This window comes from Adiantum capillus-veneris, chromosome 30 (genome assembly GCF_014529385.1).
Source record: "Adiantum capillus-veneris isolate H3 chromosome 30, ASM1452938v2, whole genome shotgun sequence".
NCBI lineage: Eukaryota > Viridiplantae > Streptophyta > Polypodiopsida > Polypodiales > Pteridaceae > Adiantum > Adiantum capillus-veneris.
This window is the reverse complement of record NC_140960.1, coordinates 27,900,308-27,972,396: the sequence shown is the minus strand read 5'-3', so window position 1 is coordinate 27,972,396 and position 72,089 is coordinate 27,900,308. Positions and strand designations below refer to the sequence as shown.

General features: G+C 42.8%; 1 protein-coding gene across 1 annotated transcript; it reads right to left on the bottom strand.

Moving 5' to 3' along the window:
- Positions 1-22,366: 22,366 nt before the first annotated feature.
- LOC147417718 (cysteine protease ATG4b-like) lies at positions 22,367-47,664 on the bottom strand. Its single transcript, XM_086507269.1, has 8 exons — positions 47,011-47,664; positions 46,647-46,732; positions 46,509-46,559; positions 45,933-46,309; positions 45,710-45,848; positions 22,933-22,988; positions 22,758-22,828; positions 22,367-22,656 (listed from the first exon to the last, which is right to left on the bottom strand). The coding sequence occupies exons 1-8, from the start codon at positions 47,618-47,620 to the stop codon at positions 22,490-22,492; spliced, it is 1,557 nt and encodes a 518-aa protein (XP_086363395.1). The 5' UTR covers positions 47,621-47,664; the 3' UTR covers positions 22,367-22,489.
- Positions 47,665-72,089: the final 24,425 nt, after the last annotated feature.

Sequence of the window (72,089 nt, the reverse complement as noted above, 5' to 3'; positions counted from 1 at the left end):
TATGAGTCGCGACCTAAAAGTTACGTTTTTAGCCAAACAGAGACGTTTTTCGCAATTCTGTCCGCGTTGTCTTGTAGACCAGACCTATTCCCGTCGTTTTGAGTACCTGGATCGCTCTGTTTTGAGTTCGTTTGTAAAAGTTATGATAAAAACAAACGGAAGACAACAGCAGTGTAATGTACACAGGGACAGACAGACCTACAACATCATACAGTTCTCCCTGCTATCAACCAAGAAGTGGATTGTTTCTTCATGGTAGAGTACGGCAATTGAGATTATGAAGGTATATAATTATGTTTTTTTACTTTGATTATCATGTTGAATTGGTTGCACGAGTATGTTCTTTTGGCTATTTTGTAGGCGATGCAGAAATCAATGTGTGAAACACGATCTGTGCAAAGTGTCATGATAGAAATCTAACCTTTACGGATCGTTTAGCGATCACGTTCTTATATTATTCTCGCAGGTATACTTGGTACGAAAATCGTGCAGGCTTTTCGAGGAAAAGAAGGATAAAAGCACGACGGGTGGTGCGTTTGGGGATCATTCACCGATCTCTTCTTCTGCGAGTGCGAGTGCGAGTGCGAGTGAGAGTGAGAGTGAGAGTGCGAGTGCGAGTGAGACGCTGCATGCAAGCGAACTGAAGCTCGGGGGTGGTCGGGAGGTTCGAGCTCCGTACAACGGAGTGCGCCCATATATTTTGCTCCTCTGTTGTATCAAAACTCTACAAAGATTCATCAATACAAAGATCTCTTTCTCTATCTTTTTCTATCGATCTCTATTATTCGGTTCCCGTGACAAGAAGCCATCGTGCGTGAAGAAAATTCAATTGCCAAAAACCAAAATTTTCACGGCCAATCTCGAGCTTTGCTTGAGACTGGCTTCGCCGAAAAGTTATGGTCGGACAGCGGCCAAAAAGTGGTCAGAAAACGGCTGGTCGGTTGGCCGGTTTGTCGGTGGCTGGTAGTCAATGGCCGATGCCCAGTGGCCAAAATTCAATGGCCGGTGGCCGAATTCAAGGCGGATTTGTCTTCTCAAAGGTGGCCACACATGGGCGGATTGGAAGAGTCCAACTTGGACTTGTCTACACACAGGCGGCTATACACGCCTACCTCTCATGAGAGAGGGCAGCCCTTTTGGCCTATAAAAAGAGGCCTCTTCTACACACAAAAATGGATTGTGAAGCATTGTGGTGCATTGTGAAGTTGATGTGAGGTGGTGAGAGTGACGCAAGGCGAGATCTCCAAAAGGGTATAACCCCTTTGTAATCTACTTCTTGTTTTGAAGTACTAGTGCCATTGACTGGTTGCTTTCTCGTGGACATAGCCCACATTGGGTGAACCACGTATGTCATGTGTACTCTCTCTCTCTCTCTCTCTCTCTCTCTCTCTCTCTCTCTCTCTCGTGTGTGAAAATTATCTCTCCATTAAGTAAACTACTCAATTATGTAATTAGCTACGCATATACCAAACAACTGGTATCAGAGCAAGGTTTTCTCCTAGCTAAAGTGTCTCAAGGAAAAGATTCCTTGAATTGAGTGGAAGTAATGGTGGAGGAAGGGAAGCTCAAGATCAAGAAGTTCAACGGCAATGACTACTAACATTGGAAGATGAAAATTGAAGACTATCTCTACCAGAAGGACCTTTATTTTCCACTAGGCAATCTTGCAAAGAAGCCCACAACAATGGCAGATGAAGCATGGATTGTCCTTAACCAAAAGACATTAGGAACAATCCGGCTAATCTTGGCGTCAACGATGGCTTTCAACGTTTCAAAGATGAAGACCACGGAGGACTTGATGAAGTCACAGTGATGGTCTCTACAAGAAACCATCGGGATCCAATAAAGTAATCCTCATAAGGCGCTTGTGGGTGTTCTCCTAAGCAAGGAAATGTTCTCCTAAGCGAGGGAATGTTGTGGGTGTTCTCCTAAGTGAGGGAATGGGAAGGAGAAGCACATGTGAATCATCAAGTGCTTCATTGTCAGTGGAAACAAGAGGAAGGCCTAAGGAGAGGTTCAAAAACCAAAAGGGTCTTGATCGCTCAAGGCGGAGCAAGTCATACACAAAGTTAGTTCTTGAATGTTGGAATTGCGGCAAGAAGTGCCACGTCAAAAAGGATTGTTGGTCCAAGAAGAAGAAGGAGTCGGAGTCTCAAGACAATAAGCCAACATCGGAGGCCAATGTGGCAACTAAAATAGAGCAAGATTCTCTAATTCTCTCATTAGACAATGTATCTAATTCCTGGATAGTAGATTCTAGGGCTTCATTCCATGTGACACCACACAAGCAACATTTCCAAGATTACACCAAAGGTAATTTTGGGTATGTATACTTGGGAGATGATGAAGCTTGTGAAATTGTCGACAAAGGTGCAGTTTGTGTCAAAATTGCTAACAAAAATGAATGGAAGCTTAAAGATGTTAGGCATGTTCCTTCTCTTTGTAAAAATTTGATATCTATAGGACAATTGGACGATGAAGATCACAACATTGCATTCGGAAACAAAAGGTGTAAGATCTTGAAGGGATCTTTGGTGGTTGCCAAGGGAGAAAAGGTCGATACACTCTAGAGAAGTGGACAGTGCGGTGTGGCACTATTGGCTTGGGCATATGTGAGTGCCAAAGGAATGTAAATCCTTCAATCAAAGACGCTTATACTAGGTTTGAAAGAAGTGGACTTAGAGTTCTATGAAGATTGTGTTTATGGTTTAAAAAAAAGAGGGTAAAATTCATAAAAGCAAGAAATGAAAGAAAAAATAGAAAACTTGAATTGGTTCATTCTAATGTTTGAGGTCCTCCAAGTACACCATCCCTTGGTGGCTCATTGTACTATGTAACATTCATAGACGATGCAACTAGAAAAACATGGGCTTATGTCATGAAGAATAAATCCGATGTGTTTTCCATATTTCAAAGGTGGAAAGACTTTGTGGAGAAGGAAGTAGGTACCAAGGTTAAATACCTCAGATCCAACAATGGAGGCGAATATTGCAGCCAAGATTTTGAAAGCTTTTGTGCTAGCAATGGCATTTGGAGGCAAAGGACACCTCAACAAAATGGAATTTCTGAAAGGATGAACAGAACAATCATGGAGCGAGCACAAAGCATGCTGCTACATGAAGCTTATTGCTTGAGCTTTGGGCGGAAGCAGTAAGTACGTACGTGTACTTGATCAACCAATCACCCTCAACGGTATTGGATGGGGGAGTTTCAGAGGAGGCATGGACAGGTAAACTGGTGAATTATTCATTTCTCAAAGTGTTTGGGTATGAGGCTTTCATGCATATAGATAGAAGCCTAAGGTCAAAGCTAGATGCAAAGTCCAAAAAGTATTTCTTCATTGGCTATGAAAAAGGTGACTTTGGGTATCGCCTATGGAATCCTGAAGATGGTAAAATCTTTAGGAGTAGGGATATATTTTTTAACAAACAAATGTGTACAAAGATTTCTTGGAAAGAAAACAAACAAAAGAAATAGGTGATGATTACATGGAGCTTGAGGACAGTGAAGACTCAAGGACTGCAAAAGGTGACAATATGCAACAACATCAACCAAATGAGGAGCCTCAACCTATGCCTTGAAGATCTACGAGAGCAAGTAGACCTCCATAAAGTTTTGTTCCCGGTCCTTCAATCATCTCTTGATCTCAGATTTTGGAGACCCAGAATCATATGAACAAGTTATGCAACACGAATCCAAAGAAGAATAGATGAAGAGCATGCAAGTGGAGATAGACTCATTACATCGCAACCAAACATGGGATTTGGTTGAGATGCTTAAACGTAAGCGGACATTGCAGAACAAATGGGTGTATAATCTAAAGGAAGAAGAAGGTGGGAAAAAAAGGTACAAGTCACCAGGCTTGTGGTAAAAGGGTTTTCTCAAAAGAAAGGTATTGACTTCAATGAAATATTTTCTCATGTTGTAAAAATGAACTTAATTATGCTTGCCCTAAGCCTTGTGGCAGCTCGTGATTTAAATCTTGAGCAAATGGATGTAAATACAGAATTCCCTCACGGTGACTTAGAGAAGGAAATTTAACTGCTTCAACCAAAAGGGTATGAAGTAAAAGGTAAGGAGAAAATGGTTTGTAGATTAAAGAATAGCTTGTATGGTTTAAATCAAGCATCAAGAAAGTGGTACTTGATGTTTGATCGATGGATGCTAAATCATGGATTCAAAAGATGCAACTCATATCATTGCTTCTATACGAAGAAGTTCATCATCCTAATGTTGTATGGTGATGACATGCTGATTGCAAGTGCTAACATAAAGGATATCAAAGACCTAAAAGAGGAGCTGTCCAAATCTTTTTCAATGAAAATTTTAGGTTTTGCAAAGAGGATACTTGGTATGAATATATCAAGGGACGGGACGAAGAAGACAATAAAGATATCTCAAGAGGATTACATCAAGAAGGTACTAGAAAGGTTTGCAATGCAAGATGCAAAATCGGTTTCTACATCTTTGGCTAGTCACTTTAAACTAACCAAGGATATGTGTCCGAAGACACAAGAAGAGATAGCATATATGTCTAAAGTTCCATATGCTGCACTCGTAGGTTCTCTTATGTATTCTATGGTGTGGACAAGGCTAGGCATCACACATGTAGTGGGAGTTGTAAGTAGGTTCATGGACAACCCAGGTAAAGAGCACTGGCAAGCTATGAAGTGGATACTTAGGTATCTAAAAGGGACAACAAGAAATTCTTTGTATTTTGGAGAAACTAATATTTTTCTTCAAGGGTATGTTGATGCAGATATGGCAGGTGATAAAGATACTCAAAGGAGTAATATTGTCTATGTCTTCACGGTTGAAATCATAGCAACAAGTTGAGCTTTAGAGCTGTAGAAAGTGGTCTCACTTTCTACCACAGAAACAGAGTATGTAGCAATGACAGAGGCAAGCAACAAAATCATCTGGCTTCACAGATTCTAAGAAGAGCTTGGATTCAAACGAGACAATTGTGGCTTTGTACAGTGATAGCCAAAGCGCTATCCATCTTGCGAAGAACTCGGTATTTCATTCAAGAAAAAAGCACATTGCAATGAGATATCACTTTATGCGCACTCTTTTGGAAGAGAGACATCAAAAGCTAGGAAAGGTGCATAGAAGTGAAAATCTTGCAGATATGTTTACAAAGGTAGTCTACAATGAGAGGTTGAGCTTTTGCTCATCTTCAATCGGCATTCAAGGATAAGAAGTTAGGATGAAAAGCAGTCACAGGTTTGGTTTGGAGATTAGTCTCCAAGTGGAAGATTGTTAAGTATATATGGAGCCTGATTTATCCCTTATAATTTTTTGCATTAAAAACACACATTTGTAAGGCCCCCGTAAGAAAAATCACTTGCTAGAAACCAAAATTTTCACTTTGTTCGAGACTGCCTTCACCAGATATTCCTTTTTGCCATAATATTCTGGCTAGACGACAGTCGAAAAGTGGTCGAAAAACAGCCGATCAGTTGGCCAGTGGTGGCTGGTAGTCAATGACTGGTGGCCGAATTCAAGACGAACTTGTCTTCTCAAGGGCGGCCACACATGGGTGGATTGGAGAGTTCAACTTGGACTTATCTACACAAGAGCGGCTACACACGCTTGCCTCTCATGAGAGAGGGTGACCCTTTTGGCCTATAAAAAGAGGCCTCTTCTACACACAAAAATGGATTGTGAAGCATTGTGGTGCATTGTGAAGTTGATGTGAGGTGGTGAGAGTGAAGCAAGGTGAGAGCTCCAAAAGGGTATAATCCCTTTGTAATCTACTTTTTGTTTTGAAGTACTAAAGCCATTGAGTGGCTGCTTTCCGATGGACGTAGCCCACATTGGGTGAACCATGTATATCGTGTGTACTCTCTCTCTCTCTCTCTCTCTCTCTCTCTCTCTCTCTCTCTCTCTCTCTCTCTCTCTCTCTCTCTCTCTCTCTTCTCTTCTCTATAATCTCTCGTGTGAAAAAAAAAATTTGAGAAAACGATCCTTCTATTAGTTACTGAAACTGCCCATAGGGCTACAACCACCTCTTCAAGAGAGGGCTACAACAACCATGGTGGGAGCCTCTCCCAATGAAAAAACCAGCATATGTACAATGGGGCTAAATCAAGAAATGGGGAGAGGTAAAAGCCACACAGGTGGTCGATAGTGCCATCAGAGTACACCCTGGACCATGGTGTAGAAAGACCCAGGACACCAGAGTTGAAGGAAAGCCTCTTTGCACTCCCGCATGCAGTCGGAGCTGACCTGTATTCCCTCGAGCTGTCCTCTGAGAGTGAGGATCAGCTATAGCCAAAAATCACGAATAGTCTCTACTGGTGGCATAGGGTGAGCCTCAAAGATGCGGAAGCAACGGGCCCGTCAGATGAACCAGAGTGCCAGGCCACTGATGAGCTCCCAACACTCCTCTCTCTCACTGCACCACAAAAACCTGCTTCGCCTCCGCATAGAACAGAAAGAGAAAGGGGGCAAGAGGACAACCCTATCTGACCAAACGTGTGAGCGTGAAGCGATCACCTCCACCTGCTGCCAAAAGTACTTGACTGTGAGCCTGTTTGTACAAAGCTGACACCCCTCTTATCCAAGCATCTGAGAAGCCCATCCTGCATAGAGTACCCTCTAGAAAGTCCCAATCAACTCTGTCGTATGCCTTCTCAAAATCGAGAAGAAGAATCACTAGGTCCTCACCTCGGAGCCGTGCTAGGGCAGAAGCCTCCCAAAAAGTAAAGATGTTGTCAAGGATACTGCATTTCTTGAGAAAACCTGTCTGAGTCCCATGTATAAGGCTCTCTAGAAGTGGCTGAATCCTCAAACTCAGAGCCTTGGCAAGAATTTTGTAGGCTGAGTTGAGGATGGTGATGGGGCGCCACTGTCGAATCTCATCCAAGGAGCCACCCTCCTTGGGAATGAGGTAGATCAAGCCCTCACTCATGTTGTCAAGCATCACTCCTGTGTGCAAAATGTACTGAAAAGCACTACACATATCAAGGCCAAGCAGGTCCCAGTACTCCAAGAAAAAATGGGAGTCAGCCCATCCTCACTTGGACAGCTACCATGGGGGAGGTCCCTAAGAACTGTGTGCAGCTCCTCAAGCTGAAGTGGCAACTCAAGCCTCTGACGCATCTCCTCAGTCACAAGACAAGGCATCTATGCCAAAACCTGCTCCCCGCATGCATCTTGACGCTCTGACTGGGACTCTACAGACAGTAGCTCACGATAAAAGTCAATAGAAACTGCACGCATATCCTCGGGCTCAGAAGAAACTGACCCATGGGGCCTCCACAACTGACTGACCTTGGCATGTGAATGTCGAGGCCCCACTACCTCAAAGAAAGCACTAGTCACTCTGTCACCCACCTGTGTCCACTGAGATGCCTGTCGGTGGAAAGCAAACTCATGTTGCCTCTCCTCTGTGCTAACAAGCTCTTGTCGAGCCTGATGTAGCTGCTCCTCCAACCAAGGACTATTTGGATGATGTTCCTGCATCCTTTGTAACAAAGAAATGCCCCGTCTAAGATGTTGCTCCTCCTCTCTCGCTGCAGCCCAGCGAGCCAAGGACTCCTGGAGAAAGAAACGGCTAATCTGAGCTAGTCTTGAGGACACTCTGTCAGCAAGAGAAACCTGCCTATCCAAGCTCTCTGTCCAGAGAACCTCTACTCGCTCTTTGAGTGCCGAGTCCAACAAGACCCTCTCTGGGATGCAAAGCATCGTGCTCCCTCTCCTCTGCCTGTCTGCCACTATGAGGATCACTAGTGCATGGTCCAAGAAGGAGATCCTTGCCAGAATGCCAACTGTCCCTCCCAAGTCACTGAAATGGTCACTAGTGTAGAAGCGATCTATCCGCGATAGATTCACTCCTCCCACTCTGCGGTCCGAATGAGAGAAGGCAAGGCTCTCTGGGGCCTCACAAAACTAGAGTGTTGTCAAACATCCGAGACCCTCAGAGTCATACAAAACCTCTCCCAAGCTGCCAGCTCAACTCCATGCACAGTAGCATGGCTACCACCAATCCTGTCAGAAGGGTCCTCCAACATGTTGAAGTTCCCTCATATGCACCAGTGTTCTCCCTGCGGCGGCAGAGACTCAACTATTTGTGACCAAAACTCTGCTCGAGCACTTGTCACATTGGGCGCATAGATGTTCAGGAAGCCCACAAGGCAACCCTGAACCTGCATAATAATCCACTGAGCCCTGCCTGGCACAATAATCCCTCTGCCCACAATGGCATGCTGCAAAGAGTCTGCAATAGTCATACATACCCCACCCTGGATGCCTCCAGGTCCAAAAGCAGCTGACCAAAAAGTATCATATCATCCACGCAAGAGCTGACCACAACGTCTAATGCGGCTCTCACACAGATGGTTCTCCTAAAGCATAAGGAGATCAATCTCTCCTCCCACAAGGTAGCGTTGAAGCTCTTGACGCAGTCGGCCCCGCTGACACTGAAACTGGGGCCCACCTAGTCCCTGCACGTTCCATGAGACGATCCTCATGGGGAGAAAAAGAGAACAAATGCTGCCGCAGCAGCTAGATGGGCTATCTTCGAGGTTGGCTTGGATGGGGAGTAATCCGCATCCAAGCATCTTCTAGATAGGCGTGACTGCAACGAGTGCCTGGCCCAAGCCCAAGCAAAGAGAGCCATACATAAAGCAACCTCCTTTGTCCATGAGTCCTCATGAATGTGTACATAGCATGGCAAGCACTATGTATCAGCAAAGAAGTAAACCACAATGTGTCTACATCCTGCTGTATCTGGAGGTGTCACCGCAAACTTGGCCAATGGCCACAAAGTCTGAAGCATGTCTGTAACTCCTAGTTCTCCCGTGTGGTGAGAGAACTCTAGGACCTGTGTGTGAAACCATCCCAACACTGAGTCAAAAGTCCACTCAGTCTGGTCCCTGCCTCAAAGGGGAAAGGAGAAGTCAACTGCTAAGTCCAAGGCCTCTGTCCCCCTAGTTGCAAGGAACAGAACATGGACCCTCAAGCAGGCTGCCTCATGATCTGCTGAGGGGTCGCCGAGAAAATGAGTAAAGTCATAGTCAAATTCCCATCGGCGCCGGATGTCAATGCTTGTCAGACCACGAGCGATAGCTGCAAGGGGAGACATCTGTACCTATAGAGGAGGTCGCAAGAAATTTTGTCCCTCTCTTGCCAAGCGACTCATGGAAAAGGCGTTGCCAAGAGATCTCCTAGCAGTCGGAGAAGGCCCTGCCCCCTAGGTCAATTGTAGAACTGAAGCAGGAGGGGTGGGAGTAGGAGCAGGGGAAAGCGGTGGAGAAGAGGGGCGGGGGGGAGCGACAAAGGTAGAGGGGTGGGGTGAAAAGGCGACAAGAGCAGGAGGTGGGGGGGAGGATGATGAGGAGAGGGGGAACTCTGGGGGGGGGAGGGGCTATTGAGGGTGAAGCTGGGGTGGGGGCGGGAGCAGGGACCTCATCCTGCTCAAGAGGACCAAATCGGTTCCCCGTGGGAACCCTCTGCTGCTGAGTAGGCCCTTGAGGAACACTCTGAGTGCCAGGCTGACGATGTGGCCCCTGTCATCATCGACCACGGACCTGCTGCCATCCCTCCTCCGTTGGAGCCCCAGGATCAGAGGGTGGCTCTACATGTGTGCGCTGAGTCTCTCGATGTGGCTGTTGGCCCCAGCCCTTGCAAACTGGGGCTGAGTCTGTGGTGTAGGTCGAGGCCTCCTCTGTGGACAGGCCTTCGCAAGATGGCCCATCTATCGACAAATGAAGCACTAGTTTGGGAGGCCCTAATACTCCACACTCTATCTAAACCACCCCCCACTCGCCCGAGGCATAAGAATGACCTTCGGGAGCGTGTGAGTGTCTCTGACCAAAATGCAAACTGAGGGAATGCCAGTCGCCTTGGCAGCTACTGAGGCTATCGTGCGAGGTGTCTCCAGGATAGTCCCAATGGCTGAGCCTATCCTGGACAAAAGTGGTAAGTACTCCCTCCGCAAACCCGAAAAGCAAACGGAGATGGGGATGTCTGCCTCCTCTACTAGAACATTCGAAGTAGGGTCGAAACCATGCCTCCACTGTCGAAAGTGGGCTCGTGTTTCTCGGATGGTCAATGGACTCATGGCGATGACCTTGGATGCCATCTCGGAGGTCTCAAACTCGATCTAACCCGTCCGAGTATCTGTACGTCCAAGTTCTTGCCCACCTCTGCGAGAAGGCGGGCCTGGAGAAGGTCACGCAACTCTCCTCTGCTAGGTCGAGTGCCGAGAATCTTGCAGATGACAGAAGTCGCTTGCAAGCGTTCTACCTCTGTCTGCGGCTAGGCTCGCTTTCTCTGTCGGTGAAAGAGCAAGTCGAATGGTGGGCTCAGTGGGGTCGGGCGAGGGGGCTTCTGACGAGTCCCTTTGTGGCGGAGGTGGAGCCTCCATCTGTGTCTACTGCTATGGCGAAGAAGCGGACGGAGAAAGGACTCTACAACTGAGCCCCCGAGCACTATCCAAAGAATAATGTCCCGGAGCCAATTGCAGGGCGACTTCAGCAACGAGGGGGGGGGGGGGGGGGGGGGGGGGGGGGGGGGGGCGAGCAAGGGGGAGGAAGCTCAAGAGGCAGCGGGCGGGGGGGTGGCAGCGCGAGAGGGCAGCGGGCGGGGGTGGGGCGGTGTGAGAGGGGGCAGCGGGCGAGAATGCAGCGCGCACCGGGGGGGGCGAAATTAGTAGCGAGCCGTACTCCTGGGTAATCTCATGTGTGAAAATTATCACTCTCCATTAAGTAAACTACTCAATTATCTACTTTGCTACGCCCTATTTCCTAGCAATTGGGTTGGGTGTGTGTGGTCTAGGGTGTTTATGAGTGTATGCAGCAGAGGTTGGTAGATTGTGTGCATGTTTGTGTGTCAACTAGGAGATAGGGGTTCTTTGAATGGCTTGGGCTATAGAGACACAATTGTGTATGTGCTAGGTGTGTTCCTCATTCCCCCTCTACAACATGGAGCTCCCCCAAAATTGGATTTTCTTGAATCTGAGCATCGAGCAGGATTCGGTCAAGCAGTGTGAAAAATAGTTCTGCAAAAAGCAAGCAGAGCAAAGCATTGGAGAGCTTATGGGCATTAAAAATTGCAGCAAAGAATCAGGCAGTGAACGAAGCCTTTGCAACTCAAAGCTAAAGGTAAATCAAAAAATCAAGATCTATAGAAAATCGACAGTATACTACTGCTTTGAAGTAGGCAGTGAAATAGGCAATCTAGCAGCATTGAGCAACTTGGACCTGTGTGTGTATACACACACATTGTAACGTCAAAATTAAAAAAATCAGCAATGTGTTTTTTTAGGTATTATGTGTATTAGTGATCGTACACACACATTGAATCTGCAACAAACCAAAAGTAGACAAATTCATATGGAACCAAGAAAATCAAAAGCAACGAGTTGAATTGTACAAGTGAAATCAAGCATGGAATAAAGAATGATAAAGGTGTATTTTCTTGGCAACACACGTGTCATGTGTGAGCATTGGCAAGTAGGCCCAAGGATTCTCGTATCAGCTAGACATCCCTAGAGGTGGAGGATTCTCCAACATTAGCATCAGTCTTGACCTTTGACATTGATGAAATCATCTCTCAAGTTGTGAAAATGGTATCGCGTCTTCAACAGCTTCGGTGACACTACCTCACATGACTCCCGCGGGTGTACATTCCCACAGACGACTACTTTCCCCGACACTCACGTTCTCGCATTTTCCACGGACAACTGCATCCACAACATGCTCGTGTGAGGTACCTCTTTCATAGAGGAGTGGCACCCTACATCTGCATCGATGACATCGACCACATTTTTGGCCTAGTATCAGCTTTGAGTATTGGAATTTTTTGGCATTTTTGTCAAACGACGAAAATTTACATCGGCTTCCTCCAACACATAGGTCTTCTCACAACAGGTTTTATAGGGGGGATTTTAAGCCCATAACCACCCATTTATCCAGGTTTGTAGACACACAGGTACAGTGCCTTCATAGGCATTCTTGTTCTTGGTAGTGGTTTTAACAACAGTTTCTCTGCGGATTGTTATGCATTGACAGATGTGATTTTGAGCATGCAGAGTGCTATTGAGCTCTTTTGAGAGTAAATATCCCTGCAGAGAATTTATTTGCTGCATGCAATAGTTTTTAGCGCATGTTTGTGTACGATTTCATATTCATGTATATTGAGTTGTGGATACTACCTGTTATACACCATGCGGTTCTTTGGTGTTTTTTTAGTAGTTTCCTGGTCATTTCTGATACTCAGACCGGAAGTGCCCTCTTTGAACTATGGCTAGTCATTGTGTTTGCTTAGCCTTTTGGAGAGTCTTGTGTGAGGCTTTATTGAGTTGGGGTATTCTCGAATATTTAAATACCTTTGGTGATATAGGTTACTTCAATTTTCTATTACGGTATCCTCGCCATAGCTTATATATCTGATCGTATATATTTTTTTACGCCTAGTATTGTAGTCATTTTTCATTGACAGCTGACAGTTTATTCCTAGATTCACTCCCTTGAGTTGATTTTATGCATTTGATGTGTCACTTGGGTTGAGTTTTTACTCTCCAAATAAAGACAATCGATTTTTTTTGTTGGGTATGTCCATGCATTCTATTAGTTTTCTAGCACTATTTTGGCTTGAGATTTTGTCCTCAGAGGTTCTGTCAAAATATTACCTAGGATTTCATATGTGCATGAGATCCATAGCTCCTCAGATATTCTCGTCTTTATAGAACCTCAATCCAGATACTCTTATTCCATCAAACACTAGCTTTCATCGAAATTGGGTCATAGGTTCTGGAGCCAGTTTCTATGTGACACCTCATAGAGAACGGTTCTCTACGTATGCATATACTCATGGCAAAGTGAAGCTCAGTGATATCTATGAGCTTGAGATACATGGTGTTGGAGACATAAAGCTAGTCATGCAAAATGGAACGAAATTCATAGTCAAGAATGTCGAACATGCTCACAAGTTAGCAAAAAGTTTGATAGTTGTTAGCTTCATGTGACTTGAGTTACATGACCATCTTTGGGAATGGTTCGTGTTAATTTGGAAAGGAAATCTTACGATCCTCAAGGGTGATTCACAACAATCAAAAACATAGAACGCTTTACTCTATGTTTGTTTTGTGTGTAAAAGAGGATTGTATATCCATAGCCGAGTTGCTGCCTAGTGGGTTTCCATATGATCCAAAAGGGAATGAAAACACTAGCTTGTTTTCGTTACTTATCTGTGTTAAATTATTTTGACTTTTTTATATGTGAGCACTACATTTATGGTAAACAACTAGGACCACTTCATCGTCATTGAATAAGAAACGTTTGCAGTTACTAGAGCTTGTCTATAGCAATGTTTGTTGTCCCATGCTAATAAAATCTCTAGGAAGAGCTAGCTATTTTGTGACTTTCATAGACGATTTCACTAGGAAGGTGTGGGTTTATCCTTCACGAGATTGATAATGGTGGAGAATACGTCTCTAAGGAGTTCAAGAATTTCAGTAACAAGAGAGATATTTCACCTTACATACCTAATTAGAATGGAGTTTTTGAAAGAATGAATCATACGATTCAAGAGTGAGTCACAATGATGCTTTCTATGGAGAATCTGACTCAACGATTTTGAGAAGAGGCAGTACTAAAAGTAGTACACCATGTCCATATTGACGGATCAAAAGAGTCATTCTCAGAGGGAGAGAGGAGGGGGGGAGATTAATCTTGACTTCTTTATGTTACACTTTGATCTTGAAGCTAAGGCATACATTTTCACAATTTCTAGAGCCTTCCTGATTACTTGAGGGAATGTTTTGAGGGAAAACAGGGAGCCATCCATATTCTTTTTCGTTACGAACAATATTAACTTTGCATGGGCCTTGTATGAAAGCCTAATTTCAAGGGATTAAGTCTAATATTTTGTATGGTTAAGGGGACAAGTGCATTTATTAGGCTACTTTTTCATAGGTTTCTCTAGAATTTGTTTTAGGCCCAAGTAGGGGTGGAGCTAAGAAGTCATTTTATCTCTCTAAATTTTGAGAGTGATGGGAGAAAAGGTGGGATGGCATTAACTCCCCACTCAACATCTTCCCTTTTCCTTTTCATTCCACATCATCAAATGTGTGCACAATCCAAGAGCCAAAAAATGACTTTTTTTAAAAAACTCATTTGGATTCATTTTTAGTTTAAAACTTATTTCATTTGAATGAATGAAAAAAAGGCCTTTTAAGATGTTTTCCTTTACACACTCTAAATCATTTTCTATTGTCTTTCTCCTCCTAAAATGTCAAATTCAAATTTTGAACTGTTTTCCCCAAAAACTCTTCTCTCTCTCTCTCTCTCTCTCTCTCTCTCTCTGTGTGTGTGTGTGTGTGTGTGTGTGTGTGTGCGTGTGTGTGCGTGCTCCCTTGAGCCGCCTCATTCAATAAACCAATAGTCCCCATGAAAGCAGAGTCTTTGCATTGTTACAATGCCTATACTTATAAATTTTGTTTCAATCTACTCTATAATCCTCCACCTAGACACGACTAGTTCATAGGTATACCTCTACTCCCAACTTATCAAGACAATCTCAATCTACCCAAGAACTTCATTCTAATCAGACTTTCCTTTCCCTCAATTGTAAGCACCATTAGCTCATTGCAATTAAGCCAATAAGAAGCACACCACCAAGATATTCCACATATACATTTGATCCTAAAATGAACAAGGGACTTATAAACCCACAATTGGGAAAAATCTTTGAGCCACCAAGTTCTACTATTGCGAGATTACAAGCTTTTGGTATCTAAAGAAGATGTTGTCAAGGAAGCGAGTAAAACTTATCAATGTTTTCATATATATTACAAAAAGGTTCTAGTAAGGAGCATTGTATAATTATTATTTAAACTCATCGTTACAAAATTTCTCCCAAAACAAAAGGAATTTGAGTCTTTTGATTTCTATATGCATTCCAACACAAGCTTAGTACACAAACGTTGGACTTTAAAGTCCAAAAGGGAGGTGGGAGAGGGAGAGAAAGGAGAGGATCTTTCTTGGTGCGAGAATGGTAGGTGGAGTGGGAGAGAAATGGGAGGAGCTTTTTTGGTGCTACAATGGAGGTAAGAGAAGGTGGATGAGCCCACTCAATGTTGCATTATGTGGCAAGTGGAAGAGGGAGAGAAGGAGGAGGAGTTTGCATGGTGCTCACCAATGGAGATGGGAGAAGATAAGTAGAGAGAGAATGTTAGAGGATGAGTATGATTGTTGCATCAATGGAGGGCTTGGGAAAGAAGATCTAGAGAGAGAAAATTATTTTTTAGCTATGGGATAGGTTTGGGGAAACTTTTAAGAGTTTGAAATGATGGTATGAAAAGTTTTATAAAAAAAATCATTGTTTGGGATTTCAAGTGCACGTTTTTTACTTTTAAAGGTCCAAAATTTCTTTTTGACTATAAAATAGATTTGGGGAGGGTTTTAAGGAAAGAAAATATAAATTTTTAACTTTTTAAAAATATAAAACTTTTTAGGGTATTTTCAAATCTGGATTAAAAATGGGGGGAAAGAAGGTCAAAGTCCAGTACGTCCCCCCCCCCCTCCACACACATACACACACACACCTTCTCACTAGGTAAGAAGCTTTTAAGATGTATAAAACTACCTTGTCCCCCTACTTTTTTGAGGGTGTAGAGGGTGTCCACCACCCTCTCCCTGCTGGTTAGCCTCTAATTAACTTTAATCCCAAAGGGCCCCTAGAGGATTCATATTTTTCCTAATGTGATGTTAATTATACTCTCATTCACTATTGTGAGTTCTACAAAAAGACAAACTAGGTGATATTGTTGGTTTGCGTACAATGATCCCTATGGGATCTCAACCATCATGGAAAGAGAGTGGCATTATGATCAATGACGTGTCTTTGGATGCAAGACATATGCATATGTGCCTAAGGAGCTTCGAAAAAAGTTAGACCCAAAGTCACACAAGTGTATTTTCCTTGGTTATGGTGCAGATGGAGAAATGGTATATCGTCTCTGGCACCCAAAATCTCACAAAGTAATTTGCAATTCACATGTTATTTTCAATGAATCAAATATGCACAAGAAACCTACCAAAGAGGTTGAGTATAAAAAAGTCACATTCGAGGACATGCCCTCAGAATGTGTAAAAACCAAGAAGCCTAGTGATGGACCTTCCACTAGTAGCGCTCCAATTGAGAAGGCAAAGAGCAATAGTGAGGCTTTGAGATGATCTACTAGATCCTCATCAATTTTAGCCAAGGTTGGACTATGTCATGCTCACTGATTGCGGCGATGAGCCGTTTTTTTATTTACAAAGAAGTCATGCAAATGGATGACAAGGTCAAGTGGGAATATGCCATGCAATCTGAGTACAACTGGATTGTCAATAATGAGACATGGGACTTAGTTGAATTGCCAAAAAGTAAGCAGGCTTTACCTTGCAATGGGCTTAAAGTTTATATCTAATGATCTAGAGCCTAAGTACAAGGCTCAATTGGTTGCTAAGGGATTCAAGCAATAGAAGGGAGTTGATTTTGATAAAATATTCTCGTTGGTGGTCAAGATGACTACACTGCGCTCAATGCTTGGCCTAATAGCCATAGAGGACATGTAGCTTGTCTAAATGGATGTAAAGATAGCCTTTCTTCATGGGGATCTAGAAGAGGATGTTTACATGAAGAAACATGAAGGTTTTGAACAGCTTAGTAGAGAGGAGCTTGTATGAAAACTCAAGAAAGCACTTTATAGCTTAAAGCAAGTTTCAAGGCAGTGGTATCAAAAATTTGATGCTTTTATGCGATCCCAGGGCTTTAGAAGGAGAATCGTTGCTTGTATTCAAAAAAACTCAGTGATGGTTCTTTACATTCTCATTTTCTATGTAGATGACATGCTCATTATAGAAAAATCCACTGGAGATTGCCAAATTAAAGAAAACGTTGAAAAACTTTTCTATGAAGGATTTGGGAGAAGCAAATCATTTTCTTAGTATGTGTATCGAGAGAGACATTAAAAGAGGCATTCTTGAGTTATCTTAAGCATGTTATGTCCACAAGGTCTTGTAGTATTTCAATATGTAAAGTGGCAAGGCAGTAAGTACCCCACTAACGCCATATTTTAAACTTAGCAAGTAAAACTCGCCCAAATCGAATACTTAGAGAGCAAAAATGGCAAGTGTGTCATACTCTTTAGTTGTAGACAGTCTTATTTATGCTATGGTAGCTACGAGGCCAAACATTACATTTGCAATGGGAGTGGCTAGCCGGTATATGGCTAATCCTAACAAGTAGCATTAAATAGTTGTGAAACGAATTTTCAGATACTTGAAGGGTATAGCAAGTAGGTGTTTACCCTTTGGTAACAGCGATGTATCTAATTTTGGTTACACGGATGTAGATTATGCAGGTTGCAAATACGATAAGAGATCTACGTCTAGCTATATTTTCATATTTGCAAGAGGAACCATTTCTTAGAGATCATCTCCCCAAGATTGTAGTACTTCTTCCACTACAGAGGTTGAGTATTGTAACTATATGGTTGGTACATTTAGTGGGAGATTTAGACATTTAGCAAATTCTAGTTTTACATCGTGATAGAGTACTATTGTGTTGGCAAGGAACCTTTGTTTCACTCCAAGTCGAAACACATTGAGGTGAGGTATCATCTCATTTGGGATACCCAAGTGGCATCAACTACAAGGAAAATTTCCCACATTCGGTGTCAAGGTTAAGCATAAAAAATCTGGATCCTACCATGGTTTAGGGAGGGGGAAAGAGGACAATAGTTTTGCCAATGGCAATTAAAGCCCGCCTCAAATTCCAAGGCTTACCCAAGTGGCATCAACTACAAGGAAAGTTTCCCACATTCGGTGTCAAGGTTAAGCATAAAAAAGCCTTGGTTCCAATATTAGGGAGAGGAAGGTTCCCAATACCCTCCTCCTTTTACCATAGAGCAACCCAAAGACGGCACACACATAATAATATATTACCCAAGGTCTGAGAAGCGAAAACGTTAAAAACTAGTTTGGTACCAAAAAGGACACTTTAGCGTCCTTTTTTCTTAATTTTCAAAAAAATCTCATGTGCTTAAAAGAAAGAATTCATACAATTCCCTTTAAGAATCATTTCTACAATAATAATAGAGTTCTTAAAAATTATCTCCTTACATATTTGAGCCTACAAGGATAACCAAATTGACCCATAATTATAGTTGCGCAAATCTGCATTCAACTTTTGCAAAGAATAAGCACCATACAAATCAAAAAAATTTCCAAAGGCCCATGAGAAAATTTCAGAATGTTCCTTTATACCAATGCTATGTAATTATGTAGGCTTAAGAAAAAAGTTTACATTAGTATTTAATTATGCTTAGTTATGTGGGTCAAATACGCATGTTTTATAAATTGGATCATATACAAAGTACAATACATTATATCCGTGCATTAAAATCTTGACTATGTTATATATACATGTATATTCTAAATTCCCAGGGAGATTATAATTGAAGAGAGTTGAAGAAACTAAATGAGTTACTTTTTCCTTTGTTGTAACACTACCCACGCTAGAAATTCTTGATATTTTATGTAGAAGATAGTAACAAGAAAACTCCAAGTAATGTTTGAAATTTTTGACAAAACTAGTAAGTATAGCTAATTCCTTGATAACAAGACATTTGGGGCATTTGAATACTCATTTAATTGGTTTTCTAAATGAAAAGAGTAAATCAACTATAAAACGTATCTCATAAAATTTCAAAATCCAAATTTATTTAGAGGATTTATGCTTTCTAAAGTTTCCAAAAAATGTGTAGTTTCTTGGTTTTAACCCCTAGATTCAGCTTGAAACATGAATTTGCAAAAAGATAGCATGAATTGTTTAAAAAGAGCTTTGAAAGACTAAATATTACCTTGTAAACAACATTTTGCAAAGATCAAATTCTCATTTACTACTTATAGTGACTGATAAATATCGGCTTTCAAATATGATATTTTCCATTCAAGATGACATTTGCTTTCAATATGGGTTTATAAGTTTGAAAAATATGATTTCCTTAGGAAGTTATAGAATTTTTATGTTTTTTTTACCAAAAACAGCTCAAAATTTGCGTGAATTTTCATTGTAAAACTTATCATATATCTTTTTCTATAGTACATATTTGGTGTGGAAAAAAATGGTGTACTTTTTTCACCTCATAACCTATGCACACAATGGGCAAGAGCTAAAAAGTCAATTGTTAACTTATGAAAATAAATGTCAAAATTTGATGAAAAAGAACACTTTAGTGTCCTTGGGGGGGGGGGGGGGGACACTTATGTGAAAACATGTCTATGTTTGAGAGACATCCTTGGAGCTTAGGACGAAGTCCTAAGTATATACAAAGGGTATGGCCAATGCTGCCAATGGGCATGCTAGGACTTAGCTTGGAGAAGAGGAGGGGAGGATGCATTACCATTTTGCAATCAACAAATGCATCGTCTCCCATGTCAATAACCAAGGAAGCAAGCATCTCAGAATCCACCAAAATTGGAAAAACATCAAGACAGAATCTGTTTCTACCATGTATACTTGTCCGATTCCTGAGACAGAATAGAGCAAACAAGGAACCCAAAAAAGAAAACTCAGGTCAAAGTCCATTGATTCCGTTATGGAGTCCCAGAAAATAGCCAAGACCCTAAGTCTTTTAAGAAACCATGATAAGACCCAAGAGCTGAACCAGTTCTTTACAAAACATACAATCAAACAAAGCTCAAAACTCCACATTATTACAGAAATCATCATCGTTAAGAATCAGAAAATATGCCATCATCCAAAAAAGCAAGCCAAAGACATCCAAGCCAATGAAACTAAATGCCAGAACCTTTCATAGCTTTTAAAAACCAATTTGCTTTTAACAAAATACCATATATGGTGTTGTACAATCAAAAAAAATATTAACCTAGGAGGCGGCAGCATGATCAAACTATCTCCATTTTGCGGTATTATCAGCAACGCACCTTAGTTCCACTCTTTCCCTCAAGTACAGGTGAAAAAACCATATGCGTTCGTGTGTGTGTGTGTGTGTGTGTGTGTGTGTGTGTGTGAAGTGCTCATTAGAGACCAGTGAACCAAAAGCAAGTAATGAAGACTGAGGGATCAAGACCCTCACCTTAATATAGGGGTTGTGAGAAGCTATCCAAGCCAACCTTCACCCCTCCAAGCTAATCCGCAGCATTCCTCGTCTCCTATCACTTAACAGGTACAGAGTAGGGAATATTTCCCATAGCCCACATGGGCGAACACCATGCCATAAAGGGGCAAAGTTAACAGTATGAGAGAAGAAGAAACAAATTTAGAAAAAAACGAGAGAATTGAGTCTTACCATACCATGGGATAATGGCATAGAGGGAAGAGAAGCCAGGTCGCCTTACCCAAGCTTGCTCTCTATTACTCTACCTATTCACTTTAAATGCCTTTAACACAAAGAGGTACTTGGTCAAAGGGGGAGTGGATGAGTGACTAGGATGGCTCTCATAGACGTGCTTTGTATCATGCGAGCGGGAATGTTCGTATTGAGCATTTGTCCGCGGTGACGGGGGTCATGGGGTCATGGGCATGCACTATGAGCCATCCAACTGGACATTCCTGGGGAGAAAAAAGGCTTGTGGCCACCGAATACTCGACCATCATCCCACGCAAATAGGCCCAAGTCGACGCTCAGAATCACTGCCATCTCAATATGCAGACCACGCACCTGTCAATGTCGTTACCACCTCAACATGGAGACAACATTGTCGCAACCCGTGCAGTTTGAGCTTGCCAAGTCAAATAGCCAGAATCATTTCTTGGTCCCCCTCCCCTTACTCTTGACGGTCAATAAAGGGCCTGGTGTACTTTCCCAGCCTCGCCACTAATTGACCTCTCCTTTTGGGAGATGGGATCAACAGCTCACCACCACCAGTTGATTGTGACCATTGATTTGCCTAGGGAATGCAAAAGATTCCCACTTTTCCCAATCCGGGGCTTGAACCCACTACCCTCTCCCCCTTGGGATTGACTCTGACCTCTAAGCTATCGCGCGTCTGTTGAAAGGCATGTGTGTGGTAAGTTTATAGATCACGGCATCCCGAACAAGTTTACATCTAGTTCACACCTACTTCACATCGAGTTCACATTGAGTTCACACCAAATTTGGTGTGATGTGCATACCCTCCCAAGTTCACACTTCGTTCACCTCGAGTTCACACCAAATTCGGTGTGGTGCACATACCTCCCAAGTTCACACCTAGTTCAAACGACAATCGGACGGCTCAGACTGCACCCGCCTCTCGATGCCTAATGTGGGCCATTGATCCCCCCTCCATAGGGAAGTGTCAATTAGTAACGAGGCTTTCCCAAGTTATCAATGCTCCCAAATGGCTCCCAACATCCGCCGGTCGCCTTGTTTACCAGGAACAAACACCAAGCATCTTTTCCCTACACCTTCAAAGCATGATAACCACGATTCAGACCATAAAATTGCAACTCATGTGCAGCCACCTTATGAAGCCAAACGCAAAAGGAGAGAAGCGGAAGGAGGCCCATAAAGCCACAAAATCATCTCTCTGTTGAAACACTTTCCCCTTCAATTTGTCTTCATTGCACCAATGACAGCCTCACAACCGAACGCCATGGCTTGTGGCAATAGCTTTTTGCCAGACCTCGTACATCGGAACGTGCCCAACTCCAATACATTTCTGCTGACGTCTTTCTTGCGATCAACACTTGCTTCCCACCTTGGGAACTCAATTTGCATAGCAAATAAAGCACACAGGCAAATATGACACAGTCTTCTAGCTGAGTTGCAAATACAACTTGAAAACATAACATGCACAGAAAAATATGGCACCCTGCTTGGTACCCCAGTTGATAATAGAAACAATGTCGTAGCCAGTTCCAAATATGAACAAAATTTGCGCAGGCAAATATGGCACAGTAGCTGCCTTGCATCAAAGTTGATAATAGAAACCACCTTGTATCAAATAAGAAATACTATAAATATAAGATGCTTCTTTTTTAGACAGCCGATCAAAGCATAGCCTTGCCAACAAAAACTGTAGGAAAAAGGTGTTTAACAGAAGCCAAGATTATAACAACGATTGTTAAACAAGGAGCCTCCCTAGGACAGCAACTAGCACAAATGGTATCAACTGTTTGTTATTAGCTACAAGTAGCATCATTTTCTCCTTTGTTCAGAGTAACCTTACAACCGAAAGGATAACACACTGCACATCATAATTTCCATCAAAGGGTAACAAAATCGCCATGGCCACTAAACTTTTAATAATTAATTTAAAATACAACTAACCTTATACCTCCCGAATCAAGGCCAAGATAAAACTGTCTCACTTTAAAGAAAAAAAATTAGCTCTTATTTTGATTTCATGAAGAGCTTCCAAACACAGGAAACGATATAAACCTTTAAAAAAAATGAATGTTAATTTTATAAACAATGTCTTGGCCTCTTTTCATTGGAAAAGAAAGAATTTACAAGATGTATTGCTTTCAATCAAATAGAAAGTCAAAGAATTTGCCAATCTTCCTCTGGTTCATCCGAACTCACAGGCCCCTCGAATTCTTCCCTTGGTATAGAATCCTTCTTACTATGTTTGACCACCGTAAACATCGGAGCACCATTGGAATCTTTTTCTAGCTCAGATGCTCGTTTGCACAGATCCTCAAAATCACCTGTATAAATTGATGTCAAGAATTGATTAAAGAGCACAAATTTGAGAAATGATAGGTCAAACAGAGCAAAACTCAAAAATCTACTTAGGGATCAATAAAACCTTGATCGACACAGTAAAATCCAAGGGCCAACGAGGGATCGATGGCATTAAGTGGCATCTTCTTCACAACACTGCAAAACCAGAAGATAGATGATCCCATAATTGACTACACTTTCCTTTCAAAAGACACGCAATTCGCTTTTAAAAGTTATCCATAATGCAAGCATCATGGTACCTGCAATGATAGGAGTTTGAATCAGCCTCTTCATTTTCCGGAGACATTATCAGAACCTGTAGAAAAATAAACAAAAGCAGAGCATCTTGAGTTACTTAACCGAACAATAGGTACAATCACAATTGATCATTAAGGCAAACAAAGCTTTGTGCTCTGTAAACACTACAAATCAAAATGCAATGATTCTCCACAAGCATTTAAAAGAAGAGACAGGTGAATGAAAGTTAATAACGCTACAGCAGGAGAGAGAGGGTCAGACTTGTCTGTGAGCACTGGATGCAGTCAGAAAATGCATCCACCAAGTAAGAATAGCAGAGATGCTGTCACAAAATGATGATTTGGCATGACTACCAATCGGAGCCCTGTACTGTACAGCCTGTAAGACGCGGAGCAATTTGTGGCACAAATCACGGGGCATCTGTATAGTAACGATGTGGCAACTGCTGAGGTGGCAGTTTTTATAAGTGGATTATTGGCCGGGGCTGCTTTTTGGCCAGTTATTGATTAAAAACAATGGTTTGAGTGCTTTGTAATAAGGTGTGTATGAGCCAGAGGGGGCAGGTATATTTAGCAGCTCATGAAGGGGATGCAGGAGGACAGTTGGCTTCTTTCCGGTTGGTTTCACTTGAGGAGCGAATGGAACCCTATTAATGTGGATTGCCAGAGGAGGTACATTTGCAAGACCGTATCATGTAAAACATTAAGCATGCAAGCACATAAATATGGATGGTATCAGTTCATGAGCCTATGACTAGAGGACGTTCCCGTGCAAGTACACGATGATACCAAACCGTGTAGAAAGTTTGCACACAAGGCATTTCCGGGCATGTGCATGTGAACAAGTCCCAACGGAAAACCAAGTCCACCGTTCCGCGCATGGAACACAAAGATAAGACCCAACGGAACATAAAATCTAAGAACATTGTCAACCCACGAGGTAATAATATTTATTTTCCTCAATGCAAGCATAACATTTGCACACAATTACCATTAAAGCCGCCAAAAGGTGACACCATTGCCATCTGGGAGTGGAACTTCAATAAAATTCTAGCAAATCTACCACGAAAAATTTACAGCTATCAAATTAATGAAATATCAATGGTTGGTTCTTAACCAATCAATTATGCACATCCATCATTTTGGTGGCATTGACATGATTATAAGTGATGGTTTTTACCAACTACCACCTGTATGTGATAAATGGGTGTTTAGCATAGATCTTGAGACAATAGATGCAAGATATAATTACTCAAAAATAGGAACTTATGAACTACAAGAACCAATGCGACAATCACATTAAAGATATGCACAGATTATATGAGGCATGAGGAAAGCTATTTAAGTAGAAAAAGATATAGACATTCTCAATCTGATGTGCTTTAAACAATCTATATACCTAATGAAATCGATGTAGCACATGTATTACTACACAAATAACTTAACTTTTGTAAGTTGCCTCTCTCTCTCTCTCTCTCTCTCTCTCTCTCTCTCTCTCTCTCTCTCTCTCTCTCTCTCTCTCTTACATCCAACCCTATGTGTCCGTGAACAAGCTACAGCATGACCAGGGTTTAGTTCAATCAAGTCAGTCTAGATTAGAAGTGATCTAGCACTTTTGTGAGTCTGTTCGCAGACCGTGCATGACCAGTCACTTAGTGTAGATGCATAACCTCTGGTTGCACACAGCATGATCATAAGCATTCCCATCAAAATCCATCAGAATCACTCAGGGGAATTTTCCAGTGCATTTAGCCTATTTTCCCTATTTTTGACATTTTTCACTTATTTATTACGTAACTTTTGTTGGAAACTGAGTAGGGCAAATTGGGTAAGATAATATATAAGAAAACCAAAGCTAGCACTAAATGGCAGAAGAGGCAGCAGGAGCACTCGCTCAACAGGCAACTTCTCAACAGAACCCCAAGCCCTAGCGTTTTTGCTCCACAACCACCACCTAGCGTTTTTGGACCAGATCAGCCAACGTTTTTGCTCTTGCAGATCCCTGGCGACAAAAGACTCAACAAGAGACCTAGCGTTTTGCAATTGCAGGCCATCCGGCAACAACAGAACCATTTTCAGCCCTAGCGTTTTGATTTGCAGATCAGCCCCAACGTTTTGCAGATTTACCACGAGGGAACATCAAGAACCATCAGCGTTTTCAGTTTTCAGCACTTAAGACACCGCAGATCAAGTCCCGAACCTCGCAGATCTCACCTTCCCACAGCAGTTCCTCGCCGCACGGTCAGATCCAACGTAGTTTGTAATTTCAGCCCGGAAAACGCAGATTTCAGCATCTGCGTTTTCAACGCGTCGTCGTCGCATCATCATCATCGACATCATCCCCGACATAGAGTCAGAATTCAGCAAATAAAGATTTGCAGATTTCAGCCCTTAGCATTTTCAGATTTCAGCCCGTCTCATCGTCGTCCTCATCATCGTCGACAAGTCCAAGCATTGTAGAGATTTGTGCAATCATAGGTAGACCGCTCTCGCCATAGAGAGTGGGGCCTTCGGAGGAGGGTTTTGCAACGTCTCTGGTGTCGTATTCTCTTCTCTATCTCTCGGTCTCATGCATTTCCATTCACAGTGTCCATTCACTTTGTTTGTGTCCATTGGCAGAGTCACTAAAAGTATGGGAACTTAAAACCTTGGTTTGCAACCTACCTTGACCCCTTGAGATTCAGAGCTACATGGATTGTCAGTGTGACAATGGCTTCTGAAAGAAATGATGTACATGTTACTTACAGTGAGCTCAAATGAAGTGCATGTTACATGAATGTTAGAACTGTACAGATTGTCAATTTGGCAATTGCTCTTATGGAATGTCCAAAAGTTTGTTTAGTGCTATAGAAGTGAGTATTTCTTGTCAATTTGTCAAGGGTACAACAATTATTTCTATTGAAGAGTACATGTGTAACTGCATTCTTAAACTCTCGGTTTGGGTATGCTCGAAAGGTTACTGGATCCAACGTGTACTAAAAGACAGTGTCAAAATGTGACGCTTCCATTTTGTCATTAGAAAGTTATGGACTCAAAGCAATGGCAGAGTGTGACGCTTCCACTATGTCGTTGGGACAGGGTTCACACGCAGGCAATACATGTGTCAACGAGGTGTTGACTGTGAGCATGTATATGTCGTACATGTGTCGACACGGTGTCCGGACACCCGAGTGCTGACTGTAAGCATGTACGACATAGGTGCAAACGAGAACGTTTGAGATTTCAAGAGGGGGGTATGACACCAGCCAGTGGCAATTCCATTTTTGTTTATTTTCTCTTTCTTTGGGGAATTTTGTTTGTTTTACCTTTTGGAAACACCCCTCTGGAAATCTAACTGCACTGCATTGCATAGCCAGTGTGGAACTGTTCAGAGAGAGTCCAGGCCTAAGGGCTAAAGAGCACTAAGGTTGGACAAGGACTATGGTTAGCCAAAGTAGGGTCATTGGCCAGCCAAAGCGGAATCCTTTGCTACATAGGCTACATTTCAGTTCTGGGTGTGGCTGCAGTGTACAAAGAGGGTCAGATAACCTAGAAGAATGTAATGGCAGAATCTCCTAAATTTTAGGGACTGTTATTTTTGGACGGCAAAATGTCTTCGCGTCATTACGTGTAGTTTGACATGGGGATCATTTTGTTACTCTGTGGCCAAGTCAACAGAGGCTGCAGGTGAGATATTTTTAGAACCGAGGGTCTAAAGCGGGAAAATGCACAAATGAGTGACACTTGGCACTCTGAGGCCAGTTTACTACTTAAAGAGAAGGCAAAAACGTGATTTTCAGCTGTGAGCTCGTTTTTGAGTGTTGTCACAGGTGGGAGAGCTTCAATGGATTGCTGGCTTACCCTCTATGTACAGTGAGGTGCAGGATGTCATGACCTGCACACCTCTCACTGCTCTCTCTCCCCTATTCTTTATGGTTATGCCCCTCTAGTGGGCTCATCAGATTGACCATGTGCAGTCTTGTGGTTTGATGCTCTATTGCTGAGGCAAGAGCCTCCCTGAACAGGAACAGGAGTAGCTAACTGCTACTCCAAAGCAGGGAAACGAGAGGGTGATAACCTCTCAAGTAAACACACAAAAATCAGCACTGTTTTATTGCTGATTTTGGGCTATTTTGGGACTGTTTTGTGCTCGGAATCGTGCCAGAATCAAGGGGCACATAGTCCAAGGCATTGGGAACAGTGCAGGGGCTACAGGGAGCTGAAAACAGAGAAAAAACAGTCAATAACCAGAAATTACAGAGGCTGGTTATGCTCTGTTTTGGTCAATTAAAGGTGGAATCGGGACAAGGACAGTGGTCTCCTTAGGATTCCCTACTTGCAGATTGTTTTGGGCAGGGTTCTGCGCCGTTATGTTGCCCAAATTCCTCCAAATAGGATAGAAACTGCGGGATACAGGTTAAGAACTGCGGGATACAGGTTTAGTGCTATAAGCACTCTTTGTACTTCCTCTTAACTGTACAAGAATAAAGAAATACCGAAAGGGGCGCCTATTTAGGGGCCAATCTAGTGTCTGACTCGCATACAGATGCATTCTAGCATCTGTATCCCATTCCCCTCTCTTGTGTCATTATAGCACGGGTAGAATAGACGACTAATAATGGGTGAAAGCTAAATCAAGGTTTGAAGTAAAGTCTACCGCCCTTTTTGAAGTTAACAGGCCGGTTACATATTCTCTTCTCTATCTCTCAGTCTCATGCATTTCCATTCAAAGTGTCCATTCACTTTGTTTGTGTCCATTGCACTCTCTCACTAAAGGAACGGAAGGCGCTCCCTTCCGTAAGTAAAAGGAACCTTGAGCACAGTTCGGAACACTCATCTTGAGCAAAGTTCAAACACTCATTCCGCTGCACCTCTCTCTCTCTCTCTCTCTCTCTCTCTCTCTCTCTCTCTCTCTCTCTCTCTCTCTCACACACACACACAACACATATTCAAGTTGTTTAGAACTGATCAAGTGTTGAAGAGTTTTGTAGATTGTAGTTATCTTTTGGGTTTCCGTGCAATCCCCCGCCAAAAGATACTATAGTAGTATCTGTAATCATTTCCGGTGACTGATCATACGGAAAGACAAAATCTACACACTTAGCAACACGAGAGCTGGTACATAGTGTATAGGGAAATGCCATGCCCTGAGTGCATGATCAATCCACAAAGGGGAGTAAGCCCAAAGCTTTGCAGAAAGCTTCAAACTTCTCCCTTTGTGAACAGACCTGCAAGGATGTCCTATGTTGGCACATAAGCCAAGTTGATCTCTCCTGCTGAGAGTCTCTCTCTGACATAGTGATAATGAACCTCAATGTACTTTGTGCGAGCATGAAAAAGTGGGTTCCTCACAACTGTCAATGCACTCTAACTATCAATGTAGATCATGTTGGCGGTGTCCTGTCCAAAACCCAAATCAGCCATAAGGCATCTGAGCCATACACACTCAACCGTAGTTGTGAAGGCCATGTACTCGGCCTCTCAACTAGAAGTGGTGGCCACATTAGGTTTCTTCTTGCTCAACCATGATATGCATGAACTACAGACACGAAACAAAAACCACTTGTAGATACTCGCATGTCAAAATAACCAACCCAATCTAAGTCCGAAAAAAGCATGTAAGTCTTGCGGCAATGATCCCCCCTTAAGATGCAAAGTGCCACTCAAGTAGTGAAAATTTCTCTTGACGGCCTACCAATGCTTAGACCCTTGGCTATGCATAAATCTGTTGACTTATAGACTGCAAACTGAATATCAGGCCCAATGCTTAGACCCTGGGCTATGCATAAATCTGTTGACTTATAGACTCCAAACTGAATATCAGGCCTCATGTTGCATACACAAATAAGGCATCCGGCATCAGTTTGGTAAAGAGTGACATCGACAAGATCACCAACATCATGAAGACTCAATGGAGTAGCAATAGGTTTGCAATCCTCAAGCTAAACTTACATGGCAATGTCTCTATGTAACTTGTTTGACACAAGGCAATACCACCATCACAATGCTTAAACTGTATGCCCAAGTAATGGTCCAACAACCCCAAATCTTTCATCTTGAAAGTAGCATTCACATCAGCCTTAAGTCTAACAATGTGTCTCATTCGGTCCAATGATCAATAAATCATCCACATATAGAACGACAATGAGAAGTACATCACCCTCACGCTTTACATACAAAGTGCTTTCTGTTACGAAAGCCTCGTTTAACCAAATGAGTGTCATCTTCATACCAAGCACAAGGAGATTGCTTCAACCCATACAAAGCTTTCTTACATTTGCACACTTTATCTTCTTGTCCTTTTATGACAAAACCGCAAGGTTGCGTTACATAAACTTCCTCAAATATATGCCATTCAACAAAGCAGTACTAATATCTGATTGATGTACATCCCATCCAAAATGAACTGACAATGCACATAGAAAATGCACAGTAGTCATACGACAAGTGGAAGTAAAAGTCTCTTCATAATCTATGCCATTCTAATGTGCATAACCTTTTGCAACAAGTCAAGCCTTACAGAGATTAATCTCACCATCCGGCTTACGTTTCAACTTGTAAACCCACTTCGCACCAATGGCCTTTTTGCCAAGAGGCAAATCACATAAAAGTCAATGTGTTAGTTTCTATACTCTTTCTCTTTCTACTTTCATTGTGAGAGGTCTGTTGGGTTCTCTGAGTCAAGATCTCATCAATGGGGTAAGTCAAATTTCCCAAATGTATCGTAAAACCCCGTTTCACATGACCCATCAATTCTTCAAAAGAATTCAACTTCTGTTCCAAGCAGTAGTCTCGGATCTTTGTAGGAAGTCCGCAGCAAAACCACTCAATCTGTTCCTTAAACAAGACCTTCGTAAATGAAGAGGCTGGTAGAAAAGTGTTCCAAAATCTCTCGCAATAAGCGTCCAAAGAATCATCCCGAGATGATTCCAAGTAGTTCGTATGTCTCATTCGTACTCCCAAGTCAGCCAAGAAGAAATAAAAAGCCTTTTAAATTTCAGCCATTTAACTAGCACTTTCTTGTTCAATAGAAGAGTGGACCACCATGTTCGAGCATTTCCATTGAAGTAAGAGGTAGCCCTCCGAATCTTGGGTAATGCCCTCCAGAGAAAACTATATCAAATTGTTGTATGAAGGCCAAAGCCCTCCAAGCATCTCGGAATCCAAAAAAAGTGTCAAACTTTATTGATCGTCCACCTTCTTTAAATTTTCAAACTTTCCTGCTTTTATCCTCAAGAAAGTCATACTGGTTGGCTTTATAAAAATGCTTCTTCTTTGCGTAAAATCTGTGATCGTCGGAGTCCGAACTTTCTGAAGACGAGTCCTCTGTAGAACTGTCAGAAAACTGGGCGAAATCTAGGCTTCTTTGCCTTTTCTTGCCCGTTACGAAGCTTTGCTTTTTGCTTCGCTTGTCCATGTCTTTCTTCAATTACAGGTTCTGCTTTTCTGCACTCGTCTGTCTTTTCGGCTTTACTCCTTATTTGAGAGAAGCAATGGCCACACGCCATCTCGAGTAAATCTTATCAATCGGGTAATTCTTCAAGTGTATCACCAACGGGTCCCTCGAGTACTTAATCAATTTGTTCACACATATGCCAATATGCAGTTGACATTTGTACTCCTTTTTTGGCAAACTTGTCCGAAAAAAAAATTGCCCAAATCTTCATTCTTTTCTTTAGTTCCCGCGCCGAATCTTCAACTTTTCTTTGCCTTCCCACTGAGAGGTGTCATCTCTGTCAGATTCTTCACGAGAACCCATGTGTAATCTGGGATTCTTGATGGTTTTATGCCCTGTAAGACAGAGCGATGCGGGAGCGTGCCCGATGCGCGATGTATGAAGGGTGGGAGTGGCTAATAAGTCCGGGATCGGGACACGAAGATTCTTTCCCAAAAGCTGTGTACGCTGCAAAAAGGATCGAATCCTCCGTAGAAGAAGAATCTTTCTGTGATCTGATACCACTGTAACAAACTTGGACACTCCAAGTCAAGATTCTATCGCGACACAAAAGAGATTTAATTCAAAAAAGTTCACAATTCACAATTGATTCGACATGGCCCGGCGGAGTTGTTGGCCCCAAAGACTGGCGCCCCTTTCGGTATTTCTTTTTGTATTAATCTGTGTTCAAAGTACAAGAGAGAGGGAGGATTCTCACTCTCAGACTCTATGTCCAGATGCTCTGAGTTGTGAGGGCCCTGCCCACTTATTTATAAGTTTACAAGGGATGCCCAAAAGCAGAAGCAGAGCCCCAAAAGCAGTCTTTTAAAAGCTCTTTAAAAATAAAGCAACTATAACTAAATGCTGCCAATTCAGCTAGCCAGCGCTAAAGCAAGTTTCCGTACAGCTTTTGCCACGTCAGCAGGCAGCGCAAAAAGCAAGACTGCCGTACAGCTTTGCCACGTCAACAATGCAACGGAATTTGCACCGCAAATCACAAAATCTGCCACGTCACTATGCGGGGTTTTTGGGCAACTGCCACGTCATCAATTGCAGGTGTTGTCCGGGGCCAGCCACATCATCAGTTTGTGACAGGGTTGCCACGTCACCAGTTTGTGACAGTGAGAGTGACTAATAAATCCGAGGTCGGGGCACGAAGATTCTTCAATAACAATTTCCAAAGTGCCCAAGTGCCCTGTCTGCTCTTTGATAGGACCGGTATGCTTTGAGAAAAGCACACGCTTGATGCTTTGATACCACTGTCACAATCTTCGACAGCCCAAGTGTCACAAACCAGTGATGTGGCAGCCAACAGATACACACACCCCCTCTTGGCAAGTAGTCCCGGAAAACGCCTGCCAGTGCTGACGTGGCAACAATGCACGGACCCCGCAATTTGCGGCACATTTCATGGCGGATTTTACAGATTGCTGACGTGGCAAAAGGCTGTACGGAAATTCAGCTTTTGGCTACGCAAACTCCTACAGAATGCTTGAGAGAGAGAACTTTTAAGTAATTGCTTTATTTTTTGAAAAGGCTTGAGAGCTTTTGATTTTCAGCTTTTGGGGCTCTACTTTTAGCATCCCTTGTAAACCTTTATAAGCATGGGCAGGGCTCCCACTCTTCAGAGCATATGTATGCAGAGTCTGACAATGAGACCCTCCCACTCCCTTGTACTTTTGAGCACAGATTTAATACAAAAAGAAAAACCGAAAGGGGCGTCAGTCTTTGGGGCCAATATCTCTAGGCACGGAACTCCGCTGGGCCGTGTCGAATCAATTGTGAACTGTGAACTACTTTGAAGTGAATCTCTGCTGTGTTGCGGTAGAATCTTGACTTGGAGTATCCAAGTTTGTTACAGTGGTATCAGAGCGCGGCCGATTTCTCTTCTAGCGGAAAATCCGATACTTTTTCTCGCGACACTAATGGATTCAAACAAAGATCAGTCGACTTCCTCTGCATCTGGGGATGCGGGAAGAGATCACGAAGAAGATTGTCATGAGGAGTATGGCCCGTCTCGACATACTCAAGCGGAGATTGAAGAGATGAAGCGTCGACAATTAGTTGACGATGCGACAAAGATGGTGATCAACAATGCGAAGGATCCCAAATTTGCAAAATTTTTGACGCAGACATCCTTCGACGAAGTGCACTCTCAGTGGCGGGAGGCCACAAAACCACCCCTCAAACTGGCACTCAAGAAACCTCCTACTCCAAGGATGTTTACAAAGCAAGAATTAGAAGAGGTGGTTGATAAACGGATTACCCAGCATTTTGACGCAACCAACAAAGCCAAAAAGCACAACAAAAAGAAGAAGAAAGGAACTGACTTCCCAGGTTATTTGGGTCGTCAATCTGCTTTTGCTTCAACAAGAAAGCAGAAAAAGCATGTCAAATTTGAAGGAGTATCCAGTTCTTCTTCTTCTTCTTCTTCTGACAGTTCTTCTAGCTCTCTTGACTCGAGCGAAGAAGCTAGGAAAGGGAAAAAGTGTCACGTGACACATCCAACCCTATGTGTCCGTGGACAAGCTACAGCACGACAAGGGTTCAGTCAGTCAAGTCAGTCTAGAATAGGAAGTGAACTCGCACTTTTGTGAGTCTGTTCGCACATCATGCATGTCCAGACACTTAGATTAGATGCAAATCCTCTGGTTGCACACAGCATGACCATCAGATTCCAGTCAGATTCCATCAGTAGCATTTTTACAGTGCATAGACCTATTTTCCCTATTTTTGACATTTTTCACTTATTATTTTTAAGTGACTTTTGTTGGGAATTGAGTAGGGCAAATTGGGTAAGTTAATATATAAGCAAACCAAAGTTAGCACTTTCTGGCAGAAGAGGCAACAGGAGCACCGCTCAACAGGCACCTTCTCAGCAGGACCCCCAACTGCATGACCTAGCGTTTTTGCAAGGACAGATCAGCCTTGGCGATTTTGCATTGCAGAGGAGCTTCGGCATTGGTAGACACAGCAGAACCACTTCAGGACAGCAAATCAGCCCTAGAGTTAGCAGATTGCCCCACAACAGCAGATCAGCCCTAGCGTTAGCAGAATTCAGCCCTAACAGCAGGCAACCTAGCGTTTTGCAGTTCCTTCGCTACGAAATCCACGGTAGCACCAGTGTTTTCAGTTTTCAGCAGTCAATACCCGCAGAACAAGTCCCGAACCTCACAGATCTCACCTTCCCACAGCAGTTCCTCGCCGCACGGTCAGATCCACCGAAGTTTGCAGATTCAGCCCGGAAAACGCAGATGCTGACGTTTTCGGCGCGTCGTCGTCGTACCGTCGTAATCGACATCGTCACCAACATAGAGTTAGAATTCAGCAGATAAAGATTTTCAGATTTCAGCCCGTCTCGTCGTCGTCCTCATGAGTCATCGTCGTCGACATCGTCGGCAAATCCAAGCATTGTAGAGATTTGTGCAATCATAAGTAGACCGCTCTCACCATAGAGAGTGGGGCCTTCGGAGGAGGGTTTTACATCTCTGGTGTCGTATTCTCTTCTCTCTCTATGTCTTTGTCTCATGCACTTCCATTCACAGTGTCCATTCACTTTGTTTGTGTCCATTGCACTCTCACTCAAGGAACGGAAGGCTCTCCCTTCAGTAAAAAGGAACCTTGAGCACAGTTCGGAGCACTCATCTTGAGCAAAGTTCAAACATTCATCTCGTTGCACCTTACAAAAAGTGAAGCCAAAAGCAAAGCTTCGGAAAGGGCAAGAAAAAGGCAAAGAAGCCTAAGTTTCGCCCAATTTCTAACAGTTCTACAGAGGACTCGTCTTCAGACAGTTCGGACTCCGATGATCACAGATTTTATGCAAAGAAGAAGAATTTCTATAAAGCCAACCAGTATGACGTTCTGGAGGATAAAAGCAAGAAAGTTCGAGAAGTTAAAGGTGGACAATATATTAAATTTGACACTTTTTCTGGATTCCGCGACGCTTCGAGGGCTTTGGCCTTCATACAACAGTTTGATATAGCTTTCTCTGGAGGACATTACTCAGAGCACTCCAAGATTCGGAGGGCTACCTCTTACTTCAAGGGAAATGCTCGAACATGGTTGTCCACTCTTCTATTGAACAAGAACGCGCCAGTTAAATGGCTGAAATTTAAAAGGCTTTTCGTTTCTTCTTGGTTGACTTGAGAGTACAACGCGACATACAAACTGCTTGGAACCATCTCCGGATGACCAAGAAAGATACCTTGGACGCATATTGCGAGAGATTTTGGAGCTCTTTTCTACCCGCTTCTTCATTTAAGAAGATCTCGTTTACAGAACAGATTGAGCGGTTTACCTTGGGACTTCCTATGGAGATCCGAGATCACTACTTAGAGAAAAAGTCAGATTCTATTCAAGAATTGATGAGTCATGCGAAACGGGGCTTTGCCATTCACTCATGCAGTTTGACTTAAACCACAGATGAGATCATGACACAGAAAACCGAGCAGACTGCTAAAAATGAAAGTAGAAAGAAGAAAAGCCCTCAAGATCAGAAAGATAAGGATGCACGACCCCGGCTCACTCCTTGGGAAAGAGCCAACTACATTAAAGGGGGGAAGTGTTCTGGATGCGGGGAACAAGGACACATCTCCGCGAAGTGCCCTAAAAAGACACAGAAAGAACAAGATGAAGACATGCCAGAGAGTTCAAAAGCGGCTGAGGAATGTGGACGGAAAGGCAAGATGAAAGCAATACTGGTTCTAGATTGCATGGGTACTGACCCAAGCACAATTGATGAGAGTACAGAACTTTGCCGAGCTTGGGGCAAAGTGAAAGATCAAGAAGCCCTAGTTTTCTTTGATGGAGGAGCCAAGGCCAACTTCATTTCACCTGAATTGGCGGCGCGGCTCGAGATCACACCCAATCGGATGGGACCACAAGCAGAGGTAGTTCTAGCGGCACCCGGCAGGGACGTGGCTATTACACCTATCATTGGCAAACTTCGGTTGCATTGTCAGGGGTATTTGGGGCACGAGGACTTCTACATAATGCACTTGGAAGGTTGTGATGTTCTCCTGGGAGTCCCTTGGTACCATAAGAACAACGCCGTGGTCGATTATCGGGCAAAGAAAACGACATTAACTACAGAAAAGGGCCGAACCATTGTACTTGATGTGAAACTTAAGGGCGAGTCTGTCCCTATTGTATCGGCTTCGACCATTTCAAAATTAATGAAATCCAGTCTGTTTGTTTACTCGATGTTGAATGATGGTCATAGGAAAAATATGTTTGATCTAGAAAAAGAACGCCAAGATTTTCTCCACACTCATGCCGATTGCTTTTCTAAGGGCCTGCCAGGCGAGTTTCCACCAGCTCCTCCTGAGGATCATACCATTGATATGATATCTGGAAGCACACCACCGAACCGGCCACCTTACCGTGTGAGCCGAGCCCAGAATGAAGAGATTATGAACCAAGTGAAAGACCTCTTAACAAAAGGGTCTTATCCAGAAGTACTTCACCTTACTGTTGTCCAATGTTGTTAATTTTGAAGAAAGACAGAGCTTGGAGAATCTACATCCACTATAGAGCTCTCAACAAAATCACCATCAAGAACAAATTTCCGATTCCTAGGATCGATGATATTCTAGACCGACTACAGGGATCCTCTTGTTTCAGTAGGATCGATTTGAAGAGCGGATATCATCAAATCCGAATCGCGCCAGGAGATGTCTACAAGACAGCTTTTCGGACAACCTTCGGTTTATTCGAGTTTTTGGTGATGCCCTTGGCCTTACCAATGCTCCAGCCACATTTAACCGAATGATGGACAGGATTTTTCGAGAGTAAAGATTATTTGTTCGCACTTTCTTTGACGACATTATTGTCTTCTCCAAGGATGAGACTGAACATAGACAACATTTGCTACAGGTCTTTCAGGCATTACAAGATCACAAGTTGGTGATTAATGCAAAGAAAAGTGAATTTTCCTACCCGAGATGCACTTTTTGGGGCACATTGTCTCGGCAGCAGGAGTGCAGATGGACCCGGCCAAGATAGAGACTATCCGTGATTGGCCCCATTTGAAGAATGTCCATGAAGTTAGAAGCTTCTTGGGCTTATGTTCATACTACCAGCAGTTCATTAGAAAGTTTGCAAAGGTTGCTTCCCCTTTGCATATCTTGACACAGAAAGGAGTCCCTTTCTCGTGAAGACCCACAGAGGTGACTGCCTTTCAAACATTGAAAGAGAAATTGACTACGGGACCAGTTTCGACTTTGCCGGATTTGCAGAAGTCATTTGAAGTATATTGTGATGCTTGTGGTCGTAGTCTCGGTGCGGTCTTAATGCAAGAAGGCCATGTCATTGCCTACGAGAGCCAATTGTTCTCAAGGTCAGAATTGACAGCACAGATATATGAGAAAGAGCTTTTGGCGGTTATCCATGCTCTTACTCAATGGCGACATTACCTACTCGGAGCGGATTTTACAATCTTCACAGATCATCAAAGTTTACGCTACTTATCACAGAAGCAGCTATCGGAAAAGCACATGCGGTCGGCAAACATCTTGTCACAGTTCCACTTTCAGATTGTCCATGTGTAGGGATAGAAGAACTTGATGCCGGATACTTTGTCCCGGAAGCCGTTGAATCTAGCTATTTCCGCGATACATCATAGGAGCTTCGAGGATATGGTCGATCAGTATGCCACAGATACAGATTTTGTAGATATTTTCACTCGGATACGGAACAGGGAGGTAGTAGCGGGATATTCCATTCGGGATGGCTACTTGATGAAGAAAACGATGTTGTGCGTTACACAGTCGTTGAGTAAAAAGGTTTTAACTGAATGCCACTGTCCACCATTTACGGGTCACCGCGGCATTGCTACCACCTTGAAAGGTGTGGAGAGATACTTCTTTTGGTCAAGACTCAAGCAGGACGTGGACGATTTTGTACGCAGTTGCTTGGTTTGCCAAAAGGTCAAGTTTGACAGGCATAAAGCACAGGGATTGGTACAACCTTTACCCATACCCACGGGCCACCTGACCCTCGGAAAGTATTGCAGCTTTTGGCTACGCTAACTCCTACGCAATGCTGCTTTATTTTTTGAAAAGGCTTGAGAGCTTTTGATTTTCAGCTTTTGGGACTCTGCTTTTAGCATCCCTTGTAAACCTTTATAAGCATGGGCAGGGCTCCCACTCTTCAGAGCATCTGGACGCAGAGTCTGAGAGTGAGACCCTCCCACTCCCTTGTACTTTGAGCACAGATTTAATACAAAAAGAAATACCAAAAGGGGCGTCAGTCTTTGAGGTCAATATCTCTAGGCACGGAACTCCGTTGGGCCGTGTCAAATCAATTGTGAACTGTGAACTGTTTTGAAGTAAATCTCTGCTGTGCCAAGTCGGGAATCTGGCACGGCACGAGTAAATCACTTAAAATACTTCACAACTTTAAAATCACGATTCAATTTGGTGGACACAACCCAACATACTTCCATACCCAGAGGTATTGGCCCCAAAACCTGGCGCCCCTTTCGATATTTCTTTATTATATTAAAGCTTGAGATGTTAGGTGCAGCGGAATGAATGTTTGCGCTTTGCTCAAGATGAGTGCTCTGAACTGTGCTCAAGGTTCCTTTCGTTCTTATGGAAGGTATAGCCTTCCGTTCTTAATGAGAAAGTGCTATGATCACAAACAAAGTGAATGGACATTGTGCGTGCAAGTGAATGAGACTCCGAGATAGAGAGAGAAGAGAGATACGACACCAGAGACGACGTAAAACCCTCCTCCGAAGGCCCCACTCTCGTCGGCGAGAGTGGTCTACTTATGATTGCACAAATTGGTACAATGCTGATGCATGTGATGGATGCAAGTCTAGACCATGTCGGCGATGACGACGGGGACGACGGGGACGACCTTAAGGGCTGAAATCTGCAATCTTTCTACTGCTGTCCAAAAACGCTATGGGCTGAAATCTGATGCAAGTCCAAAAACGCTGATTTTGGGGGCTGTTTCTATGGGTCTTTGTCCCTGAAAATCTGCAGGTTTAGGGCTGAAAACTGAGAGACTTCCGGGCTGAATCTGCTACTCTTTTCGGGGCTGATCTTGCAGGTTCTTCATGGCTGAAAACGCTGCATGCTTAAGTTTGTCAAGGTTGAGAATCTGCTAACGCTGTAAGTAGCAAAAACGCTAGGGATGCAAAAACGCTAGCTGCTGGCTTCTCTGCAAAAACGCTAGCTGATGGGGTTCCTTGGCGATGGTGCCCTGATGCAAAAACGTCGGGCTGTGGTAGGGTTGCGGCAAGTGTAACCGCGAAACGTTTCAAGGCCGAAACGTTTCACCTTGAAACGCGGCGTTTCACCACGAAACGTTTCAATCCAAAATGAGAGCACAGTGAAACGTGCGTTTACCGACTTTGAAACTAAAACTATGATAACTTGTTGTTAGTGAAACGGCTTGTGTTTCACTTGGTGAGCGAAACGTTTTAAGGCCTGAAACGTTTCACCCGTCCTTACATGCCGAAACGCGTTTCGTGGTGACGTTGGTTGCGGCGAGGATCTGCAGATGGAGAAAACGCTAGCGATGGGTCTTGCTTGGAGGGAAGTCCACCAAGGTCTTGTTAGAGAAGTTGCCTGCTGAGCTTGGCTCATGTTACCTCTTCTACCATTTAATGCTAACTTAGGTTTGCTTATATATTATCTTACCCAATTTGCCCTACTCACTTTCCAACAAAAGTCACTTAATAAATAAGTGAAAAATGTCAAAAATAGGGAAAATAGGCTAAAATCTCTGAAAATTTCCCCTAACTGATTCTGATGGGAATGCTTATGATCATGCTATGTGCAACCATAGGATATGCATCTACACTAAGTGACTGGGCATGCACGGTCTATGAATAGACTCACAAAAGTGTCAGATTACTTCTAAATCTAGACTGACTGGACTGACGGAACCCTTGTTATGTTGATCTTGTCCACGGACACATAGGGTTGGATGTGTCACGTGACATCCCCTCCTTTTCAAAGTGAGGTACGGGTACCGAACTAAATGGCGTCAATGGAGATCGCCAATAGTATCCGGAATCCTGGAAGGGACTCTTCGCCGGCCCACTCTGATGTGTGGGTCGTGCGGTACTTGAACTTCATAAATGTCTACAAAGCTTGCTTCTTTGGGCCGCGCCGAAAGCGACACAAAGTCTATTGTGGCTCCTTTGATGCTTCAACTTCGTCTAGAGTCTTGCTTCTTTCGTCTTCAAGAATCTCCATGGCTAAAAATTCCTGAAACCACCTCCAACACAAAAATATGAACATACCCATTCCATGTAAAGTGAGTGGAAAAAATCTTGTCTTCCTAAAAGACTGTGCATGCAATGTAGATGAACAAAGAGACGGAGTGCCAAACCGTTCATCGAAGACATGCAAACAATGAGATTGAATCTTTCTTTCCCGATCTAAATCAATCAAATGTGGCAAAACACAATGGAAATGCCTATGCTTGATGCACAATCTTTCTTGTGCTCTTTCTACGACTGTGTCATGACAAGGAAGAGACATGGAATGTGACTCCCTTGAATGCATACTTTTCAGCTTTTCATGAACAATCCGCATACATTCATGCTCATTCATGATGGAAACGTGCTCAACGTACAATATGTCATGCCTAGGAAAAGGGATTACATAAAGACATTGACTAAAATACAGGAAACGATCAAGAATGAAACACTCGATCACTGCGTACGAACTAATCATGTGAACACATAATACTTCCTGTAAAGTGTTGTTGAGATCTAGGCTCGAGAGCCAAGATCGGTTCTTCCTGAGGGGGTGCTTGGGACCTAGGCTCGAGAGCCAAGATCGATCCTTCGTGATTGATCGAATCTACAATGAGATTAGTTTCGCATCCACTAACACATCATCCTTGTGAACAATCACATCATCTTCATACAACTCATCATGCTTGTGAGAAATCACATCTTGATCATGCAAATCATCATGCTTGTCATTATCATCCAAATTATCATGCAAATCATGTGTGTCATGCTTTGGAGAAGAAGAGACTGAGAGAGTCTCCTCCTGAATCCATTCAATCTTGTCCTGCATATTAGCAATGAGAGAGGGAGAATGAACAATGTCCTCTCCACGAATGACAATGGGAGTATCACTTTTGGCATAGAGAGTGAAAGTGTTAGCCTCCCAATCAATGAGAGGGTTAAGATCACAAAACCAACAAATGCCCAAAATCATCACATCCTGAGAGAGGAGAGACAAAAAATCTTCTAGTGAAGTCAGCTTGTTGAATTGTAAACAAAACACCAAGACACTCCTGCGTGATGAGAGAGTCCATACCGGGAACGAAGCCAGAGACCTCGAGAGGAGATTTCTGACTAACTTCTAGGCGGGCTCTCTCAACAAGAGAGGGACTGATCACATCATGCATACTACCTGGGTAAAACAATATGACAAAACGCTGCCCCGACACCTGACCATAACATTTAATGAGAGAATCATCAATGGGAGGGTCAAGAGCAACTTGGGGCACACTCGTGTTATTAGTGATTGCATTGACAGAGGAAGTGGGTTCTATGGATTGTTTAGATTCATTCGATTCAAGCTAGGACATGTTCTTTTTATGTGACCCTTAATGTGACAATAAAAACAACGACCTTCCTTAGAATAAGTGCTTTGCTTTTCCGACGTGATGTATCCTCCTAAAATTCCTTGTGCTACCTTTTCATATGGAGTAAGCTTAGGTTTAGCAATTGTGTTAGCCTTACATTGGAAGAATTCTTTTCTGAGAGACTAGTGGAAGATTCGTTAGAAGAGTTACCATTCTTACTGTTCTTACAGTTCTGAGGGTTCTGAGAAGTCTGGGAGGTACTTGTCGAAGTCTTGTTCTCCTTAGGCTTTCCCTTGTTGTGCTTCATCTCCTGTGCGAGAGCAATCGCTACCGCCTTGTTGAGATCGATTGGATCAAGCACCTCGACATCGTACTTGATATACTCGTCCAATCCATAAAGGAATGCCTCTTTGCGCTCATCATCCGACTTGCGTATTTGAGTACCTAGCTCCAAAACACGATTAGAAAAAGACATAACCGGCATACCATTTTGCTTGAGAGCGCGCCAATCGTCCTTCAATCGTGCTAGGTACTGAGGTGGCATAAACCGCGCCCTAAGCTTGTCTTGGAAATCAGCCCAACTAAAAGAGGGGGACGTGAATTCATCGGCTTCCTCTAGGTGCGCGGCTAACTGTGCCTCTTGCCATGCGTGGTACCAATTGATGGCATCACCGGCAAGGTACATAGCTGCCGTCAAAACCTTGCTATTTCCTGTCTTCTTAGTTGTCACAAAATAAGCATTAAATTGATGCAACCAAGAATGAATAACTGTAGCATCCATCTTACCATCATACTTACTGAAAGTCAACTTCTCTGTGACTGGATGGTTGGAATCCGCATTGTGGCTTGCACCACTTGAGAAACTCCCACAATCTTTGGCTGGTTCGGACTTCGAGACAAGTACTCGTTGAATCAATTCTTGTCTCTTTGAGTCTCACGCTCGACCTCCAAGGCCACTCTTTGAGCTTCACGCTCGGCCTTTCTTTGTGCTTTTCTTTCGTTTCGTTCATCACGCTCGCGTTCTAAAGCAAGGCGATTTGCTTCTTGTTGTGCGGCAATTCTTTCGGTTCTTTCTTCCCACTCGCGGTCCTTGGCTTCTTGTTGTTCTGCTTTTCTTGCTAGTTGTGCCAACGCAACTCGATTCGTTTCTTGTTGTTGTGTCATCATCTCCAACATCGACTTGACCATCACCTCCATGGGAGTGGGTACAATTCGTGGCGTAGATGGCGAAGGGGGAGGGTCGGAAAAATCTCTTGGTGGGGAGAACTCTTCGTCGCCTCTCTCATGCTCATCACCAGTAGGCGAAGTATCCATTCCGCTTCGGGTGACGATCATGCACTAGGGTCTTGGGTTCTTGGGTTCTTGGATTCTTGAGGGTCTTGAGGTTCTTGAGAGTCTTGAGGTTTCCTTTCGCTTGCAATCTGTGTTTGAGAAGGATCTTCTCTTCACCCGAGTTCTACTCCTTTCCGCGGGCGCACCCTTTGGCGGCCTTGCGCTCACATCAAGGTTGCTTTTTCCCACCTCACATCAATTGGCCAACCGCTAAGTGCACGGTCCGCTCTCAATGAGTGAAAAGAGACACAAGGGGAGGCTGGACAAGCCCTTCTTTCCTGGGATTCCTGTCACTCTTCAAAAACACGATTAGGAATCGACACGCCCAAACGAACTTGGGTCCGTGACACCTCAACAAGCAAAAAAAAAAATTATGTGATTCTAGTGGTTCTTTCCTTGAGTGATACAAAACACTGCCAAAGCTCTGATACCAATGTTAGGTGCAGCGGAATGAATGTTTGCGCTTTGCTCAAGATAAGCGCTCCGAACTGTGCTCAAGGTTCCTTTTGTTCTTATGGAAGGTAGAGCCTTCCGTTCTTAATGAGAAAGTGCTATGATCACAAACAAAGTGAATGGACACTGTGCGTGCAAGTGAATGAGACTCAGAGATAGAGAGAGAAGAGAGATATGACACAAGAGACGACGTAAAACCCTCCTCCAAAGGCCCCACTCTCATCGGCGAGAGTGGTCTACTTATGATTGCACAAACTAGTACAATGCTGATGCATGTGACGGATGCAAGTCTAGACTATGTTGGCGATGACGACCGGGACGATGAGACCGACCTAAGGGCTGAAATCTGCAATCTTTCTACTGTTGTCCAAAAACGCTATGGGCTGAAATCTGATGCAAGTCCAAAAATGCTGATTTGCAGGCTGTTTCTATGGGTCTTTGTCGCTGAAAATCTGCAGGTTTAGGGCTGAAAACTTAGGTTCCTTAAGGCTGAAAATTGAGGGACTTCCGGGCTGAATCTGCTACTCTTTTCGAGGCTGATCTTGCAGGTTCTTCATGGCTGAAAAACGCTGCATGCTGAAGTTTGTCAAGGCTGAGAATCTGTTAACGCTGTAAGTAGCAAAAACGCTAGGGATGCAAAAACGCTAGCTGCTGGCTTCTCTGCAAAACGCTAGCTGATGGGGTTCCTTGGCGATGGTGCCCAGATGCAAAAACGTCAGGCTGTGGTAGGGTTGCGGCGAGGATCTATTGATGGAGAAAACGCTAGTGATGGGTCCTGCTTGGAGGGAAGTCCACCAAGGTCTTGTTGGAGAAGTTGCCTGCTGAGCTTGGCTCCCGTTGCCTCTTCTGCCATTTAGTGCTGGCTCCTATTGCCTCTTCTGCCATTTAGTGCTAACTTGGGTTTGCTTATATATTAACTTACCCAATTTTCCCTACTCAGTTTCCAACAAAAGTCACTTAATAAATAAGTGAAAATGTCAAAAATAGGGAAAATAGGCTAAAATCACTGGAAAATTCCCCTAACTAATTCTGATGGGAATGCTTATGATCATGCTGTGTGCAACCAGAGGATATGCATCTACACTAAGTGACTGAGCATGCACGGTCTACAAATAGACTCACAAAAGTGCCAGATCACTTCTAAATCTAGACTGACTGGACTGACGGAACCCTTGTTATGTTGTAGCTTGTCCACGGACACATAGGGTTGGATGTGTCACGTGACATGAGAAAAGTACAACCCCCCAAGGGGTCCTCTGCTCTCAGACTTTGCGTCCAAATGCTCTGAAGAGTGAGGCCCCTAAGGGTCCTTTTATTCTTACAAGGGATGCCAAAATCAGAGCCCCAAAAGCTTATAAACTAAAAAGCAAACAGTTTCAAAACCTGCTGGTCCCAAAATCTGGCCCAAAAAACATCAGCGTGATTTGCCGAATTCTGTACATGCTGTCAGTGCTTATTGCGGAGGGCCGTACAGGCTACCACGTCATCAGCCAACGCAAAATTTCGTACAGTCTGCACATGAGTGTCCGTACTGCCAATCTGTCAATGCGTTTCACGGACAGTTCGTACAGTCTGTCCGTACAATTCTATTGTGTCATCAAGTGTACTGCGTGTGTCTGGATGGTCATGCCACGTCATCATATTGTGACAGGCGAGACCCCGTTCCTAGGGTTTCCAGAGTCAGTCTCCAATGTTCTCCGGTTCCACTACTAAATGTGAAGTAGGTCACTTTCAATGAGTTTTCGCATTTATTAGTAAAGATCCAGTTTATCAGGGTCGTGGGGTTTTAGCAGTAGGTCGGGCAAATCTGGGATTTCTCTATATGTGCAACCCCCCCTTGTAATTTTGGGCATATCATAGTCAGCAAAGCTTCCAACGTTTGGGCCACATTCTCTCTCTAGCATTTTCTCTCTTCCCAATTTGCTTACGATCTCTCCTTTGTCTCTTAGCACTCCCTTCTCCCATTCGGCTGGGTGGTACACAATAGGAGGTCGTCTACGAGATCTGTCACAAAATCTGTTGGCTGCCCAGTCCCAAGAGGAGATTGACTCATGGTTGCACACAAGATCACCACCGGATTAACCTTTGACAAGACCCTAGATGATTGAGAGTCTTGCCTACCAATACGTTAAGTCTAGGGCTGATTCTAAAAGGATTACAAAAAGGCTACAGATTGAATCGCCTCCTTGAATCTCTGAAGGGCAGCACAAGTACCCTTGGCTGATCCTAAAAAAAATTTACATCTTTCTTAAAAAGACCGACACCTATGGAGGTATTACTACGATTGTGGCAGAAACTTACTATCCGCTACTGCTTGGCCTAATCTTGTAAATTTTCCTGTAACTTAAACCACTTATGTAGCAAAAGAAGGTATTTTCTACAGCAATATGTATACTCCTTCTTAGAAACTTTGTCGAATGTACTCACTTCATATTCATGAGAGTTACAAGAGTCAACGACAGCTCCGTGCAAGTTCGATACTTGCCTAGAGACTTTTTGACTAGTATGCACCTACAAGGGTGGCTTGTGGAGCAGAACGATATCTGCAAAGATTCTGGCTAATATAGCCAAGAAGTAAGCAGCTCTAAGATTCATGAGAGTTTCTTATGAGTCCCAATAGGCGCTTCCCCAAAGTTAAAACACTACAATTCCTTACATCCTGATCAACAATTCATTCTTAACAAAAAGAAGAACACATCCTCAACACCCAGCTTCTCTCATTTATTTTCCCTCCAGTAAAGGCGTCATCAGAGACAACCCAAATACTAAGCGAAGGACACTAATAAACTAAAAAAATGTGGTGATGGACTCTAGTATGTTGTTAAAGAACACTACAAGCCCAGATAAATGATTGTGACTCTGCCAAGTAAACATGACATTGATAGAAATCATAAGTAAAGTATTGATCACACTTGTATTGATGTGCAAGATATGAGATGCAATACACCAAATGAGAGAAAGGAAGTAAGACTAACCTGTTGCACTTCATGTGGATCAAAGAAAGGAAGTAAGACTAACCTGTTGCACTTCATGTGGATCAAGGTAGAATGTTTGATCACCTTGGACACCCACGAGATACGTCGAAGCACCTGGCTTCCCTCCCAAAATACCGAGACTTTGTGGGAAAGAAAAGGTAGCCCACAAAGAAGGCAGGTACCTACAACAGTACAGAGAAGATTGAAGGTCAAAAGATGCTTTCATGAACCCTTCAAGACAGATATCAGACGATGATCTCATTTACCTTGAATTTACTTTGTCAAGCCCTAGCACAAGTGGCACAAGAAGTAAAACCGGTGTCCACGTATCCTTTCTCAAGCACAGGCTTTCAACATCGTCTATGCAAATACATGGTGCACCACCTCGTTCACCATCAGCATCACCTGATACCACATAGACCTCCATGGGTAGTTTACATTGAAACTTCTCGTTACTAGTCTCTCGGACTGTCTGGGCCAATGCCTCAAAGGAGCGGCAAAGAGCATAAGGTCCCAACCAAGAGCCAGCAACCAAGCCATACGGTGCTCCAACCTCTAGTATATTATGGATTGAAAATGGGCACTCCTGTGATGGCGAGTCTCCAAAGCACTGTAAAATCTTCAGATACTCCTTCGCATTGGACTGCATCACCAACATTGGACCAGTGTCATAGCCTACTCCTGCAAGATTTCAATCATGTAATCACTCCCTTGTCAACCTGAACCCCTTTCCATTGAGGTATTCACCAGTTACTAAGGGGTTCAAAAGTTGAATCTGGGAGCTTCACTTAACTTCAACCTCTGCAACAAAAAAAAAAATCCTACAAACAAATAAATGTTACCTCCGATGACTTTCTCCGCCAATGCCGCCCAAGATGATGGCAAACTAGAGCCTGCAAAAGTACAGAACATGCTTGATTACGAAATTTAAAAGTTTCAAGAGCCAATTCTAGATTACACTTCCATGCTGCACAATAGACCTGAGCAAGAAGCATTTGACCACTTCTAAGCATGCATCCCCAGTTCACATCAGAGGTCATCTTTGCAGGGCCCAAAGCTTCAAAACCTGAGCATAAATAGACAAAAAGGGTCAAGTTCCGAAGCCCAATCATATGAGAGTGGGAGAATGAAGATCCAGGATTTACAAGAAATGTCCCTATCACCCAGAGGACCAAGATGCTGATTAATACTTAAAAGTCTGGTATGTAGAGAAGGCTTGTGATTTACATTCTAACCTTTTCTGTAAGTAAACCAAATCCGAGAACTAGAATCTACCAAAACTCTGCACATGCCTTAAATATTTGGTATGAAAAGAGGGCTTGTGATTTACAAAATCATTCTAACCTTTCCTGTAAGTAAGCCAAATGCGAGAACTATAATCTACCAAGAACTCTGTGTATGCCTCTGTGCTTGCAACATCTGCATCCTCACCCAAAGCATAGCACACCCCAAGAAGCCAAATGGAACTCTTGGTGATTTCTGTCCCTGCAGATCCCCATCGTGATCCAAGAAGGCGCTCCTGCAAACGCCGCATGGGACCTCTCACAACAGCATTCCACAAAGAGAAAGGTGCTTTCCTGAGGTTGGCACTTCCAACCCCACTGTCACCGTCGATTCTTGAAACTACAGCTTCACTGTCTGCTACGTCCTCACCCTTTTCAACTTGAAAATTCTCTTTAAAATTCGAATTGAAACTGGGACTTTCGATGTCCTTCCTTGAGAAAGAAGAAGATGGGTCTTCAACTTCTCGTTCAAAGAGTAAGTTAGGATCCTGAGGATGCGAAGTACCACCAATCCCTGCGCTAAATGGAGCAGGAATAGGGTTTTCGATTTCTGAATTGACGTCGGGCACTGCGACGTTTAAATTATTTTCAACAGGGATGCCTGGAAAGACGCTTGAAACGGAGCCTATGTCGACCTCTGATGGCGATGGCGGTGGCGATGGAGTCTTCATAAGAGCAGGAAGGCAACCATTCAAGGAATCCCACAGCTATATATAAAGACCCTCTATAAGCTACCCAAAAAAGTATAATCGTGAGACACGCACGAGGATTGCAAATGCATTGAAGAGTTTCACACGCTCACTCTTGGGAGATCTATGGCAAAGAGAAGTTTCACACACAGCCGTGCGGCGTTTTGGATTATGCAGGCTATATTGTATCCTTGTTGTTGGCCCTTCCCATGAAAGCAAGAAGAGGTTATATTAGTGGGCAACCCGTACAGTCCATATAAATTGTCAACAAATAACTTAGCTAACTTTGGAGTTTTAACTGTGGACTTAGTTAGAATAAATTTGAAACTTTAGTCCATCGATTTACTACCACTCACACCGAGTCATGACCTTGTACAGTGGTTGGTAAACCCACAACAAAATCCAAAGGGGTACTTTCCTATTTACCATTAGGACTATCCAAAAAATGCAAGAGATTTCCTGCTTTTAAGCGCTCTGCTTTATCAACTTGACATTTTTGGTAATACAAGACTATGATACAAGACATAGTCTTGAACATATCCATATAAAATTGTTCATTAAAATTGTCGTCGTACAAGTGCATAAGTTTTCTTTATGCCTAGATGTCCTAAACCAGGACTGTCATGACATTCATAAAAAATTTGGCGTCGAATGTCTATGTCCGTTTGGTACACAGACTCTCCCCTTGTGGAGTAGGTACCCATCGTCTATGGATAAATTATTCCGCCTTTGCAGCTCATCACTCGAAAGAGGAGAACTAGATGTGGAGAAAAAAGACACACTACCAGCATTGGAGTGATAGGACCTCTCATTTTCACATGGCTCCACACTTTGGAGTATGTTTCATCATGTTCATATATATTTGCCCTTTAAAGATTCCAAAAACTCACTTTGAAGCTTTGTAAAGAGAAGAGAGTCGATCTTGGGCATATAGCTAAGAGCATCAGCTACCACATTGTATCGTCCTTTACGATACCGGAGCTTGGAGTCATACTCTTGAAGAATCTTAGCCCACCTAACCTTTGGAGCCTTCAAATCGGTTGTTGCGTAAACCATTTTATACTTTCATGGTCAAACACAATCTCAAACCGAGTCCCAGACAAATAATGTCACCACGTTTTTTACGCAGACACTATTGCATAGAGTTCTCTTTTTTAAGCAGAATAATTTTGATGTGCAGAATCAAGTTTCTTGCTTTCAAATGCAATTGGCCTTCCCTCCTGCAGAAGGACTACTCCAATAACACGATTACTAGTATCCATTTCTAGTACAAATGGTTTCATAGGCTCCACAATAAGAGTTATAGCTAATGCTACCTTAAAAGCATCAAAACTTTTTTGTTGAGCTTCTCCCCACTGAAAGGTTTTCTCCTTGGCTTTCAGCTGGTCTATCATAGGAACAACAATACGAGCATAGTTTTTAATGAATTGTCGATAAAAACCTACAAGTCCCAAGAAAATTTGCAGCTCTTTTAAATTTTTGGGAGAAGGCCATCCACTTTGGATTTATCCATATGAAGTTCGGTAACTACAAGTCCCAAATAGTGAATCTCCTCCTTGAGAAAATCACACTTGGATTCCTTGGCATTAACTTGTTTCGTAGTAGCAATTTAAACACATGCTTCAGATGTTGTAAAATGGTCTTTCTCAGAGGCACTATACACTAGGATATCATCGAGGAAAACGATAACAAACTTAAGAAATTGTCCATAAGCGTCATGAAAGTAGTTGGTGCATTGGTCAACCCAAAGGGCATAACCAAAAACTCGTAGTGTCCAAACCTTGTTTGGAAAGCAGTTTTGGGTATATCAACAAGCCTAATACGTACTTGATGATACTTGACCACAAATCTATCTTTGTAAAAATACAAGCATGGATGAGATTATCAAATCTCATCCACTCTAGGCAAAAAATACTTGCGATCAGACCACAATAATCTACACACATGCGCATACTACCATCCTTTTTCTTCACTAGCAAAATGGGAGAGGCCCATGGTGAAGAACTCAGTTGTATGAACCCTCTACTAAGGTAGTGAGCAAACTGAAGTTCCACCTCAATAGCCTCAGAATGACTCATTCTGTAGGGTGGTTTACTTGTAGGCCTACTACTTGCAACCACGTCTATGTCGTGTTGCACAACACATGTTAGAGATAACCCACCCTGGTGGAAAATCATTTAGAAACACATTTTTGTATTCCATTAATAATTATTAGAATTTACTAGCAATATTTGCTTGTTCTGGTGATAGAGAAGTAGCCATAGATGGGAGAGAAGAATGTGGCATTGAGGAACTATCATTTGAAACATTATCAACATTTGATAAAAAATGACACGGACAATAATACAAAAAGAGTGCTTCTATTTCATCTTGAGAAGAGAGCTTCATAAGCTTGACTTTACAAATAAGTGGCAAGGATGGAACATCCTTCTCCTCCAACAACAGCACGTGCATGCCATGGGATTCAAACATCAAACTATTATGCTTATAGCTACACTTTAATGATGACCCTAACCCATATAACCACTCCTGATTAAGTACCACATCTATTCAATCAATAACTATGCTTTAATGATGACCCTAACCCATAAAACCACTCTCTATTAAGTACCAAATCTACTCAATCCATATTCATGACTTGGAAATTCAAGGATATATGATACCCTTGAATCTCCAGTGGTACATCCTTTACTTGTGTATCCCATATGTTGATATCATGGTTGTTAATCACAACTACCTTGTAGCGGTGGGAATTAGGAGTTTAGGGTAAATTGTGTTAGGTTTAATGGTCATGTGATCGATCGGCCATCATTAAAGGCTACTAACCCTAACACTACAAGAGGTACCTCACATTTGTGACGCTCGCAGTGTGACGCTCAAAAGTGAAAATTAACGGCGTCGCTATGAGTGTCGCTATTTTATTTGTTATATAGCGACGTCTATAGCGACGCCGACATGGGTAAAAGAAAACCCAAGAGCGCCAGAAACTTAGATCTCAAATCTGAGTTCTCGACGCTCAAGCAAAGAGGTAGCCCGCGCTCTCCCTCTCTCTCTCTCTCTTTCTCCCCCCCCCCCCCCCCCCCACACACACATACACGAGGAGAGGAAGGAGAGCCAGGTATGCTCCTTCCCTCTCATCTCTCTCATGTTCCCTTCCCCTCTCTCTTTCTCTCTCTCCCTCTCTCTCTCTCTCTCACACACACACACATTGTGTCTTTGAGAGAGAGAGAGAGAGAGAGAGAGAGCACATGCATAAACAAAAAACACATACACACACATGCATAGACACACATTGAGAGAGAGAGAGAGAGAGAGAGAGAGAGAGAGAGAGAGAGAGAGGAGAAAACAAAGAGAGAGAGAAAGAGGGAGAAAGAGAGAGAGGATAAAAAACCAAAGAGAGAGAGAGGGGGGGAGAAGAAGAAAGAGAGAGATAAGGGGAGAAAACAAAGAGAGAGAGATTAGGTTAAGATTTAAGTTAGATTAGGTTAGATTACATTTAGATTTATGTTTATGTTGAGTTTAAGATTAGGTTAGATTTAGATTCACGTTAGATTAAGATTAGGTTAGATTTAAAATTAGGGCAGTATTAAAGATTAGCTACCTATGTTAGATTACATTTAGGTTTAGGATTTAAGATTGCATTAGATTTAGGTTTATGTTGAGTTTAATATTAGATTAGATTTAGATTTATGATTAAGACAAGATTTAAGATTAACTAGATTAAATTTAGATTTAAGTTAGATTATGTTTAGGTTTAGGTTAGATTTAAGATTAGATTAGATCTAAATTTATGTTCGATTTAAGTTTAGGTTAGATTTTAGTGCATGTCAATGAAGATGCGCTTTGCCCAAAGAGCAAACACTAGTTACACAACAATATGTATATTCCCATCAGAATCTGACACCTATTAACTCATACACTAACCATATTCAATTAGCCGCGAATCACCACATGTTCAATTAGGTTAGATTTAAGATTAGATTTTGGATTGAGTTTTTATATTAGAGTCTACCTTCGGGATTACGGTAAAAAATTTAGACGAACGGTGATCCCTCTCTTCCTCTCTACGGATGCGACCTTAAGTTGGAAAGCTTTCAACGGCATGATACTAAGATTGGAGGCCAACATGTAATGTGCTAAGTAATCCCTCGAACAAAGATCTGTTGTGAAGAGATGTTAAGATCTCGCAAATTGCTACAGCTAGAGAAGAGGCAAAGGGGTTTTGTCCACTACATGCACTATCATGTAGACATGGATATCTAGATTTCTCGTACCCACAAATATAGGCATTGACCAATAAAGATGAGATTATAACCCGGTGGTTTTGATCTCCGTGCACCTCTAGACCGAGGTGTGCGGGGATTGGACATGACTAGAGAATGTGAGGTAGTTTACAATGTGAACAGAGAGAGAGAGAGAGAGAAAGAGAGAGAAAAGACGGAGGATACCAAATTGAGATTAAATTTATGTCTAGGTTAGACGGTTTTTACCTTCATTATGAGTAGTGCTGAGGATGTGGGGCCGTCCAACCGAAACACCTATCTCTCAACAAGGATCTTATGTCCTTGTAATCAATGCAAGCATGCTGTGCGACGGACAAGACGCGTTTCTTTGCAGCACGTTCACGAATTTGGCGAGTTCGATCCATCTATTATAGATCGAGTTGTTGCCAATTATAACTCGTCAAACTCTGACACTGGCCAACAGGCAGCAATCTTACAACCCAATAGACGTGTTCGCAGGTGCTTTGGTCAAGCAGCATACATGAGGCCACAAGATGTAGCCTATGATAGCTCGGAGGATGATCATGAAGACCACATTCCCAATGAGGCAATGTTTGAGCCCGAGATCGATGAAATGATTGAGACGATCATGGATTCAGAAAGGCTTATCTATGATGATATGAAAAGTGAAGCCGATACGCCATTGTATGATGGAGCATGTGTGTCTAGATTGAAGGTGCTCCTAGTTCTTCTCAACATGCAGGAAAAGTTTGGATGGAGTGACACTAGTGTCACAACGGTTTTCAGGTAATCTATTACAATGCGTTTGCTATAATAAAAAACTCTAGATGTATAATGATCTGATAGATTACTTACACAAGTGTACCATATTTTTTTCGCTATGTAGATTGTTGAAAGAGCACATACTGCCAGTTGATAATGTGATGCCAGATTCCAGAGAGGAAGCAAGAAAGATGCAAAACTTGGGGATGGATTACAATTCGATTCACGCTTGTCCTAACGACTGCATTCTTTTCAGAGGGGAATACATAGACATGGAGAAGTGTCCGAAATGTGATTCCGAGAGATATCGAGTAGATCTCCACAGAACAAAAATTCCACAAAAGGTTTTGCGACATTTTCCTCTGCTTCCTCGCATCAAGCATTTCTTCGAATGTAAGTCCATGGCCGCCCTAGCATCATGGCATGAGGAGAATAAATCTTCGGATGGTGTGCTACGGATTCCTGCAGATTGTGCAGCCTGGAAACATATAGACGAAACATGGTTGGATTTTGCTAAGGAAGCTTGAGATTTGTGCGTAGGCCTGGCTATGGATGGCATAAATCCATTTGGACAAAGATCAACATCTTACAGTGTATGGCCCATTTTCATCGTCAACTACAACATTCCCCCGTGGCTTCTTGGTTCACTACCAAGAAGGGGCACCTATGGCTAAGCTTGATTGTGCCGGGGCAGTATAAAGTGAAGAATATGGATGTGTATCTTCGTCCACTATTGGAAGAGCTACAACAATTGTGGATTGGCATAGAAGTGGTGGATATGAGCCGACACAGAGGTCGACGGAATGCTTTGATCAGAGGCATTCTAATGTTGACCATGCATGACTATCCCGGACTAACAGAATGCTCAGGTGATTTACACTCAAACTCAAACACTATAAATCTTGGTTTTGATCAAGCTTATCTATTGTCATGTGTATACATGCAAGGCTTCAAACAAGCGGATACCGAGCATGTGTCACATGTGGACCTAGACTGAATGCACATCGGGCGCCCTCATTGAAGAAGCAAATCTACAAAGGTCATCAAGCGTATCTTCCAGAGAATCATGTGTTACGCGACGGCTTTTTGGGAAGAGAGCCACCGAGGATGTCTGCACAAGCATGGTTAGAGCAGAAGGAGATGTGTGATGACGGTTTGCCCCCAGGGATGAAGAGACTCTCTCTATGGTACGAGTTATCATATTGGCCCCGACTCACGATCAATCACTTGCTCGATCCAATGCACATATTCAAGAATGTGGGTAATCTGCTATGGGACCATTTGACCGATAAGAAAGATACTTTGGGAGCTAGGGTTGACCTTAGAAATGTGGATCATATGGAGAAATATTAGCCGTAGATAGCATCCGATGGATCAATAAAACTCCCCAAAGCACCATGGATTTTCACAGGAGCCCAAGAATGCAAAGTAAAAGAGACCATTCGATCTGTGCGGACCCCCACTGGCGTAATGCACTCGCTCCAAACGTGTTTCACTAAAGAAGGAAAGCTTACTGGTTTGAAGTCACATGACTGGCATAAAATGTGTCAGGTATGTTTGAAGTGGAATATATCATAGTGGGAATTGTGTAACAAATTCGTGTGTGGACTTTAATATCATTGCTAGATGTGTTTTGCAGTTTATTTTACCGGTGGCCATTGAGGGATGTTTGTCTCCTGACGTCCGTAACACAATTTACAAACTTGTGAAGTTGGTGCAATGGATCTCACAAAAGGAGATCAATGTAGACTCCATACCATTCGCCAAACTAAATGTTGCGGCAGTTGTGTGCATGTTTGAGAAACACTTTCCTACTACCATGCTAACCATTTAGGTGCATCTCTTTGTTCACATAGTTGATGAGGTGGAAATAGCTGGCACAATACATTCCAGATGGATGTTCTTTTTAGAACGTTTCATGAAAACACTTAAGGGATACGTGTGTCAGAAGGCACGTCCGGAGGGTAGCATGGCAGAAGGTTGGCTAGTATCAGAGTCCCTAGTTTACATTGGAGAGTGGCTAGCCGGATTTAATAAAGCCCGGGACACGCTATGGAGAACCATAGATGATGAGCGCATATATGAGATTGTCATGTGCAATCTTGATGTTGAGAAGAAGATGAAGGAAGATCTAGAGGCTAAAATCAATCGATTTTGCATGCTTCACAATCCAATGATGCAAAAGTGGATTTCACAATACGAGGATGCAAAGAAAGAGCGACAAAGGGCACGGATCGAGTGGAGACGGGAAAGACGACCACCAATGCATTATCCGGCGGGTCTGGAGAGCCTACCAACATTCATGAGCTTAAGATGGTTTCACAACCACTTGGAAAGCGCACAACAGTGCGGTGAAGAAGTGATCGAGGAGGAGTGGAGTACTCTCGGGGTTGTGCGACCAAGGTAAGTTTGCAATGTATGACTAGTGACTTTCTAGATGTTTGAAAGGACACTCTAATTCTTTGTTGGTTGTAGTATAAGTCATACATAGTAGCATGGTGTAAAGGTTGACATTTTAGGGTGGAAAGAATCGACAAAAAGTGTTTTACTTAAGATTGTGGAATCATTGAAAATTTTGAACAGTCTAAAGGATTTTTTGTCGACTTGTTCGATGTGCAATGGTTCAAGATAAACATGGAGGGTCGCAACGCTACTATGCACAGAGAAGAGTCTAGTTTCCTTGAAGTGGATTCAACTAAAAAATGGACCAACCTAAGAGACACTTTCGTACTACCCGAGCATTGTGAACAAGTAAGTTATGTGCTTGGAAGCTATCCAATTTTAGAAGTTATGCGCTTGGAAGCTCTCATGTAAGTTATGTGGCTCTGACAGGTGATATTTCATCATACAAAGTCTGCATCAAACTGGTGGTACGTCATAGAGGTAGCCCTCGTAGTGCACGAATGTATGAGGGCTACCATGTGCCAATCACACCGGCATCAATGGAGGAGATTGGAGAAGATGCTCAGTCAGAAGCCGCTGAGGTGGTGCCAGACGAGCATGAGACGAGCATCAAGCTGCTACTCTCTATGGGGTGCATGCAGAGGATCTACAAAATGAAATGGAGGACATCTGCCTAAACGGAGAGCTCTATATAGATATAGGGAGTTATGTTGAGCTATGCAAGGATGAGAGAGAGACCTCTTAAACCCATAAATATTGTATTTGAACAATTTTGCTTCGTTTATAATATAAATTGTATTCACATGGCTATACTTGAGAAATTTAAATTGTGTTTAATCATCATTGCGTCCACTCCACATTCGTATGCTCCAGGTCATGAAAGTCTAATATGCCGAGACGAGCACTGCGCTCCGAGTGCGATGGAGACTGAGGCTGCAATCGCGAAGGAGGTGATCCGTCTCAGCTCATAGATGCTACTCGTCCCTCCACTAGATCTAGTTGATCGGATGAAAGAGACGCTAAGAATCCCTACTACTGCTTCTTAGTGTCTCTTTCACCCGATCAACTAGATCTAGTACAGGGGCGAGCAGCATCTATGAGCAGAGATGGATCACCTCCTTCGCGATTGTAGCCTCAATCTCCATCGCACTCGGAGCGCAGTGCTTTTACAAGATACGTAGAATGTACACGCGAGACAAATTCACAAGAACTTCACAGGAATCTCTCTACACAAGAATCCCTCCCCCTTTATGAGTCTCTCTCTCTCTCTCTCTCTCTCTCTCTCTCTCCTTACTTGTCCATGTTTTCTTCTCCATTCAATATTAAGATTAAATGTTCGTGTGTTTAATGCAGAGATGGATGATGATGAATTTCTTTCTTCTTTGTCACCCTGGCAGAGGCAATGGTACGAGGATCATCATCGCTCTGGAGCACCATCACGTCGTTCTACTCCTTCAGTGTCTCCCTCTGTTTCGGAGCATTCAGCATGCTCCGAAGCTTAGGTGTCGACGAGATGATCTTCACACTTGTCTAGGCACCGACGCTCTAGTGGTGGTGGTGGCGATTGTTATGGGAATGCCGTTGCTGATGCCTTGACACCGCCTCGTGTTTGACGAGGCTCTTTACCTTCCCCTTCTTTGCCCGTCCCCACACCAGCCACGACATCGCCATCTACGCACCACTACCTACTCCTCCGGCCGTTCCCGGATACACACCACTACCTACTCCTCCGAGAGTCACCCTAGTCGACACTCCTCGCTTCGGAGCCCAGACTCCAGTGGAGACACCTGACGTCCATACCCCCATCGACACGCCGCTAGAGACCCTGAAGCCAAGAAGGTGATCTCGCGCATGCGCGGTCTTTGCTCTTAGGTGTTTAGACACTACATACTAAACACCTGGAGTGAAGTACCAAGTGAATTAAAAGACAAAGTCATCAACATGTTGCATGATGAGTGTCCCGTGTCAACACGGGATGACCGCTTCAATGAAGACCTGATGAAGGTTCGAATGTGCGAATACTGCAAGCACAAGCGTTCTGAAGTGCAAAAAATAAAAAAGCATGGGTGGAACAGACCAGATTGGCTGGCCAAAGAAGATTGGAAGAATGCAAAGCGAGCAGCGCGCGAAAATCCTGACAAGTGGAAGCAACAAAAGGAGGCAACCAAAGCGCGAGTAGAGGCAGGGAGCTCTCACCACTTGGGGAGTGGCGGATGGGCATCATTTGAGGCCGATTTTTGTAAGTGTTTTTGCATTGCTCTTTAGGTTTGGTAGTTACGTCTATTTGTACTTTTAAATTCTAACATAATGGATTCTTTGTATGTTTTGAACAGTGGTTGATGACAAGATGTGACCCCACACCGTACGAGCGCGAGTACGTAGGCAGAAAGGGCTTAAACGTCCTGATGGACATTTTGAGTTCTCGCGACGGCATGGTTAGTATTAGGGTTTACTCTTTTCTATTTGTTGTATTGTTTTGTAAATTATATATTTATACTTACAGAAAGTTGTCTTATTGTTTTTTTTTTTTTTTGCAGAATCCTACAGATACGTCGCTTGGACACGATGAGACGTCTGATTAGACGACGTTAGTCTAACCGTAGTTAGATAGCATTAGTTTCCTTTTGTCATAGCATATGTATCATGATTCATGAGATGACGTGTATACGTCTTTTTGTAACTATTGGAAAACCATGTATATTTTTTCAATAATGGCAATGGTGTTGTATCTATTACATTTGCAAACCTTAACAATCAAGTGATTTTGTCTACGTTGTGTACAATTGTCATTGATTTACTTTCATCAATTTACTTTTGTCATTTTTGTATCTTTATTCTGCAAACAATACTATGGATGATGGAGTTAATGGTTATATTGTCTTGTGGGTGACTACTTTGGGTCTATACCTAAGCTTGCACTTTGGGTCAAAGGTGAATTTGGGTTTATCTTGGATTCATTTAGGTTTACTCTATTATTGAAACATTCAATATGGTTGATGGGTGAAGGCCCTGCCACCAAATTTTTTTACTCTCCGGCGTCGCTATAAGCGTCGCTATAGGAAAGCCTATAAGCGTCGCTATATGCATCGCTATATAGCGACACATATAGCGACGCTCATAGCGTTGTTCCCGTATCGACGCTATTAGGGACGGCCTTAGCAACGACGGGGAGTATAAAAACCCAATGTATTTCTGTCGCTAAAAACGTCACAAGTGCACACAACCTCTTGTAGTGTAAGTGTACAACTATACACTTGTGTGAGCCACTAACACTAAGTACAATGTGTATTGTGCCTTAGTGCATAAGAAAGAGAAGAAAGAAAGAGGGCACACAGTATGTGTTGGCTCTCCCCTCCAACCTGTGTGTGTGGCTATGGTGGTGCGTGTGTGAGTGTGTTTGTGCGTATTTGTCTTTCTCTTTCTCTATGCTCTCGGCTCCTCCCCTTCATCTGGTATCAGAGCCATCTCATTCTTGAAATCGTTTTTGTGTGCGTGCACTTTCAAGAGTGAAAACAGGGTTCCAATTTTTGGCATCGGCAAATTCAGCTTTCCGAGAGGGTTTCCACTAGGTGTTCTGGAGGTTTACCCCCCTTTTGGAGCCATTAGAGCCATCAGAAACCTCATTCGAGCTACGATTCAGGAGTTGAATCTTTCAACCCTCTTTTGGTAGTTTGTGCTGCAGAGCTTCCATAGCCAGTTTACATGTACCATTGTTGCAATCTCTTCCATCTACGAGAGCCCACGGCTCATTCGTGAGTGTGTAGCCTCTTTCGGAGTGGCCTCATACACACACATAGAGTGGGAGTTGACGACATCGTCTTCTTCGACTACAGATACAAGTGCAGGTACATGTATCGGTACATAGAGCGGCTGGGTTAGCTTTCTCTGTGCTTCTCAGCCTCGATCTCGGCTTCAGCTATGACATCGACATCAACTCACAGGCTACAGGTTTCAGTGCTTGCGATTGTCTGGTTCCAGTGGGAGCAGTTGTTTATGCGTACATGCATATGTTGACACTTTTGACAGTGTTTGAGCTCTTTTGAGAGCGGTTTGACTCCCTGTAGGGATGTTTATTTGCATGCACATGCTTTTGATGCCTGCTTGAGTGTCTTGACAGACTTGTACGTCTTTGTGGATACTGCCATTATACGCTTTTGTGGAGCCATCTTTTGGCTAGTACGACAGTCCCGGCCATTTCTGAGACTTGGTCTGGAAGATAGCCATTTTTGAGACTTGGCTATACGTTTTGCTACATAACCTACGTTGTTGAGGGTCAATAGCGTGATGTTTTCATTGAGCTGGGGTATTTTCAAATGTGGAGATACCTTCGGTGATACAGGTATCTGGAGCATCCCTTATGAGGCATCGCCATAGGACATGTATAGAGTGGTATAGGTGCTTTTGTCACCGAGTTGGCGGTCTATGGTCAGTTTGACAGTTTATGTGCCTCATTTGGTCTCTATATAGTGTGCTTTTGAGAGGCATTGCCCTCCTTTATGCTTTGTGAGTGACATATTTGGTCATTTTGTCTCGTATTTTGGTTGACATAGTCCCAAATACAAAGGAGACTGACAAAATTTTCCCAAAATCTTTTGGTAGTTTTGTCACCATGTCTACTAGAAAAGACCATGACATTTATGACATAAAGAAGTTTGATGGCACTAATTTTCAGCTTTGGAAGAACCAAATGCATGATGTGCTTGTTCAAAAGAAGCAAAAGTTGCCTATTGCCTATGTGGCTAGAACTTAAGCTACGCACATGACTCATTTTTAGCGGGAGGAGCTTGATGAGCTCTACAGGTCTACGATTAGACTGCACCTTGATGAGTCGGTGTACTTTTCAGCGTTAGAATGCGAGACTGCTCATGATTTATGGCAAAAATTATGTGACACTTAGGAAAAGGATACGGCTAGCAATAAGGTTTTCCTGATACGAAAACTTTTCAATCTTCGTATGAAGGAGTCAGCTAGCGTTGGCAGCCATATCAATGATTTTGATTCTCTTTTTGCCCAGATTCATGCACAGCGCATGACCATTGATGATGAGATGAAAGCAATCTTTTTGCTTTGTTCGTTGCCACCCTCTTGGGATATCTTTTACACAGCTATTAGTAGCTATGCTCCTAATGGTACACTAAAGTACGATGATGTTACTAGTGCTCTTTTGCCAGTGGAGATGCGTCGGAAGACCATGACTAGCTTGCATTATGGCGAAGTTATGTGCAAAGGGATGATAAGCGACGTAAGGGCCGTTCTTCGCAATGTGAGTCCCAGAAAGAGGGCAATAGAGATGCATCAAAGGGTAGATCAATGTCTTGTGGTCGCCGCAATGTTCAATGCCATTATTGTGATGAGTTGGTCACATAAAGAAGGATTGTTATGCTTGGAAGCATGAGAAGGGCAAAGGTAAAGGCAAAGATCACGATGATTAAACCAAAGAGTTCGATTAAGATTGAAGAACTGAACATAGTTTAGGATGACAGTGATACGCAAGACATTAATATGTTGACTGAAAAAAATGATGTCTTTTATGATGCACAGGAAACTCTATCTTTGCAGAGTTCTATGCCAGCTAAACTCCTTGTTAGTGGTGAAATATGTTACCATATACATGTGGTAGTGATGTGTGTGAACACACTAGGACCGCTGGGGCATTTTTTCCCTCTTTAGGAGTTTTTTTTCCCCGAGCATTGTATATACGCCCATCACTCTAGGGCTATCTATCTTTCCATTGCACACTAAGTAATACACTCTCTACTGTGTGCCTTGATCTTCCTTCGTCTTCTCCAAGCTGTGTGCGTTTCTCTGCAACCCTAGTTCCAACAATTGGTATCAGAGCAGGTTGCGTCCTCTCGGGCTTAGTCGCTAGCTGCTCCAACACACGCCTGCTCACTTTCTCCGATTTCAATGAGGTTTGGCGAGCATTCGCAGGTCGACAAATATTTTGGGAGAGCACAAAATGACGAAATTGCTCAGATTTTTGATTCGGGCTCATTTTGGCCTCCGTTTCCACTACAGGCAGGTATGCACAGGCAATTTTGTCATTTTGTGCAAAAATTCTATCAGTGCCATTTTCTGCATAACAGGTGCCTTACAGTCTTCTACGGTTTGTGCTATATAGCACATGTTGTTCCTGCTCCGTTTCTCCTATTTTCGGGCAGTTTTCACATCAGGTGCAGCATTTGCCATGGCTGACAACAACAACACAGATGTGTTCAAGATGTTTGCTGCTGAGGACAGGTTGGATGGGGACAACTACCCTATGTGGTCTTATATGATGCAACATGTTCTTGTGTCAAAGGGCGTTTGGAACATTATGCAGGGCATTGATGTACGTCATGGTTCTGAGGATGTAGGCGATGTTGAGGATGTTGCAGGTCTTGCTGCAAGGATTGCTGCTGTTAGAGTTGTTTTGCCTACGGTGGAACAAGCTCGTTGGGATGTAAAGGATGCGCAGGCTCATGCATTGATTGTGTTGTCTGTGAAGCGCACCATTGTTCCTCACATCCGTTCAGCAAAATCTGCAAAACAGGCTTGGGGTATTTTAGCAGGTCTTTATGCAAGCCGCAATGAGGCTAAAATTGCTTTGCTGCGTGAAGAGCTGGAGTCGAAGATTATGCATGAGGAAGATGATATGGACACTTTCCTTGCACGTGTCAAGGATATCAATGAGCAACTTATTTCTGCAGGTGAAATCATTTCAGACAGATCCCTTGTGCAGACTATTCTTGATGCCTTACCAGATTCTTACCAGACTTTTGCTAGTACTTGGAGACTTATGATCCAAGGAAATCCTGAAGTTGTCAAGTTTGATGCATTATGCACATTGTTGTTGCAAGAGTCACTTTCCAGAAAAAACAGGACTAGGTAGCGTGCAGTTGAATAGGCTTTTATTGCTTCTCAAAGAAAGGGTGGTAATAGCAATGCAGCCACTTCTTATGGTTCTACTGTGAGTGGCAAAAATTCTGTTCCTAATGCTTCTGCTGGCAGCAATTCGTATGGAAATTCTGGTGATAAGGGCAAAAAGAAGATGCGTTGCCATTATTGTAAAGCTAATGATCACTTGATCAAGCCGTGTCCTAAGTTGAAGGCCAAAGAGGCTAAGAAGAAAGAGAGTGGTTCCACTGCAAATGCTGGTTCCACTACAAATGCAGCCATTATTGAGTCTTTTGTGAAAGGAGACTGTTTTGCTGATGTTGATGCAGAATGGGCTTTTAGCGCAGAGTGCACTTACAATCCTGCTGTCCATGATGCATGCTTGTCAGTTGCTGCAGATTCACATGTGTGGTATTTCGACAGTGGTGCTACAAAGCACATTACCTCACATCATGAATTGTTTACCTCTCTCGAGTCTGTCCCTCATGGGAATTCAGTCACTTGTGCCAACAATGCCTCGTATCCAGTTCAGGGAGTTGGAAAGATTGTGCTTACTGCTGCAAATGGCAGTTCCTTCACACTTGTTGATGCACTTTATGGACCTGGGATCAAGAAGAATCTCTTGTCTGTATCCGCACTTGCTAGACTTGGACTTCTAGTCAAATTTGTGGATGACAAATGTACATTTCATGATCTCAGTTTTGGTGATGAAATTGTTGCATCTGGCCTTTTGTGCCGTGGGCTGTATAAGCTCACTTTGTATGACAAGTGTGGACAAAATTTTGCAAATGTTGTTGCAGATTCAAGGGCTATTTCAGATGCAAAACTTTGGCATGCACGTTTTGGTCATCTGAATTGTGCCAGTTTGCTGCGTTTGTAGAAATATGATATGGTTGCTTCTTTGCCGCCTCTTGAAGCACGTATCAAACATGTTTGTGAAGGCTGTATTTTGGGTAAAATGCAGCGTTCTAAGTTTCCAAAGGATGGTTCAGTTAGGGCCACATGAAGGTTGCAGCTTGTGCACAGTGATGTTTGTGGTCCCATGCAAACTCCGTCCTTGGGCAATTACCTGTACTTCGTGACTTTCATTGATGATTACTCCAGGCATGCATGGGTATTTCTGCTTAAAGCGAAGTCCGAAGTTTTTATGTGCTTCAAACAATTTTTGGCTATGGCTGAAAATGACTCAAAATGTACTATGGACACCCTCCGTTCTGATCGAGGGGGGGAGTATATGTCTCATGAATTTAATGCATTTCTGACTAGTCGTGGGATAAAACACCAATGTAGAGTGCCTTATATGCCTCAACAAAATGGTGTTGCTGAGAGGAAAAACACGTCACTGACGGAAATGGCACTATGTATGGTCAAAAGTCAAGCTTTGCCACATTCTTTTTGGCTTGAGGCCATCATGTGTGCCACTTATGTACTTAATAGGTGTCCTACGAAAGCTTTGCAGTCTATTACTCCATATGAAGCATGGCATGATAGAAAGCCTTCTATTGAGCACATGCGTGTTTTTGGCTGTTTGGCATATGCTTTGGTGCCACAAGTGCAACGCAAAAAATTGGATGATAAGGCTGTCAAATGTATTTTTGTTGGTTATAGTGCTGAAAGCAAAGGTTACAGGTTGTATCGTCCGCAAACAAAACGTATTATGGTTTCACGGGATGTAGTGTTTGTGGAAGATTTTGTTCAGCCCTTGCTGTCATGTACAAGAGACAATAATGTAAGCTCACAGGACATTTATGACACTTTGTTGCCTCTTTTCAGTGGTGGAAATACGAATGTAAGTTCCAATGAGACAAATGTACAGCCTATGGGGGTTTCTAAAAATGTTTTAGATCAGCCTATTACTGATGCAGATGTACATGATGTACTTGATGAGGAAAGGGCTGAAAATGAGCAGGCTAGAGGTATGCCACAATGGCTGGTGCACACTTTGCGTGACAGTAAATTGGATGCACCTTTGTCTAGTCGTACTTGTTCAGGCTCTCGCCATGCATCTTATGCATCAGATTGTTATGCTCTGGCTGTGTCTAGCTTACATGATGTTGAGTAACCTCTGTCTTTTGATGAAGCATAGAATTCAGAAAATTGGATGACTGCCATGCAATCAGAATATGATGCACTTATAGAAAATGACACATGGACTTTATGTGATTTGCCTCCTGGAAAAAAGGCCATTGGTACGAAGTGGGTTTACAAGTTAAAACGCAAGCCGGATGGTGAGATCGATTGCCATAAGGCTCGACTTGTTGCAAAGGGTTATGCACAACAAAAAGGTATTGATTATGAAGAAACTTTTTCTCCCACTTGCCGTATGACTACTGTGCGTTTTCTATGTGCATTGGCAGCTCATTTTGGTTGGGATGTACATCAATCAGACATTGTTACTGCTTTCTTGAACGGTGACATATTTGAGGAAGTTTATGTAACGTAGCCTCGCGGTTTTGTCGTAAAAGGACAAGAGGACAAAGTGTGCAGATGTAAGAAGGCTTTGTATGGGTTGAAGCAATCTCCTCGTGCTTGGTATGAGAAAGCTGGCACTCATTTGGTGAAACGGGGCTTTCGTAACAGTCCAACAAAAAGCACATTGTATGTAAAGCGTGAGGAGTATGTGCTTCTCATTGTGGTTCTTTATGTCGATGATTTGCTGATCACTGGACCAAATGAGAGACATATTGCTGAATTTAAGGCCGATTTGAATGCTACTTTCAAGATGAAAGATTTGGGGCTGTTGCATCATTCTTTGGGCATACAGTTTAAGCAGTGTGATGGTGGTATTGCCTTGTGTCAAAAAAGTTACATAGAGACATTGCTATGTAAGTTTGGACTTGAGGATTGCAAACCTATTGCCACTCCCATGGAAACAGGTTTGAAGTTGAGTCTACATGATGCTGACGATCCTGCTGATGTCACTCTTTATCAAACTGCTGTTGGCTGCCTCATTTATGTATGCAACACGAGGCTGGATATTCAGTTTGCACTCTCACACGTGAGCAGATTTATGCATAACCCAGGGTCTAAGCATTGGCAGGCTGTCAAGAGGATTTTCCGCTACCTTAGTGGCACTTTACATCTTGGCTTGTTTTATCCCAAGGGGGGATCATTGCCGCCAGACTTACATGCTTTTTCGGACTCAGATTGGGCTGGTTGTTTTGACACGCAAGTGTCCACAAGTGGTTTTTGTTTCATGCTTGGCAGTTCATGTATATCATGGTTGAGCAAGAAGCAACCTACTGTGGCGACTTCGAGTTGTGAGGCTGAGTACAGGGCAGTCTTCACAACTACGGTTGAGTGTGTATGGCTCAGACGTCTTATGGCTAATTTGGGTGTTGGACAGGACACTGCCAACACTATCTACACTGACAGTCAGAGCGCATTGGCAGTTGCGAGGAACCCAGTTTTTCATGCTCGCACAAAGCACATTGAGGTGCATTACCACTATGTCAGGGAGAGGCTCTCAACAGGAGAGATCAGCTTGGCTTATGTGCCAACACAGGACAACCTTGCAGATATTTTCACAAAGGCATTGTCTCGTGAAAATCTTGAATCTTTCCACAAAGCTTTAGGCTTACTCCCCTTTGTGGATTGATCATGTCCTTAGGGCATGGCACTTCCCTTTACTCATGTGCCAGCTCTTGTTCACCGCATCACTCCAGGGGAGATTTGTTACCATATACATGTGGTAGTGATGTGTGTGAACACACTAGGACCGCCGGGGCATTTTTTCCCTCTTTAGGAGTTTTTTTCCCCCGAGCATTGTATATACGCCCATCACTCTAGGACTATCTATCTTTCCATTGCACACTAAGTAATACACTCTCTACTGTGTGCATTGAGCTTCCTTCGTCTTCTCCAAGCTGTGTGCGTTTCTCTGCAACCCTAGTTCCAACAAAATATCCCATACATGGATTCTTGATTCGGATGCTTCGTTGCATGTCGCACCTCATAGGCATTGGTTTACTACATACGAGGAAACCATTGGCTCTGTTACACTTGGTGACAATTACTCTTGTGACATTGTTGGCGTAGGTGATATTGCCATGGTTATGGAAAATGGGGTGAAGTTTATCATCCATAATGTGTGTCATGTTCCAAATTTGACACGCAATTTGATTTCGGTTGGACGTCTTGATAACTTGGGTTACAAAGTCACTTTTCATCAGCAGTCTTGGCGTATTGCGAATGGTCATCTTATTATAGCCCATGGTTCTAAAGTTGGTTCACTTTATCCTCTTTATGTATCTGATAAAAATAGTGTTCTTTCTGTAACCGAGCTACCAACCGTTGCTTTGTGGCATGGCCGTTTAAGACATATGTCAAAGAAGGGAATGGAGACACTCTCTCGTTTGGGCTACTTACCGTCTTTGTCATTTTATAATTTTCCCTTTTGTGAGCATTGTCGATATGGAAAGCAAACACGGACACATCGTACACATTTTTTTGACGAAGAAAGAAAATCCTTAGAGCTTGTGCATAATGATTTATGTGGGCCTATGCCTTCTAAATCCCATGGTGGTGCATCCTATTATGTTACATTCATTGATGATGCAACACGGCATGTTTGGGTCTTTGCCATGAAGTCTAAAGATGAGACCTTTTCTTGCTTCAAGAAGTTCTTATCTAGTGTTGAAACTCAGTCTGAACATAAGTTGAAAGCTTTGTGCTCAGACAATGGTGGAGAATATGTCTCCAAATAGTTTACAGACTTCTGTTCAAGTAGGGGAATTAAGCGTGAGTTTACAACTCCTTATATCCCTGTACAAAATGGTGTTGCGGAACGAATGAATAGGACCATCCAAGAGCGGATTATGTCTATGCTATCACATGCTAATTTATCGCAAGCGTTTTGGGTTGAAGCATTATACAAGTTAATAAGCTTTGGCAGATGGGCTTTACGAACAGGAATAGGACGCAAATTCCATGGCATATGTGGAATGGTAAAGATAATCATAAGTGCTACAACATTTGGATCTACACATCCAATCTCACTCGGCTCAAAAGCAAAGGCTTTACCATGTTTCACAAGCATCTCTTGAAAGCACTTGACCTCCTCATCAGTAAGAAACCCTTCTTCGCTGACGACTACTTGCTTCAAGGTCTCTTCAGTAAATTTGTGGCCAATGTTCTTGAGATCCCTAAGCTTCAGTTGGTATGAATATTTCTTGATAACCTCGTCACTTCCCCCCGGGAGAGGGGTAGCTACAGGCTTGACCTTCTTTGCAACAGTCTTGTACTTTGTATCCACCTACACTTCAAAAGCACCACCCAATTCTTTGCTTACCTCCATTAGAATGTCATACATGTCCATCGAATGCACTCACACAAATTCAGTCCCACTTTGCAACCTACACTTCTCGATAACTTCAAGTTCTGACATCGTATCAACATAAGAAACTTCTTCAAAGACTCTTGAGATAACATCATCATGTTCAAGTACATCACATCCCTGCAAATCACTTTGAACACTTACCACATATTGATTCTCCCACTTAGGTAGCTCCATGAACTTCCTATATGAAACTCAACCTTCATATGTTAGTCCCAGAAACCCCGAAGAAAAAGTCTCTTCTTGCAAGAACTTCTTCTTCTTTGTACCACTATAGTCCCGCTCTATAGTGGCACCCCAAGAAAATACTGAGCAAAGTTTTACCCTTTGAACTCTTTGCTAACCCTTGGCAAAGGATGATCTCGTAATCTATCTTTATTCCTGACATGATCAACACAAACAATCAAAATTGAACCTCTTACCATCTTTGCTTCGGATCCTTGCATATGTTGAACCATCATCCAAAACCTTTGTCTCCATATGCACAACTATGATGTAAGGTTGCCCTAGGATAAGTGGATAAGAGGAATGCTCCTATATAAAAAAAATATGTTCATCACAAACATCTCCAATTGTAACCTTGACATTTGCACATGCTCCATATAAATCACCAAGCTGGGTGCTGGGTGCTGGCAGCTCGAATCCGCCAACCATGATCCATATCAATAGGCCACTTCTCTCTCTGGTACAAGGTTTTTGACATCAAATTAATTTATGAACCATGATCCGCAAGTGCTAGAATAGGCTCATCAATATCACCAATCTTAACAATTGTCTCCGCAGTGGCTCTCGCTCAATGTGTTATGGAAAAATGACTCCTAGGTACTGCTTCCTCACCATCATCATTATTGAAGTGAACATGTCTTACCTCGGGTGTAACTTGATTGGAGATCACTGCTGTAGACCGTAAGCTTTCTTCTTCAATCTCTGCCTCGTAAGCATCCAGAATTGATTCTACATGTTGAATCAATTGGCTCTTTACCGCATCAGGTTCTTGCTCACCTGGTACTTGCCGATTTCACTTTATAATATCAATGATCTCCTCATGAAATTCACGTTTAGCAATACCCAAGACATCGCCCAAAGTAAGTTCCACCTTGCTATTGAGAATGCGTTCCTCAAATACCTTCTCTAGATCTGTAGCCAATTCAATATCAGATTTTAACTTGTAAGAAGGCCCTCTTGGCTTACCTTGCTTTTTATCTTTGGATGCCTCTTCCATAACCACTTCATGTGTAGGAACTGGTTTGGAACTTGTGCCTTCTTCCTTCTTGCCACCGCTAGTCCTCGTAGCTTGTTTAGCCCACAATATCTTCATCTCTCTTGTGCTTCTCTTACACCATAGCTTCGTTAGCCTGAGATTTTGCAAGAAAGGCATACACAAAAAGAGAATCTACAAGATCTGACCACCCCGTAGTTTGTCGAATGCAATCCCCATCTTGACTTAATGTGTCACGAGTTATTTTACCTTTGTTAGTTGTCCTCAAAGCATAGGGCCATAGATTCCTTTTATCCTCGATACTTTCCTCATCCTCCACACTGCATACCTGTAATCCATAAGTTGTTGCATCAACCCTAGAGACATTGTGCTGCATCCCCTCAACCAGCTTCTTCATACCGCCCTTCCCATAGTTAAAGCGTAGACGTTCACCAGTTTCTTTAAGATGCAGCTTGCCGTCCTTCCAAAAAACCATGTTCTTCTTATAAGCTTCATTAAAATCATCACAATTTTTGTGTATATGATCTAAGCTATCACACCACATGCATCCTTTATCCCAGTCTCATTGTGGAGGATGTTGTCTGGGTTCTGAAGAAGATCCACTTGCACTCAAACCATCAAGTTTAACAACTTTCAAATTTCAAATTCAACTCTTGTATACCTTTTACCAACTCATCAAGGACTGGCTCTTCCAGCTTGGGCTTGGGCTTCTCCACTAGATCCTCTTTGAGAGCTTCTATATGATCAACCACTATGAACTTGTCCACCCTCTTTTGTCGCTTCACAATCATATTAACAACTTTTGTAACCAATTTCCAATCAGAAGTTAAGCCCAACTCACCCAATGGATCCTCAAGTAGGTGTACCAAGCTCTTCTGAAGGCGCGAATCTGCTGCTTGAATAAATAGCTCGACCTTTTTTGGCTGCATTGTTTTTTGCTCAAGAGTAGATAACTGTTCAAACTTCTTTTCAAAATCTTGTAGCAATTCTCTCGCAGATAATCCTTTATCCTTCTGCTGTATCCATTTCATAAAGCTTTGCTTGGTAACTCGTTGAGAATCTTCAAGAAAGTACTCTTCTTGGAAAGCCTTCTTAAACTCCTGCTTGTTTGCACCATGTGTTACCTGAATTTCTTCACTTCGAGCCCCAAGCTCGGGAGCCACAATTAAGTAAAAACCTTCCATTGAGTCATGATCATTAACTCCATAATCCTCCAACCGTGAAGACATAGCCAGTAGTGCTCCTTCGAGTATCTTTGTCACCTGCCATATCTGCATCAGCATACCCTTCTAGAAAAATATCAGTTACTCCAAAATACAAAGCATTTGTTGTTGTCCCTTTTAGATACCTAAGTATCCACTTCACAGCTTGCCAATGCTCTTTACCTGGGTTGTCCATGAACCTACTCACAACTCCCACTGCATGTGCAATGTCTGGCCTTGCCCAGACCATAGCATACATTAGAGAACCTACTGTTGCAGCATATGGAACTTTAGACATATATGCTATCTCCTCTTGTGTCTTTGGACACATATCCTTCGTTAGTTTAAAGTGACTAGCCAAAGGTGTAGAGACTGGTTTTGCATTTTGCATTGCAAACCTTTCTAGTACCTTCTTGATGTAATCTTCTTGAGATAGCTTTATTGTCTTCTTTGTCCTGTCCCTTGATATTTTCATACCAAGTATCCTCTTTGCAGCACCTAAATCTTTCATTGAAAAAGATTTAGACAGCTCCTCTTTTAGGTCTTTGATGTCCTGCATGTTAGCACTTGCAATCAACATGTCATCAACATACAACATTAGGATGATGGATTTCCCATCTCCCAAATTCTTCGTGTAGACGCAGTGATCCGAGTTGCATCTTGTGAATCCATGATCCAACATCCATCGATCAAACTTTAAGTACCATTGTCTTGATGCTTGCTTTAAACCATACGAGCTCTTCTTTAATCTGCAAACCATTTTCTCCTTACCTTTTACTTCATACCCCTTTGGTTGAAGCATGTAGATTTTCTCCTCTAAGTCACCGTGAGGGAATGCCATATTTACATCCATTTGCTCGAGATTTAGATCATGAGCAGCCACAAGGCTTAAGACAAGCTAATTGAGTTCATTTTTACAACATGAGAAAATATTTCATTGAAGTCAATACCTTTCTTTTGAGAAAACCGTTTACCACAAGCCTAGACTTGTACCTTTTCTTCCCACCTTCTTCTTCCTTTAGCTTGTACACCCATTTGTTTTGAAGTGCCCGCTTACCTTTAGGCAACTCAACCAACTCCCATGTTTGGTTGCGATGTAGTGAGTCCATCTCCACTTGCATGCTCTTTGTCCATTCTTCTTTGGATTCATGTTGCATAGCTTCTTCGTATGATTCCGGCTCTCCAGAATCTGAGATCAAGAGATGGTTGAAGAAAGGAACAAACCTTTCTGGAGGTCTACTTGCTCTTGTAGATCTTCGGGGAATAGGTTGAGGCTCCTCATTTGGTTGACGTTGTTGCACATTGTCACCGTTTACAGTCCTTGAGTCTTCACCGTCCTCAAGCTCCATGTACTCATCACCTGTTTCTTTTGTTTGTGTTCTTTCCAAGTAATCTTTGTACATATTTTGTTCGTTAAAAATTACATCCCTACTCCTTAAGATTTTACCATCTTCAGGATTCCATAGGCGATACCCAAAGTCACCTTCTCCATAGCCAATGAAGAAACACTTTTTGGACTTTGCATCTAGCTTTGATCTTAGGCTTCTATCAATGTGCATGAAAGCCTCACACCCAAACACTTTGAGAAATGCATAATTCACCGGTTTACCTGTCCATGCCTCTTCTGGAACTCCCCCATCCAATGCCGCTGAGGGTGACCGATTGATTAAGTACACAGATGTACTTACAGCTTCTGCCCAAAGCTCAAGCGGTAGACCTGCATGTAGCCGCATGCTTCGTGCTCGCTCCATGATTGTCCTGTTCATCCTTTCCGAAATCCCATTTTGTTGAGGTGTCCTTGGGGTTGTCCTTTGCCTCCGAATTCCATTGCTAGCACAAAAGCTTTCAAAAGCTTGGCTGCAATATTCGCCTCCATTGTCGGATCTGAGGCATTTAACCTTGGTACCTGTTTCATTCTCTACAAAGGCTTTCCACCTTTGAAATATGGAAAATACATCGGATTTATTCTTCATGACATAAACCCATGTTTTTCTAGTCGCATCGTCTATGAATGTTACATGGTACAATGAGCCACCAAGTGATGGTGTACTTGCAGGACCCCAAACATTAGAATGAACCAACTCAAGTTTTTTATTTTTTCTTTCATTTCCCGATTTTAGAAATTTTACCCTCTTTTGTTTACCATAAACACAATCTTCACAGAACTCTAAGTCCACTTCTTTCAAACCTGGGAGAAGCTTCTTTGTTTGAAGGATTTGCATTCCTTTGGCACTCATATGCCCAAGTCGGTAGTGCCACACCGTACTCTCAACTTCTGTAGTTGCTGCACAAGCTGAAGGTTGCGTGCTAACAGTACACAAGTAAAGTGTACCGACCTTTTCTCCCTTGGCAACCACCAAAGATCCCTTTGAGATCTTCCACCGTTTGTTTTCGAATGCAATGTTGTGAC

Bases quoted from the DNA above. Each gene is read 5' to 3' on its own strand.
- LOC147417718 (XM_086507269.1), bottom strand. From the start codon at position 47,620: ATGAAGACTCCATCGCCACCGCCATCGCCATCAGAGGTCGACATAGGC. The intron at 22,989-45,709 runs GTTAGTCTTACT...ATTTTTCTACAG, and splicing joins ATCCACATGAAGTGCAACAG to GTTCTGATAATGTCTCCGGA. The intron at 22,829-22,932 runs GTACCATGATGC...CTGGTTTTGCAG, and splicing joins TCAAACTCCTATCATTGCAG to TGTTGTGAAGAAGATGCCAC.